Source organism: Artemia franciscana, chromosome 3 (genome assembly GCF_032884065.1).
Source record: "Artemia franciscana chromosome 3, ASM3288406v1, whole genome shotgun sequence".
NCBI lineage: Eukaryota > Metazoa > Arthropoda > Branchiopoda > Anostraca > Artemiidae > Artemia > Artemia franciscana.
Window position 1 is genome coordinate 4724745 of NC_088865.1, and position 60948 is coordinate 4785692.

The 60948-nt window shown below is 34.1% G+C and overlaps 3 protein-coding genes across 4 annotated transcripts in view; all 3 read left to right on the forward strand.

Moving 5' to 3' along the window:
- The window catches only part of LOC136024790 (uncharacterized), a 21103-nt gene extending 4121 nt beyond the window's left edge, over window positions 1-16982 (forward strand). The window contains exon 2 of the mRNA XM_065700251.1: window positions 11081-16982. Coding sequence (XP_065556323.1) covers window positions 12234-14222 — 1989 coding nt within the window. The 5' untranslated portion in view covers window positions 11081-12233 and the 3' untranslated portion in view covers window positions 14223-16982. The remainder of the gene's footprint in view (window positions 1-11080) is intronic.
- LOC136024700 (protein angel homolog 2-like) lies at window positions 9853-10971 on the forward strand. The gene has a single exon (XM_065700117.1). The coding sequence runs from the start codon at window positions 9853-9855 to the stop codon at window positions 10969-10971; it is 1119 nt and encodes a 372-aa protein (XP_065556189.1).
- Window positions 16983-28240: 11258 nt separating the features above from the next.
- On the forward strand, window positions 28241-40824 carry LOC136024791 (uncharacterized). Of its 2 annotated transcripts, none has more exons than XM_065700252.1 (3): window positions 28241-28710; window positions 32599-32797; window positions 38617-40824. In XM_065700252.1, exons 1-3 carry the CDS (start codon window positions 28276-28278, stop codon window positions 38928-38930), a joined length of 948 nt encoding a protein of 315 aa, XP_065556324.1. In that variant the 5' UTR covers window positions 28241-28275; the 3' UTR covers window positions 38931-40824. The 2 variants fall into 2 exon arrangements, with proteins under 2 accessions (XP_065556324.1, XP_065556325.1); XM_065700253.1 differs by lacking the exon at window positions 28241-28710 and adding an exon at window positions 28735-29823.
- The last annotated feature ends 20124 nt before the right edge of the window (window positions 40825-60948 follow it).

Consider the following 60948-nt stretch of genomic DNA (forward strand, 5'->3'; position numbering starts at 1 on the left):
TAAATCTTTTTCAAACTAAACTAAAATTTTTAGGAGTAGTTGTAACACAAGGACAAATTTCCCCAGACCCTGAAAAAATAGAATCTGTTAAAAATATAAAACCCCCTCAAACAATTAAACAATTACGAGGAATCTTAGGATTAATGAGCTACTTTCGAAAATTTATAAGAAATTACGCCCAAATAGCAAAACCTCTCACGGACCTCACTAGAGGGAACCCCCAAAAAATTACATGGTCTAAATTAGCTCAAAATTCATTAGATCATTTAAAAAAGGCTTTGACTTCAGAACCTATCTTATGTTTACCCGACTTCCAAACAGGACAATTCGTTGTTACTACGGATGCCTCAACCAAGGGAATTGGGGCGATTCTCTCCCAAATAATAAACGGGGAAGAAAAATTTATAGCATATGCTTCGCGTACTCTCACGCCTGGAGAAAGTAATTATTCTGCGACACAACTTGAATTATTATCGATTATTCACCATTTGGAAAAATTTAAACATTACTTGGTTGGACGAAAATTTAAACTACGTTCCGATCATAAAAGTCTTCAATACCTACAGACTTTCAAAAAACCGTCTGGAATCCTCGCGAGATGGATATTAAAAATTCAAGATTTAGATTATGAATTTGAACATCTTAAAGGAAAACAAAACGCCCCATGCGACTATCTTAGTAGGTTTCCAGATAATGCTCCCTTAGAAAAGGAAAATGAAGAAATTAACACGATAAAAGAAAAACATGCTCCGAAAAATAAAAATTTAAAAAGGCAGACCAATAATTTAGTAGAAGAAAAACACAAAGACAGCCCACTATCTTTAAATAATATAAAAATACATCAAAAGAAAGATAATATTTGTGCGGCTCTAATAGAATATTTCTTATATGATAGAGACCTACCCAATGAAATGAAATCCTTTAAAAAAGAAATTGATAATTATTATTACGATTTAGATGAACAAATACTATGTAAAATAATGACCGATAACAATAAGAGAAATCAAACGACCATTATACCAGTGTTACCCCAAATTTTGGAAAAACCCGCTTTTGAATTTTTTCATTCTGACGTAGGAGGTCACTTAGGAATAGAGAAGACCTTCCATAGGTTAAAACAATACTTTTTCGTTGCTTCAGCCTTAACAAAGTTAAAAAATTACGTTAATAGTTGTGAAACATGTAATTTAAGAAAAAATCCTCAAGTCTACCCTAACCCAGGGACAGGAAGAACTCCTACGGCCCGGTTCCCCTTCGATATAGTTTCTTTTGATTTATATGGTACTAGTGGAGGACTACCCACGTCTAATGAAGGACACACCTGTGTACTATCAGTGATTGATCACTTTTCTGGTTTCACTTTTGCTAAACCATTAAAAAATCAAAGCGCCTATACAACGTCGAAAGCTCTCGCTAAAATATTCCCTAATTTCGGTATTCCTAATACAGTATTAAGCGATAACGGCCCTAATTTCGTAGCGAAAGTAACTAAGGATTTAATGTCTTTTCTTCAAATAAGTAAATTGGTATCGACCCCCTATCACCCCCAGGCCAACGGGAAGATCGAGAACAGGCACAAACTTTTCTCTAATATTTTAAGCATTTATACGAAAGAAAATCGCAGAGATTGGCATAATGCCTTACCTTATTTAACAAATGTAATTAATACCGCTTACTCCCAGGTCATCCATGATAACCCGTTCTACATATTATTCGGACGAGACTTTAGAATCCCTTATAAGGAAATTATAGAATCGAGACAATATTATAATGATTCTCAAGATTATAAGCAAGAATTTATCAATAGAATGAGAAAAACTTACAAACTTGTAAAACAAGAAATAGAAAAATCAAAAAGACAACAAGAGGCCAAAAATATTCCAAATGTTAAAGGAGAAATCAATTTTCAAGTAGGAGATTGTGTTTATTTAAAAAATGAAACCAAATTGGAAGGCAAGAAGCTTTCTAACAGGTACGCTGGCCCCTATAGAATAATTAAGAAATATGATAATGACGTTACATTCAAACTATTAAAACCACAAACGGGGAAAACTTATAAAGCCCATGTTAGTCGTATAAAAAGGGCAAAATTCACAGAAACATGGACCCCTCAACCTTCAACATCAAATACCTCGGAGGACGAAAATGAACCACCTCGCTCTAGACTATGTGAACTTAAACCTTTTAATTTCAAACAAGGATATTTTGAAAACAGTAGTGACGAAGAAAAATTTAATGAATTTCTAACCATGACAAATATGGTTACCCCCCCAAAATGTACCCCCGTTACGCGGAGACGGAGGAATAGTGATTCATTTTCCAGTGAAGAATCAGAAGAATTGGACTATACGATTTCTCCAAAGTCACAATTCTTTCCAGATAAAATTTCAACCCCTTACCCCCCAAAACGTTTCCCCGACAATTTGGTGAAACCTATTTCACCAATAGACAGACCTTTATCGTTACACGATGAATTAAATAAGGCTATACAGACACCTGGGGACATGGAGTCACAAAGGGACAAACAGCCCCAAAAACAAACATTAAGAGAAGCAATGGATATCATTAATTACCCAATTAAGACTAGACAGAGTACATTTTATACTAATCCAGTTACTGATGAGCAACAATATCACGATATAACCGTCTCAAAGGCAAAACCAAAGGACTGGGTATCTTGGAAGGAAACCTTAATGCAAACAATTCCTCACCCTCCAGAGGACATGGCTTTCAAGCAGTGGAGGCACCCCAAGAAAACATTTGAATCTTCCCAAAGCTCCCAAGAATCGTTCAATTCTCCCGAGCCCAGAGATCAACAGGACGAGTCAATCAGTAAACCCTCTACTTCACGAGGAGAAGAAATTTACGAAGGTCAGGCTGGATCAACACCTAAATCTCAAACCTCTACTTCAAGAGAACCAGATACTAAATCTACAACTAGTTCCTCAGATACCGAGAGTGAATCAGGCACAAATGAGCCCAAAGATGTGGAAGGAACAAGACCACAAAGTGCAACTGCCCAGGCTAAAAAGGCACAAATTGAAGGTCAAAAATTTCTTAAAAAACAATATAAAAAGTTTGACTTGATATCGCTAGCGAAGCCAAAGAAAAAAACCGAGTCTACCGAAGAAAAGGTAACAACAAGATCAGGCCGAGTTGTCAAAAAACCAGATAAATTAGATTATTAATAAAAGAAAAATAAAAATCTATCAGTCCGGGATAAAATAAAGAAGAAAAAAAATAAGCCTTATGCTTATGATATAAAATTCTAAATGTTTGCGCCTAAAACTAGAACTGCCCCGTCGACTAAACGTTTCGCCAGGTAAGTAAACGAAACTCTTCTTAATTCCAAATATATTACTTTCTCCAATAATATAACCCATCGCTTTGTTAATAAATCTTACCAAAAGTAGAACTTAACTGGAACAAAACGATTAATATTGCCATAGCTTACGCGTACCAGTCAAAAGATTTAGGTTTAAAAACTAAATTGCAATCGAGACTACAAGTTCTTAATTGCCATTTTCTTATTACAAATTGATCCGATAAACTAACGTTTGCAGCTAGAACCACATAACGCTAGATGGGTTGGCGAAACCGCTCCTAATGCTTAACTATTATTTCGAAAAATAAATATTTTCTGTACCCTTGATAATCTCCAAATCCCCAGAAGTTTAAAGAAATATTTAATATACACGTAAAACAATACCAGAATAACGACCGGGAAGAGTTGATTTGATTTTTTCTGAGGGGTAACTCAATGTATTTTTGATAGCGTCGGGTTATGACTCAGAGAAAGTTGACTTAATTTTTTTTTGCTTTTGCTCCTCGCCAAGAGACCACTCCGAATAAAATCCATAAATAAAAAAAAAAGGTACTTTTCAGAAAAGTTTAATAAACTCCGATTGAAGAATTGGTTCATCAAAAAGGACTCAGTATTGTGATTAAGTCACAAAACAATTTTAATTAACAAGAATTTGTTACTATAGCCCACCGCAATAATAATTCCGTAACGCAAGAGCTTATTAACACAACGATAACTAACACCTGCCCTATAGGAATCGCTGTCACTTTGTATACCATAGAAACTAAAATATTGCAAAACAGCTTGTGGAGATAACCATCAAATAATAGTAAATAAAAACTCATTAGTAGCCTTAACAAAAATATTATTACAAATAGTTAATAACAACAAGCGTCTTCGTAAACTGTAGTCGTAGCCAAACTTGTGCTAATTTACCTTGCAATTGTATAATTATCATACTCCTTTCAGGCATATTCTTGGTTCGCCTCCCTACTATTAAATAGATTTAGTGGCTTCGAATAAATTAACTTGTAACTAAAAAACGACATTAATATAGCTAACTTGTAACATCTAACAGGCATTCAGACTTGGCATCGAATCTACTTCATCCTCCCGGCAGTATCAAGATTGCACTTAAATATTTTTTTTAATATTATTTTCTTATCTCTTTTCTCCGTGAATATGGCAAAGGGAATTATAGATACGGAATTTATTTCAATTATTCATGCCAAGGAAAATATAATATATTCGGCCGCTATGCTAGTCCAAGATGAAAATGGTAAAGAAATATACGCAGAAAGTTGGTACCTAAATTACGATTTGACAAAATTTAAACCCCACACGTATAAATTTGGGTTAAAATTAGCTAATACCCCAAAATATCGACCCGCAAGGGGAGAAGTAAAAATCAAATACTCAAACAAAAAACAAAAAGGGACTAACTTGACAAGTTTACAGTTAAAAATAAGAAAACTACAGAAAAAATTTAATATCTGCTACTGGTTTTGCAAGGGGCCGACACAAACTGACCTTCTTCTAATTGATAAATGTAAAAACCCAAAAATATGTTATAAAATCGAAGAAAACGAAAATTGTTCCAAATACGAAGGAGTTCATCACCCATTAGAAGAAATCCGGCATTACGCCAAATTTTTATACGACCCGAATATACGAGAATATGCCGTTAAAGGGGATAAAATCTTCTTAAGACGAAAAAAATCTAAACAATCTAAAAAAGACGCTTACAAAAACAACTTGCCTACCAAAAATTTTAAAATTCTAAAGTACCAATAATATTTTTTAGATCTGTAACCAGAGGGAACCAAATCAGGTAAAAATTCACTCAACTAACAGCCTTTACTAACCGGAGGAAATGTCGTATAATAGAACCTTAGAAAATGTTCTAAGACCCCTAGAACCCATCATAAACCAAATACCCTCAAGACAAGACTTTTGGCTTCCAAACAAAACCCAAAGTCTACCAGATCTTTCAAAAATAAACCATGAAACGAACGAAAAAATCTTAGAATCAGCAGTAAAAAACGCAGTAAAAAATTTGCGTTACGACTTACTTCGTTCCTTACTGCACGTTCCAATTATACCTAGCGATAGTTTGATAATTGAAATAATGGTCATATTACTAATAAGTACTTTTTCGCCAGAAGTAATGAGAAAAGACTACGGATACAGGCACAGGTTCGCCCTATACAATTTTACAGTACTTCTTTGCTCAATCCCCAAAAAGAAATATCCATTAATCGCGTCCCTAATATGTGAAAATTTTTGGTTAACACCACTTGAAGAAGAAAATTTCGAGCTACCTTGGCCTTCAAAGTTCTTAGAAATGCTAATGGAAGTAGATTATAGGCTATTTAACAAAGATCTACTCCTTAAAATCTACAAAAATAACAATGTAAATTATTACTGGATTAATAACTCTATTCATCACTTATATCTAGGACAATACGAGCTATTAAAACGCTTAATTACTAAGTTTTATACAATAGACGAAAACATTGGGTCAAAACTAGTAAAAGGAAAGGATATTCTAATATATGAAAAAATAATAAATTGCATAAGCCCGCTATGTTTTCATAAACAACTGATTTTCAAAAGAGTTTGTATTACTCCAAATAACCCCAGTTTAAAGGAATTGTGCAGAAAAAACATACGCTTTATGATGAAAAAAACCGACATTCACTATACGTTAACTAACCTAGCACTCCCTGAAACCCTAAAACGGTATTTACTACACATAGAAGATATTCGTGGAAATAACAACCAAGAATATCGATTGACTTTTATGACTCCACACCTGTTAAAATCTGAAATAAATCAATTTTCGAGCCAAGGGCCAATAATAAATATTTCAAATGACCATGAACTAGATTGTTCAAATTTTATTTAACTAATATCACTTTTAAACAGTAAAATAACGATAAATTAGTTTCTTTTACTCGTTTCTTTCCTTCTAATGTGCAGAAATAAAAATCGTCTCCTATGATTTTACTATTCTATTTCCGAGTTGGAATATTCCAAGGCATAATGATACAAAGGCTATGATACAAAATGTATTACTTTTCGACACATTGTGCGTTGGAAGTTCAGACGAATTGGATTAGAGTACCAACCTAAAAACATTAAGTTAATGTAACTTAATTTTTTTTAGAAACCGGGCGATATCTGCCAAGAAAGTCAAGGAAAATGAGTAACCAACCACCAAATTATTTTTTCGCAATGCAAGTCAAAAGCGCGCAAATAAAAAGAAAGGCCTCAGAGGTACAAAACTACATGATTAATATAGACCCTAGTTTATCGCAAGCCCTTATTCAACACAGTACCTTTCATGTTACACTAATGGTCATCCACCTAAAAAATAATAGTGAAATCGAATTAACAAAAAATGCTTTCGCGAAGGCAATATCTGCCTTTCAACAGGAACTCAGTGAGAATCAAATAATACTCGACTTCCAAGGCGTCGGAGAATTTTCAGAACAAATTTTGTATGCCCAGTTAAATAATGAGACAGAATTTAAAGCACGCTTAAGTCCTCTTTTAGAAAGAATTACTAAAGAAATCAGTAAAACCGGAATACAACTCGCAGACCAGGAATGTTGGAAACTTCATTTGACGTTAGTAAATCTCAGAAAAGTCGCGAGGCTAAGAAGGATGGCAAAAAAACTACCACCATCAATAACGTCTATTTTTAAAAACATGATATTTGGATTCGAAACCGCGAAAAGCATTCAGTTCTGTTCCATGAATAGTCCAAAAAACGAAGAAAATTATTACCAAATATTATCCGAAATCAAATTCAACAAAGAAACCAACTAAAGAAATCTGGAAGAAATGAGAACGAGAATATATAATAGATAATACAATTAACAGGTAATATATCATTGCTATAAACTTAATAACCCTTTACGCCACTAACGGCAAAGCAACTAACCTATGTATGCCTTTTATCAAAAATAAAAATTTTCTTTTACAAATATAAAAATAAGCATCTCACAAACCAAATATGTCTGTGAATAAGACTAACACACTTAAGATATATAAGCCTTATAAAAAAAAAAAAAATAAAGGACAGCAACAAAAAAAAAAAAAAAATAAAAAATAAAAAAAAAAAAAAAAAAAAACCTAGGGTATCTTTTAAATTAAACTCCTTTTTGTATTATGTATAAAAATTCTTATCCTTTTAAAATAATTATATTTACAAAATCAACTTAAAGCTCAATCCATTTTTATCACCAAACAGTCACAAAAAAAAAAATCTTACCAAATTTTAGCTTCGTCTTGCAAAAAAAAAAAAAAAAAATGCCGATTCTATTATAGTATAAATCCTAAAATCTTAGAGTATGAACAACTCAATCTGCGCGTACTAGCATTGAAAACAAAACATATTTTGTAACCTGGCAAAATTACAGATCTCTGAAAGGCAAAATTGCCAGTTACGTGTGAAAGTGAAATTCGCAAATAGACGTTTTATCTAATAGACTCGTGACATATAAAAAATACAATATATGCATTGTATAATAAATAACCCTTAAGGTACGTCTAATAACGTAAGAATAATTTTTACAACCAAGAAATGAACTTGCATTATAACACCCTACAAGCGTTTTTCGCATAACAAAAGTGTAATTGCATTTAAAAGATTTGTAGCAGTTTTAAAGGAATTTAAAAAAAAAAAAAAAAAAAAAAAAACCGCCTAGCGGATCTCAGAAGTCAAGAAAAGTTACCACCCATCTTTTGAATTAACCAATTACAATGAAGCTTCTCCTGAGGCATTTAAAGAAGTAACCAATCACAGCGATACATCTCAGTGGTAGGTTAAAAGTTTTATTTGAAACTAAATTATTTTGTCAAATAAATCGTTTACATTTAAGAAAATAAAATAATAAAAAAAAAATATAGTCACTTTATATTCATTAAATAAAAAAAAAAAAAAAAAAAAAAACATTAAATTTACCTAAGAATCCAAATAACGCTTAAAAAATTAACTATTTCAAGACATCGTATATATATAATATATATGTCCAAAGAATGGTTACGATGCGCTGAGTCCTTCCAACATAAATAAATTAACACCATAATATTTCCAGATCATCAACTGAATACCAAGCCAAACAGGTAACCTTAAACTTATATACTGCTTAATAATAATACTAACCAGGAAAATGCCGAGACAAAGAACCTTAAGTAATACCGACAACCTAGAACCCGACCAAGACCTGATGTTTGCGAGACCAGAATTTTGGATTTCAAATAAAACCCTAAGTTTACCAAACCTATCAGTAATAAACTACGAACTACGGGAAATAATCTTCGAATCCGCAATAACTAATGCAATAAGGAACCTGGAATATAATACCTTATATTCATTATTGAAAGTTCCCGTTATTTTTAACGAGGATCTCCTAATACACGGAATAATCATCCTATTATACGGATCATTTTCACTGGAAATATTGAGCAAAGATTACGATTATAGGCACAAGAATGCTGCATACACCTTCGCAGCCCTACTCCGAGCGATGCCCCCCGTTGCGTATCCTTTAATAGCATCTTTAATACGCGAAAATTTTTGGCACATAGAACAAGAATCAGGTTTCAAAATAATATGGCCCTTAAAGTTTCTGGACTTACTACTAAATGTGAATTACAAAATTGTGGAAGATGAAAATATATTGTTGGGAATATATGAGCACTATTTGAGATACAGTACTAATTTTGACCCAATAATTGTAAAAAATTCAATCCATTATATTTATGATGAACAGTATATGGAGTTAATAAATGTAACGAGAAAATTCTACATGAATGATGAAAATTTTGGATCAAAAATTTTGCCAGAGAAAGACATCATTGTGTATGAGAAATTCCTAGACACAGATAGCCCACTATGCTTTCGTAAGGAATTGACTTATAAAATAATTCACACGACCTCAGATGAACTCAGTCTAAAAGATATATGCAGGAAGAAAATACGGCAAATATTAAGAAAAACGGACATTAATTATTCCATGCAAAGCCTCTATATTCCCACTTTCCTAAAGAAATACATAATGTACATGGAAAACGGCGCTGGAATGAACGAAAAGGACTTCCAGTTAACATTTAAAACCCCCTACCTTTTAAAGTCACAGTGCAATTTACTGGCCAATAGTGGGCCAATTTTAAGAATAACAGAAAATTATGAACTAGACGGTCCCTTTTTACCCTTTACCACCCTTATTTTTTCCTCCCCTCTTATGTAACTTTTCTAATTTGTAGACAAGGAAGAACCGTGTAAAATAAATGAAAAATTTGGTTGGCAGAAAATAGAAACCAATACCTTAATAAATACGTCATAGCGATTCTAGGAGAAACCAGCACCAAGGTAACCGCCAATTATTCGTTACCATCTATGGTAATACTGCTAATAATATACTGCTTAATAATAATACCAATTAACACCAAAAATAATTAGTAAAACGAAAACAAATCGGTACTAAGTCACAAAAAAGGGAAGGATTGTAAAAAAAAAAAGAAAAAAAAAAAAAAAAATGAATCTAACGGAAATTAGAAAGTGGGAAACTCCAAGATGTAGTCAAATGCCAAAAGAAAACCAAAAAACTCAATCTTTAGATTTTTCAATTATGTCATATAATGTACTAGCTCAAGGATATATCGAAACAATGCCGTACTTGTACCATAATTGTAACGAAGAAAATTTAAAATGGCCAGATAGGAAAAAAAGACTTTTTAACCAATTCAAAATGTCAAATGCAGATAATGTATGCTTACAGGAAGTGGATGCTGACTACTATTATAATACCTACTTATCGTATTTTCAATCTCAGGAGTATGACGGAGTGTTTAAACAAAAAACCCAAGAAAAGATTGATGGGTGTGCCACCTTTTTTAAAAAATATAAATTTAGTCTAAAAGAAAATCATTCCTTAGAAATGCTAAAGAATGGAATAGATTTACTTAATCGAGATAACATTGCACTTATTTCTATTCTCACCCCATTTAAGAACCCGGATAAACAGATATGCATTGTAAACACACATTTGTTATACAATCACAAAAGAGAAGATGTGCGTTTAGCCCAACTCCAAGTACTTCTAGCAGAAATTAACCGCGTTGTTTGCAAAATAACTAACGACCCTCCAGTTATCCTTTGTGGTGATTTGAATTTCACCCCTTCAAGCAAATTGTACTCTTTTTTAAGCCAAGGAAGGCTTAAGTATGAACATCTAGATATAAAAAAATTAACTAACTGTGGTTCACAAAAAATTGGGAAAACCTTCCTCCCAAAGGAGCTTTATATTTCTGATTCTTGTCAATACTTACAAGAACTAAAACGTGATAACTGCATTGAAGAAGAATTTTTTTCATCCGGTACATTAACGCATAAATTTGCCTTTAAAAGTGTTTATAATTCAGATGAATTTCCAAAAGTTCGTTTGAATTCGATTTGTCACAACTTAGTTGACTATATTCTCTACAGTAATATTGACGAAAAATTCAACAAACATGAGAAACAAGAATTAATACTATTAGAAAGACTTCGTCTCCCAACATACAAGGACTGCTTAAAAATAGGACCATTACCGAATAATCAAAATGGATCAGACCATTATTATCTTGAAGCAAGATTTCGTTGGAATTGCGTATAAATAATAATATACTTTGTAAAAAAAAAAAAAAAAAAAAATTTTTTTTTAATAAAAGACCCTATAAAAATAAATTAATTTAAATTCTAATTTAATATAATACTATTTCTAGATAAGCCACAACTTATTCCCACAATAACAGGTAAATTGTTATATTCTGCTTAATTAATAAAACTAACAAAATGCCTATAAAAAAAACACGAAGTAACCCTAATCTAAAAAAATATGAAACACAATATAACCTCCTAGAACAAAAACCTAGTACTACCTATTATAGTTTACCCGATTTATACAGGTTTAACTATGAATTAAACGAAGCAACGTGGAACAGCTTAATTATTGATGCAGTAAAGAATCTAAATTATAAATTTTTAAGAACACCAATCATATTTAAAAACCGTTTAATCAGGGATATAATGAACATAATGTTAAACTGTCAATTTTCAGAAGAAGTAGTTAAGGAGGGTTATGAATATATAAGAAAATTCTCATCGATAACATTTAAAACAATACTTGACAAAATTACCAAGAAGAATCACCCCCTAATAGAAGAACTAATTATCGAACATCTAGATATTTTTTGTGATGTAAATAACTTCACAATTATCTGGCCCTTACATTTCATATTAATAATAGTAGAAAAAGACTTAGAATCATATATTAAATCAAACTGGATTATCTCAGTTTATAACAAATATGTTAACATTACAGAAAATGAACCCTTAAAGGTTCATTGTCCCGTTTTACGTAGAGAAGATTACGATGCGTTAAAGAAACTAACGGCACGTTTTTACCAAAATGAACAATACTTATGGTCAGAAATTTTTCCAGGAACAGACATCATCGTATCGGAAACTATAGTAGAAGGTGTCAATCCCTCTTTTGGTTATAAATTATTAAAATATAAAATAAATTACAATACAACTAATCAAACAAGTCTAAAAGGACTATGCAGAAATAAAATACGAACAATTATGCAAAAATTTAACATTAACCATACGTTAGAAAATTTTAAAATACCAAAATGTCTTGTTGATTATCTTATGTATATTAATATAAAAAATAGCGACCATATACTAGAAGTAAATTTTAGGACCCGTGAATCTTTAAAAACAGAATTTAAAGAAATTGATGAAAAAGGGCCTATCTTTAATGTAAATTATAAATAATATGTAGAAAAAACAAATTATTTATTTCCTTGGAGAAGAAAAAATTAATTTACCTTAGACGGTTTGTGTTATGTACTAACAATATTAACACCTAATATGGGTGGAAGTGGTAAAGGAAAAAAAAAAAAAAAAAAAAAAAAAAAAAAAAAATTATTTATGCTAATCACTGAAATAACTCTTCTAGAAATAATGAAGTTGATAACAATATTGATGACCCTGTACGTCCATTCCAACACACAAGATATTATAAAACATGGAGTGATTTTCAAGCATGAGAACTCACTTCTGACCAGTAACAACGCGTGGAAAATATTTATGAAACTAGACCCTAAGCCATTCGAAACTTTATTCCAACAAGTAATACGGCTAGAGAAGAACACCTATGACTTAAGGGAATCAATTTTTCAATTTCTAAAATCAGACAAGGGACTGCAAGCAAGCAAAAGCAACCACAAAGAAAAGAAAGATATACCTTCCAAGAAAGATATACCTCCCCTTACCTATCCATCTCCCACCTATCCCAAAGTCAAAATAAAGAAAGTAATTGATGATTTTGATGCAAAACTGGCCGAAATCGATAAAGCTATAGGACTCGGAAAGGCCATAGATAATAGAAAAAAAAGGTCAATTAACGAAAACCAAAACTCGGATATCGATAAAGAGACCCAAAATACAATCGAGCCAATAAAGACCCAACTTAGACAAAGAAAATTTTACGATGGACAATATGCATTATTGAACGAATTACCCACTGTATGGAATTTCTTCAAAGAACTATGGAATGGACCAAAACAAGTTAACGGGGCTAAAAACAGACCAATTCAAGACAAAATAAATTTATCTGAAATAAAACCAACGAAGGTTGAAACGAGAGATATAACCAGTATTTCCTCGTACACACAGCAAACCGCCACAATTGAAACCCAAACAACAAGCATTGTATCTAACCTTGCAACAAGAACGAACAAAATACCAGACATAATAAGAGGTATAGAAAACATCGAAGTGGGGTCAAATTCCACTAATGGTACCAGCAAACCGAAATACAAGTTTAAATGTCAATACTTTTGTAGAATAATAAACGCTACAACGGAAGCTGCCAAATCAAACACAACCTCCCTTATTCCACATACCGAAGAAAGCACGAAAGGATTAATGGAAATCCCCAAAAGCACCTCAAAAAAATACGAAACGACTACTTTCTGGAAATACGATACTCAGAACGAGGAAACAACGGCAGAAACTGATTTTACTCCAACAACAATCGAAACTGAACATACCCCAATAACAGAAGTGGAAGAAACATTCCCCTCGTCAAACCCCACGACAACTGACCCACAACCAATAGAATTAGACACTTCGATATCAGAAATTACTACAACAATTGTCCCTAGTGTACTAGTACCAAGTAGGAATGATAAAATTTTAATAACAGTAAGGCAACCCTATCGGTCAACTAGTTTAATTTGGACGTCAAGCAAAAAAGGCAGAATACAAGTTAGATGGCAAATCCCATTTGTCTACACCGATTATAGTAGAACAGAATGCATGGAAGGGGACAAAAAATGCCAAGATGAAAACCACTGGAGAGAATGCTGGACTATAGATGGTAAAAAAACTTGCGCACGTCTAGCTATGGCTGACGAACCAGCGAAGACTGAATTAGAACCCCTCCCGGAATTAACCATGGAAAATGCTCATAAAATATCAACCCATCAGGCCTTCCTCATATTATATAGACAAAGGTTGGAAGCGTTATTTGAACTATTTAATACAGAAATACAAAAACTTAAACAAAGCACAACGCGTATATTTGAAGTATTTTTCCGTAGGAGTAAATATAAAAGGTCAACAAGTTTAATCCCAATAGTAGGGGAGCTTGCATCTCGATTATTCGGTTTGTCAACCGAAGAAGATTTGAATATATTGAGAGATAATGTTAAAAGGCTCAATACAGCCATGAATACAACACTCCATGTACAAAAAATACAAGCAAGTATAGCAAACTATCAAAAAGACAAAATTGAAGCCATTTCCAAAAAAAATCTCAAGAACGGTCAGCACAATGAATTATTTGAAAAATGAAGTAGACAGAGTAATCTCCGATTCTAGCTTAACAATGGTATCACTAGACATTGTTATTATGTCTTTGTTGAACTTGGCTACTGATGTCAGTAAATTTGAATTTGCATTATTTGAGTTAACAGGAGGAGCACTTTCTTACGACTTAGTAGATCCCTCGGACCTCAAGAACATCCTAAGTGAAATAAAAACTCACTTAACATTTGGTCTCCACTTACCGGTAGAACCAGAAGTAGCTAACTTATTTTTATATTATACCAAGCTAAGGGTGCATATCACCGAAATAAATGAACAACTGTTTGCTGTCGTAACGATCCCATTAATTAACCAACAGTCCATATTTGATCTATACAAAATATCTACTTTTCCAATTAATATTAAAGAGACCAATTCCTTCATGAGCATTACGCCTGAAGCAGAATATATGCTAATTGATCAAGACAGAAGGAAATATACACTCGCCAATTCACAGGATTTAAAAGAATGCGTTTCTTTTAAAAACTTAGTCTGCCAACTAACGCTACCTATATATAATGTAAAAATCGGATCTTGCATATTAGATCTCTTCCTAAAGGAATCCCAACAACAAGATATTCCCAACTCATGTGATGCTTTAGTAGGAAGCACAAAGAGAGAAATCTTCATTAATTTACGAAATGACTTATGGCTTTTTACAGTACCTAGAAAGACAGTGGGAACTCTATCATGCTATAACAATACAGAAAAAATTGACCCCAGTTATCGAACCGAAATATTATTACAGGACGTTGGAACAATAACAATAAAACAAGGTTGCCGACTCGTGACAAAAGAAACAACTGTACAAACACCTTTGATCACAACTAGCACGAACGTTGTGAGCCCAAAAATAATAAATTTCCAAGGAATAAATTTGTCTTTTACGATACCAAACATGAACAACGAAGAATCAAAAATATCAATTTGGCCCAAAATAGAAAAAATTAAGGGTACTATGCAACTAGCAAAAATAAAAGAGGCATTAGACCTACAAATACCGTTGTTCACGACAGAAGACCAAAGACTAAAGTACGTAGAAAGTCAATATGGACTATTCTCGCCAAATTCCTGGTACAATATAATAATAACCATATTTTTGGTATTTCTTATATCTCTAACAATAAGAGCGCTACTCACAGTAAATTATGGAAAGCTCTTGAGACGAAAAACGATAAAAAACGATGAAATTGATGCTCAGGAAATGCATCAACTAAACCCTACAGCCCCGGATGATATTTAAGCCATAATAAAGGGAGGTTATAACAGTATGGGAAAATCGAGGTCTTTTCCCATATATTCATATAGCCAGTCCCTGCTTTAATAAATATTGTTGGTGTATTGCAGCTAGAAGGCTAAGATACGATTTAATTGTATTACTTTTTGGCGGAAATACATCAGTAATATAAATATTTGGCAGAAAATTTTTATGTAAGATCTAGACCTCTGACAAGTTTAATCACTTGTCCCTTCTGAATGTAAACAAGAGAATGGAGGTTGTCTCTTGTAATTCTCGATATTGTGTTACTAAACTAAATATTCCTAACGCATGGCAGTAGAAAGGCTATGACGCTAGAAATAGACGTTTCTTTTCTACAAAGTCTTGCGTTGGGAGTATAAAGAACTAGAAATATACAAAAAAAAAACCTCCAAATTAATCTTGTGCTTAATCAACGCCTTTCAACAGTGTTACTTGTTTAATCACATAATCATATGCCTATCATATAAATGTCACAATATCAATGTTAATCATAACCATCGTTTTTACAATTATATAATGTTGTTACTATTATATTTAATAACCATATGATTCTGCCTGGAAATTTTTTCATTACAGAAATTGGCAATTGACCGACACTACATAATGGTCGAAAACTGGAAAACACCTATCATGATTCGTCAACCGCCAAGGAATGCCCGAAAACACATGATTCAACCAAAAAGCTATCACCCACATAACACCTCAGAGAACGCCATCTACCATACTGCAATCAATTTCATCTTTTAATGGGACATCGCGAAATAGAGAAGGCGTAACATCCAGCCAAAATACAACCACAGCATATCCGCGAAGGCACCATAGATGGTAACGAAACACAACACGAAGACCCGATATCAACAACATCAGACCCAGTGAAGATTTAAATCAGAAAATTCTAATCTTATAAACTTTGGAATCAACCACAAAGTAAGATTTTAAGAACTACCTCAGTCCAATAACGCTTAAAATGCAGAAGGGAGCAGGAAAGGAATGGAAGAACCGTAGTACCAGGCGTACATTTGTACTTAAACTCCTAGGGGATAGGTATTCCTAGTCTTGCACTTCCCATTTTGAAAAAGCGTTATAGAAAGACTGACTGTACGGATGCAAAATTTTTAAGAAACAAAAAAAAAACAAAAAAACTTAAGGGTGATAAACTAAAGAAATGACATTATATTAATTCAATCAGTGGATAGGGCAAGGACACGAGAATTGTGATTGGTGTATAATATTCCAAAAATAGTAAATGGTGAACAATTAAAGTGCCAAGTAGTGAGTAGTTGGAACTTAATTAAAGTGCAAATGGAAATACTATTTATGTAACGTTGTATAACCAGGTATTCACGTATAAACCTTATTCATGTAAAGTGATGCATTAATATAATTCAAGTGTAAGGTGTAGGTTCAATACCAGGTGTAGGTATATACGTTTTCTTATATATAATCATTTTTGTGGTGAAAGAATTAAAAAAAAAAAATAAAAAGAATATTTTGACAATGAAAAAAATGTATGAATGATAAAATTTAAGGACAGGGAACGTTCTGATTGACGAGGACGTCAATCTACAGCGGGATAGGGGATATGTAACATATGGACCAGCAACCCCCCCCCTTTCGGAACTCAAAACTAAGTCTCTTATTTCGTTCACTTTAGAAAATTTCAAACAAAAGTTTTACAAACAAAGTTTTACTTTTGGCACAAATTTCACGGCAAGCAATTTTGCTTACAATTTCGCAATTATAGCAAGTTTTAAAACTTCCAATTTTGGTAGTCGAAAATAATACCTTTTTTAATGTTAGTTTTACAGCAAGCAATTTTGCTTACAATTTCGCAACAAGTTTTAAAACTTCCAATCTTAATAGTCGAAAATAATACCCTTTTTAATGTTAATTTTACAGCAAGCAACTTTGCTTACAATTTCGCAAAGTTTTATAGCTCCCAATTTTGGTAGTCGAAAATAATACCTTTTTTTATGACAGTTTTACAACATGCAATTTTGGTTACAATTTCGTAATTACAGCTACCAATTTTAATAGTCGAAAATGATACAAAATGATACAAAATAATACTTTTGACAACCAAAACTGGATTCATATCGTGTTACAATATTTCTGAGGTCAATCTACCCAGTGCTTAATTTAGAAATCCGGGTTGATTCCAGATATATAAGGTGAACTAAAAGTTAGGAGTGTAATTCAGTTCGTTGGTAGACATACTTTGATGCACTTGATACTACTCTCAATTATTGGAGCCGTTTTACCTGGAGTTGTATATGAAGTAAGAAAATAAAATTATTGTCAATAATTGTGTTTGTCTTTGAATTAAGGTACAGGTACAGTTCCTATTGTCTATTGGTACGTTCCCAAGGGAATCTGCCCATTTCGGCAAACCTAAACGTCATGATGATGAATTCGTCTCCAAGGTTATAGAGACTGGTCAATAGAACCCTCCCAATCTATATCCATTACAAACAACTTAAACTATGTACGAAATCAAGCAAACCTTATAAGCAATCAGTAAACTAAACAAGAAATACCAAACATAATAAGAAACCCCCCCCCCGTAACAGAGTGAGGGCAAAATGTTATCACAATAATCAATGGTACTGTGATAATTGCAGCAAGAACTAACCATAGATTCAAGGAGAGGGTCAAAAGTGTGTGCCTCTTGTCTACCAGCACTACGTGGTTGATCAAATATAACTGAATTAAGAATAGATGAATTCAAAAGAAAGGAGAAATCACCCATATATACTACACATGACAAATGTATACAACAACTTTACAAATGAACACAATATCCATACAAGCAGGCTGAAGTAAGAGAGGGTGGATTGAAAGGTAAGACATATAGGCAACAATAGAGAAAACAACTGCAAGAACAAAGACAATAATAAACTACTAGGTTCAAAGGGAATAAAAATAATAAACAACATTATGCAAACATAAGAAAAACTATTAAATCATAAATAAATTTACAAAACAGAGCTGAAAAAAGAGAAATGATTTATTTCACTCCTGGGAGGGGCTTTGATGGACTTGGATGAGCTGTAGTTAACTGGTAGAGAGTATCAACTTGAGATGCCTCTTTGACAGTAATCACTTTACCATCAGAGAGCTTTGTGAGTATTTCTCCTCCACTAGACCATGTAGACCTCTTCCCAAGCTTTGATTTAGTATAATTAAGTAGCTGAAGTCTAGACTTTGTGAGTGACTCAGAAATAAAGACACCACTACCTTGCAAGCATTTCTTTTCTCTAAGAATGAGCTGCTGCATTCTAGAACTGCAAAATTCCACAACAAATGGACGAGGTTTCAAACCTGAGCCTTGCTTACCAATCCTTCTAGCAGAAACAATATCATTCTGGGTCACAGGAATACCAGGAAATCTAGTACTGAAAAATCCAAGGAATCTGCTTTCAGAAGCTTCTGGATAAGGGTCTTCTTTTAAACCAAATAGAACCAGCTGATTTGAGAGTTTCATTTGGTCAAACTGATCACTCAGACGATCAACATTGGATTGAATTGGTTTCAGAGAATTTTGCAGCTTTGACAGACCTGAGTCGAGCAATTTCAGGGAGGATTCAAGCTTTGTCATCCTCAGATCATATTGTTTGAGTGATTTTTCAACAAGCACATCAAAATCCATTTTCAGGATAGAGTATACCTCTTGTTTGATTATTTCTATACTGTTGGCATCAAAAGTAGCAGGTTCATGACTAGGGGTAAGTTTTTTAACTGAGGCCTCAACCAATGGACCAACTTCAGTAGACAGTGCTTGACTGACAACTTCTGCCATTGTAGATTTGAGCGTTTGATCATTCAGCTTCTGCTTATTCTTTAGGGTGTTTAAGTGAGAGGTGAGCAATGCAATTTGATCATTAATGGATTCGGTACCACTAAACTGTATGGAGCAGTCTGATCTCATCTCTCTGGTGTTAGGTCTGTAGCTCTTTTTTGTATCACCCATGATTTAGAGATATAGCAGAGATATAGGCATCAAGCACAAAATAAAAAGACAGTACCTGGAGGGTCCCCAATTGCACCCCTGGGGTTGGGGCTGATAGACTTGCCTGCCTTTCCCACTGGACTGGTTGGCAGGCTAAACCAGCTCTTCATACAATTCTGAATTTAATGGATAGATTAAAGATGCCACATATTCCACTTAAATAAACAATAAAAATTTCCAGTGTGTATCTTTAATTTTGAATTTTTGTTTGTTACATAGTTCAGGTATTTGCCTTTGTCAGCAATTAACGCAACGATAGCTCTGTCATGCAAACACATTTTCTAATTTTTTCCTTAAAGAAAAAATCGTATTTAAAATACATATATGGTATATTTTTATAAATCTAAAAAGAAGAAGTATTTTAATTGTTATTGAGAACCTATATTTTCATATCATTTAAGACATGAAAAAAAAGTTAAAAAGAATAAGTTCAAAAAATTGTACCAAAATAAAAAATAGGTGGAAAGGAAGTGGGGACTGAGAGGAAATGAGGAAATCTTTCAGTCATTTTTCTTCTTCGTTTTTGGTATGAGAATTCTTTTCTCCGAATTAATAAATCTGGATCTCCGTTTGTCGGATTATGTCGAGGTGTCAAGCAGGGAGGGGTTTTATCACCTAGTATGTTCAAATTGTGCATTTCTGGTATTTTAGATGAAATTAGATCAAATTATTTTATTGGACTCTCAGATGTTTCTTATCTTGCTTATGCAGATGACCTTTTACTTTTGTGTAAAAATAAGCAAGGTCTCTCGTTTATGGTCTCAAAAGTTTCACGTCTATTTTCTAATATTGGTCTTTCTCTAAATGTTGAGAAATGTGAATTTCTAGTTTTTAATGGTCCGACTTCCTCTAATGCTCCCTTAGCTTGTCGCGGTTTTTCAATACCCTTTGTTTCCACCTTTCGGTGGTTGGGTATTACTGTTACGAATTCAATTTCTTGCCTACGGCAGTGCACTGTTCTTGATGTTCAAAAGAAAATTCAAACGGGCTATTCTAAGATAGTTGCTAATCGAGGGAAGTATAATAGACGTGCACTCGGTAGACTATATGCTACATTTTGTGATCATTCTGTCCTTTATCTTTCTGGTCTTTATCCCCTTCTAAAGAAAAAAGATGTTAATCAGATTCGGATTTTTTATTTTAGATGTTGTAAATTTTTACTTTATCTCCCCCCTTGGTATAGCAATAGGAAGATAATTCGTAAGTTTGATGTCCCTGATATAAGTGCAAAGTTGGCCCTCATGTATGGAAGGTTGTCAGAATCAGCTTTTTATCGTTTATCGCCTCATCATCCTGGTCCGTCTGTTCGGTTAATCTCATTGTAGCGTAATGTTTTTTCTATTTGTAGTGTATTTTACTTGTAGTGTATTTCATTTTTTTTCTTTTTGTTACTCCACATGTGCCATAACTTGTTATGATGTGGGTTAAAAATAAATTATTATTATTATTATTATTATTGGAGCAGTCATGGACTCTGTTACACCATTAACAGGGGACAAAGTCATTGGAGTTCCTAAAACTTATACAAAGGACAGGCCCATTTCAAAGAAATTTAAAATTCTCTAAAAAGACTTCCAGCCAAGGTTTCAAAAATGCTTAAAAGCATTTCAAGATCAACTTTAACAGATCAAATTTAAAAAGCGTTGTACTTTAATATCGCGGTGAAATCATAGCATTCTCTTAGCAAAGAATATTTATTCCATCTAGCTGCCAGATTAATATTCAAAATTTTAATTTCCGTGATGGGTCGTTTGATAAAAGTTATTAGAGCAGAGAGCTAACCTAGAAGAAATCTTTGTTTGAAACTAAGTTTGTTGTTGAACAATGAACTATGAAAGTGAATTTTTATAGTATTTCAAGTTAATAATGCGACTTGAGTATGCAAATTATGTCACTGTTTGAATATCCAAATTATATATCCCTTGTAGTATAGGCAATTTGGTTGCTAGGGATTGTGCATGACCGGATTTGGTTGCTACGTTAGCCATTTATACAAACTATGTATCCACGGGCCCTTGTTATAGGGATAATAACCGGTTATGCAGATTATGTATCCATGCACCCTGTTACAGGATACTACTTTAATATTGCTGTTACTATTGTTCGTTCAAAAGCCACTACTACTATGATTCTATTAAATATTAAGCCTACGCGTATAAATGTGGAAATTTCACAGAATATTGAGGGAAAATTTGAACTAAAGAAAAAAATATTATGTGCATGCAGATTGTCAAAAGGACGTGTCTCAAGAATTGATTTGGGCATTAAGTCAGAACTTTAAGAGACTACTAAAATGAGAATTGACAAAAAGTTAAAATGTGCATGCCACAAATAACATTACTGCCACTCCTACTTTTACCAATAATACTAGAGTGTAAAAGAGTGTAATTAATTCCAGGTTGTCAAAGAGCATAGCCAGAATCTCTTGGGAACGGGATAAGTTTTATTTTTCTGGTCAGTTAGAGAAGCTATAAAATTAAACTAAACAATTTTACTTGTATTAAGATTTTCAAAGGAGAATATATTGTTAAAAACTGTTGAAAAAATTATATCAACATACGAATAGTAGGTTAAGTAATGGATTCTTACAGAAAATTTTACAGAAAAGTTTTACCAAGCGTAAAACTACCATAAATATCCATCAATAAATAAATGAAACCCGAAACAAACAGAAATTACAATAAACAACCGAGTCAAACTCAAAGTGAGCAGAAATTAACATGAGTAGGGCTGACACACCCCAGGCTTTCTCAAGGCAAGAGCAATATTTGCACTTTACTGAGTTTAATAAATCAAAAATTATCAACACTTTAAGGAATTTATTGGATCCAATGCCAATTTTCTTTTTTATCGAAGTGCGAATTATATTCTTGGTGATGGTGCTTTGTGGTAGATTTATGCTTGGTAAGTCATTCGATTTTATTTCTGCTCATTTTTGCTTTGATTGGTATCTTTACTTTTCTTTGAAAACCTTTTTTGTGAAAAAAGTTTTTTTAATTAATTTGTCTGAAGGACCATGGAGAGTTGGTCAAATCAGGCATTGAAATGTGGGTTTTTAAGCATATGCACCCGTCCATCCTTCTTATAGCTGATGAGCAATTATCCACTACTTGTCTAAGTGTAATTTTTTGAAATGCCAAGGAGATAAACTTTGTTCAATCAAACATTAAGCTAAATGTCCATATTAGTAATTTATCTTGACCGGGCTTCATGGCTTTTCAGGAGCGAATGTGCCACCATTCGGCATTGCTCCCCTTGAAGCTGGGAGCTGGGAATCTGCCACAAAATTGCAGAAAATACCATTCTTTTGTGGTATAATTGTTTCAGTCACTTTAAAGGGGCGCTAGAACTTTCAACTTTCATTTGAATGAACCCTCTCTCGATCTTCTACGACCATCGGTTTGATACGATCAACCCTGGGATACAAAAACAAGAAAAAACAAATAACCATGTATCCATTATCTTTCTTCTGGAAAAAGTGAAAAATTCTTCACTAAGTAAATAGGAGCTTGAAACCTTTACAAAAGAGTTATATATAATATAGTAATTCTAAAGGTGTGATTTTCAATAATATTGCTTTACTTTTAAGGGCTGTTCTCTCCTTTTTCGAACATCAGGCAAATATTCCCAGTTTCCTAGATTAAAAAAAAAATAAAGTTAATCTTACTGAATTAATCAGTAAGTTTGCGGTAACGAACTATTGTAAGGAGCGAGACGGCTCAATAGTAACCGAAACGCTTAAAAAACGGAATTTTGATACTCACAGATACACCAAAAGAATCGAATTTTATCCCAGAGGTTGTTCCGCACCAAAGATTTATGGTCTGCCCAAAACGCATAAGACTCGAGTCCCCCTCCCTACAACTGTATCAACTTTCTCGTTACCGGTTGAAAAATTTGACTAATCTGACTAACAAGTTGAGAAGTTTCGAATTGAAGGAGAATTAAATTCTCTGCAGTTTTGATATGGTTTCCATGGATTTGAATTGTGATGTGAAAAAGTGCGAATTAGCACTTTAATTTAATACAAGATGTAACCTTGGCGAGTTTGGATATTGATGTCATTATGAACTTGGCTATCCTTGTAAATGAATACTCTTTTTTTTTGGTTCCAGAGGTGAAATTTTACAAACAGGTTTTCGGTTTACTTATGGGGACATCCCTCTCTCATTTGTTGGCAAATCTTTTCATGGATTCTATCGAAACCTCAGCTATACACGGTTTTAGGCTCTCTCTGGGGCAGATTCATGGATAATGTGGTTCGCATTTGAAAACACGGTTTAGATTCCTTAGACCTTTTCCTTAAACATCAAAATAGTTTGGATAAAAACTTAAATTTACAGTAGAGTTAGAGGAAAATAATGAACTACTTTTCTTTACATTTTAGCATTTAAAGCGATTTCCATTTACTGTTCTTAATATATAGAAAGCCTAAGCAAAATGATAAATATTTGAATTTTCATTCGTGCCACCCTGTTTAAATGAAGCAAGGGGTTGTGATTTCACCGGTGAATAGAGCTTTCAGAATTTTTTCTAAAGAATTTCTGGATCCTGAATTATTGTATTTGAAGGAAATTTTATTTTTTAATAGTAACCCAATTAAATTCATTGATAAGATAATACAAGCAAAAAGTATAAAACACACTAATAGGGTTACTGGAGTTTTGCAGTCTCCGGACTTAAATATGTCTAAAAGTTTTATTTCTTTGCCTCATGTACCTATTTTGAGAGAGATGCTTAAACGAATTTTACAGAATCATAGCATTGGTACAAGTTTCCAATCGGTGAGACCAATATTTGGTTTCCTTAATTCTGGGAAGGATTTTACGTGGGGAAATTTAGTTAGTGGGGTTTATTGAGAATCGCAACTCAATAGAAAAAAAACCCTACAATTAAGTAAGCCTCCTACAACTGTTGATTCTGCTCTGAGTGAACATATTTTCTTTCATCCTGAACATTTTGTAAAATTTGATGAGGTCGCTGATATTTCTAACGATAGAGGTTTTTCTCTATTGGCGAGGGAGGCTATAGAAATAAAAAAAAAACATATGTTTGCTTATATTTCAATAAATAGAGACACAAATATTGTCCACATTTAATTTAGCCTTTTGAAAAATGAACCAATAGTCAATAAGATAATTATGATTTTGTATAATCACCAGGGGACGAGAATACCTACTAGACTAACATGAATTGCTTCAAGAAAAGCTAATAAGAGGATTATTTCGCAACAAAATATTTAAATTCCTTCTAATTTTCACACTTTTTACTTAGTTGCTTTGGTGTTCTCGTCGGGGTAACTCTAATAGCTTCTGTTCCTTACGTGGATCGGCTACGAAAATTGTATTTTTATTAACATTGGTGATGGTTTTATTTGTTTCTATTTTAGTTTTTTTTTATGTTTGTTTCTTTTGTGCTGAAGACGCCATACAGACAAAATATCCACGTTTTTTTAGTCTTTTGTGTTTTCATTGTACTGACCGCAGTCCCGATTGCTGTCTTTTCATTAAGTTTTATTTCTCTTCGGTGCTGCTTGCCATTGGCTTGGCCTATTCGGCCTTAAGAACTTTCATTATAAATGAAAAGGGCCTGTAAGAGGGCCGTCCGCCCCTTGCTGAATGTTGCGAAAGTGATTATAGTTCACAAAACAGAATAATAAATAAGAGTCATCAGTCAACACTCTGGGTACTCTGAGAAATCAAAATTCATCAGAAAACTCCCTAATACCATAGACTTTATTTTCTGAACTCTGAAAATATTTCACTCCAGACGCAAATAACTTATTATAACCGTTATTCTTTTTCAGAGCGGTTAATTTTTTTAAGCTCAACTATAAAATACAACTATAAAGAAACAACTATAAAACCTCGTAACAATCCATTCCGCGCTTCAAATGTATCATTAAAGAAATAGATTTACTTTAGTTAACTAAGGAATAGACAAACTTTTCTTGTTTTCAAAAAGTTCATGGTAAAGAACCGTAAGTAAGGAGCAATACGGCACAATACTGACCGAGACTCTAAAAAAAAATAATTTTAATATCAATTAATAATCAAAAGAATTGGCTTATTATACTGATTCCAAACATATAAGATTCCCTAAGCTTAGTCTTATCCATAAAAGGTTACGAGCGCGATAAAATTTTCGTGATTTTCAGAAAAGGGGGAGAACATCTCCTAAAATTCAATGAATCTTAATAAAAAAAAACATATGATCAGATTCAGTGTTTCAGAATACCATACTGTTGAGGTTTCAAGCTAATATCTGCAAAAATGTGGAATTTTGTATTTTTTGCCAAAAGAAAGATCACGGATGCGTGTTTATTTGTTTATCTGTTTTTTTTTTGTGTCCCAGGGGTGATCATATCGATCCAGTGGTCTTAGAATGTCTTGAGAGCTCATTTTTCCCTAAACTCATCGGATCAAAATTTCAAGATAGTCATTTTGTTCAGCATAGTCAAAAAATCTAGTAACTATGTCTTTGAGGACGACTTAGTCCCCTGCAGTCTCCGAGGGAAGGTCAGCAAATTATGAACTTTGCCCATTGTTTACATATAGTATTGGTTATTTGGAAGCATACAAATGTCTTCAGGGGTGGGGGGTTCTGGTGATGGGGATTACGTGAGAAGATCTTTTCATGGAGGAATTTATCATGAGGGAAGAGAATTTCCATTAAGGTGCTGCTGGATTATCGGGCATTACTTAAAAAACAATGAGGAATTAAATAAAAAAAACAAGTTTTTAACTGAAAGTAAGAATCAACATTAAAATTTTAAACGAAGAGAAATTATTGTTTATATGAGGTAGTTCGTCCCCTCCTCAATACTTCGCTCTTTACACTAAAGCATTTTTAGTAATTTCAGAAGATCTATTTATTCGGATTAAACGGCCGTTGTGATTCAGGGGTAATTTTTAAACAATTAGAGCAAAATTCAAACTTTAGTGTAAAGAGTGAGGTATTGAGGAGGGGATGAACCCCCTCATATACGTAATAAGAATATATAAATTTTGAAGTTTATTGCTCAAGTTAATTTGTTAAGTTACGTACATTTATTACTAAATAATACATATGAGGGGTTTAGCCCCCTCCTCAATGCCTCACTCTTTACACTAAAGCATTTTTAGCAATTTCAAAAGAGCTGTTTATTCTAATTAAACGGCCTTTGTGATTCATGGGTCATTCTTAGAGAATTGAGACAAAATTCAAGCTTTTGTGTAAAGAGCGAGGAATTGAAGATGGGGTGAACCCCCTCATATAAATAATAAGATGTACGAATATGAAAGTTCGCTACGTAAGTTTATTTTGTAAGTTACTTATATATATCACTAATAAAAACGTTCGTAAGTGAAATGAAAAGTTTTAGTAGCCTTCCTGAGTAGTCAAAAAACTGGAGGGAAAATAGGCCCCCTTCGCGCCTCTTTTTTCTCAAAATCATCCGATCAAAACTTTGAGAAAGCCATTTAGCAAAAAAAAAAATAGTATGCAAATTTCATTTCAATTATTCATGTACGTTGAATCAAAATCAAAACTTGCATTAATTCAAAAATGTTCATAAATTAAATACAAAAAAGTTTTTTTAACTGAAAGTAAGGAACGATATTAAAATTTAAAACCAATAAAAATTATTCCATATATGGAAGGAGCTGTCCCCTTCTCAATGCCCTGCTCTTTACGCTAAATTTTGACTCTTTGCCACATCTCTACTTTTTAAAACAATAAAATGCTTTAGCATATAGGGCGGGGTTTTAAGGAGGGGACTGTTTGTTACCGCGAACTGTTTAATAGTGAAATTTTAAATTGTATTAGCGTTGCTGTCCCATAGAGCTAATTCGTTATAGCCTATAGCCTTTCGTTAAAAGCTTAAAGGCCCTAGAGCCTTTCATTAGCTAATTTATTTTGGTATCAAGGATCTGCTCCTGGGATAAATCCAAAAACCATGAAAGTCCTAGCTCACAACTGGTTTGATGCAAGAGCACGCTAAATTTTGACTACGTTCAAAAAGGAGGTAACTCCTGGTTTCATTCAGAATCGAGAAACGGAAGCAAAATTACACAGGGATTTTTCAGTTTATTATTTTTTACAATTATTTTCTGGAAACCGAGAAGAGATACAAAATTTACCATTTAGCCGTTCTTGAAAATATAGCCAATGCCCAATACGGAGCCGATATTAGATGATCCTCAAGAAATGTTCTTCTGGGAATTAGGACAATTTCATTTTGCTTCCTGTTTATACTTTTTAGTGGGGTTGACAAAAAGTATCTTTTCTTTCAGAAAAACTGATTGAAGTTTTGTTTATTTTAGTGAAACAATACTTCTTTTTTCACAATCCTCATACCGAGACAATTTTCAGAATTTTCATTTCTTAGGCCTCCATTTAAAATTAAGACAAAAGCAGTGCTTCCTTAAAACTATAGATAAACTAATGTATAATAATTTTATTAAAATTGTTTATTATTTGTATTAGATACAGCTCATTTTTAGTTTTAAATTGTTTGTTAATAATAAATTTCAAATATCCCATTGAGGATTAAACAGTTTGCACTGCTAAAACTTGTAGTTCTTCATTACTGTGATTAAGAATAATTTGTACAGATAGTCCATTGATAACCTCTTTGGGAATCATTATTTTGTTAATTATTTTTAGAAAAGCTCTGACTCAAATTTTGAATAAAAAATAAATCACGCTTAAAGGTGAAAGATAAGATACTATTCGTTTGGAATGTCTGAGAAACCAGTAGCTCGTGATTAGTTGACTTATTAAGTGTGAAAATGAAGCAAAATTATCTGTGCTTGGTTTTTCTACCCTTTAGTTTTTGTCAAAATCTGGTTATATTCGATGACTTTGAGAATTTAGACAATTCAAATAACATTTGGGTTGATAATGGTGACTGGGAAATTACAGACGATACTGAGTTTGTACCTCTGTGGAAAACAAAGACATTAAAGTTCAAAGATACAAATGAGGAAGTTAAAAGCCGAAGTTTGTGTACAAAGCAAGTTATTGAGAGTTTCAATTGTCTTTTTCTGCGCCTCGAAGTCAAAATACCATCTAATGCATATACGAATTCAGACAGATTGAAAATCGAAGTAATAGATTCAGTCAATGGAAGCAGAGTTGTGCTTCGTTCATTTGGTAGTACACCACTTGTAACCTGGTTAAATTTTACCGTGGAGTCAGAAAAAATTCCTTTCAGACAATATCAAGTAAGATATGTTGATGTAAATTTTTGATGATGCTTATTTTTTTTAGAAATTCTTTGATAACTTTTATTAATTAAATTTTGAATCTCAGACTGAAACCTCCATACTTAATGATACTGTGATCAACTACTAATAAATAATTTGCTAAGTTTACGGTGTATGACAGAAAACCAACAGGAAAAAGGATAAATATGCCATTCAATTCCACATTCAGTGTTATATCCACATGCGATAATCATTGTTGTCACAAGTTGGGCCCAAGCGTCGCAAGTCCTCCCTTTAGAAGGGCCACATTTAAATCGGGTTATATGTAAAAGTTCGCTGATTCTTTGGGTGTGCATGGGTTTTTCTGGCTTATTTGTCATCAATAATTAGTCAACTCAAAATAAAGTCAGTTTGTAGAAAAACCAAAAAGGTTAAATATGAGAAGTAGGCTAATGTATGCATGCAAAAACTACATTTGAACATAAATTTCGTTCAACTTGATTAATATGCGGGAAATTTTCCTTTCCCCTCTTTTCCAATTCAAAAATTATTAAATTATAACTTAAAACTATCCACATAACATTATAAGTCACATTAAAAACTTCTGACGTTTAATCTATTACACTACTTTAAAAATAACTTTGTTCTCATCGCCGTTTTCTTCTTTTGGATCAGCTCCTTTCGAATACAAACAAAATTCAATTGGCCAAAAGCCAAAATATCCGATTCAAAAAGTTATCAATAAAGCATAAATTATGTTTCTGGGTATTAGAGTTGATAAAGGACTTTGGTGGTACAGTTTTATCACCAACTCCTGCCCCTTGCGATGTATATTCCATTCACCGTGAAAGTTGCGCAACGTACACTGAGATGGTACAACCACCTCTTCCGAATGTCAGGACAAACACCCCTTTTGCATCGTCTATGACTTTAAACCCATGGCCACAGGCTGGAAACGATTACATGGTCGTCCAAGAACAAGATGGTCCGATAGTCTACATCGATTCCTAAACAAGGCAAAAATAAGACCTGAAGATGCACCAACGACGACCGAGTTTACTGGAGAAGAATAGTATCTGCTCTCTCGACGCTGGCACGTCGAGTCGGAAGTCGGAAGGAAAATTACTTAAGGTACGTCAGGTTTGATGGTTTATAACTACATATTTTTTGTAACAAGTTTGTCGACACAAATCATCTGTGACAGTTAAATTAGTTCAAGGTGTTAAAAAAACCCGCTTTTCACTGTTTACTTCTTTATAAAATTATTCCTTTTAAATTTATAGAAAAATATAACAGGCAGCAAAGAACTTTAGATTCAAGCATTTGTTTTTTTTCGTTTTTAATAAAGCACAAATGACACCAAAGGCTTTTGGAGTAATTTTTGGCGAGAACATACTACATACGTTTGTGGTAATTTTGGTTCATTCTAAGTTTAATGTAATTTTTTGTTTCACCTTAATCCGTTTCAGTTTCAATTTTTCATTCACATTAATGTATGATAGTTAATATTTTGCATACTTTTTTGGTATTTCATCTCTAACAAAACGGTTTATTAGGAGCTTAAAATGAGACGAGGGTTCAAGTAATATCCCGTATTTGTCCCTGCTGATACGGATGAAAAGTGTGGGGTCTTTTTTCCCATGCCCTGTGTTGCCAAATTTTCTGATTTTTTGCATGACATTTTCTATTTCCTTATTATTTTTGCCCTTTTTGAAAGTTATGTCCCCTTACCTCGTTATTGCAGAATAAGATGCTCAATAGAAAAAAACAATTGACTATACAAAAAGAGATACATCATTCCTTTATTGCAGGAGTGCCGCTCCCTTAATTCGAACAATACTCCAGGTCACCATGTGACTTAATTTGCAAAGAGACAAACTACCTCACTAAGAGCAGGGCGTAATTTTTTTTAATTTTTTCAGTATTTTTTGGGCTTGGTTTACAGGTTGTGATTCCATAGCACAAAAAGTTAACATTCTCTTTGAAATAAATATACTATGGGAACGCCCGAGTCCCTACATAAACATTTTTTTGCCGAATACAATATTCTGCTAAAAAAAAGCGGAAATTTAACTGGACAAAAAGAAACGCTATTTTATTAATACTGGGGCTCAAACGGAGTCAGTCATTCCAAAATGATATTTTGCGATAATTTTTGACGCAACAAGTCAACTAGGCTCTTCAATAATTTGCATTTAGGAACTCGGCCCCTTTTACGATTAAATAAAAAAACGAGTTTTTTTTAACTGAAAGTAAGGAGCAATATTAAAACTTAAAATGAACAGTAGTTACTTCGTATATGAAAGGGGCTGCTTCCTCATCAATGCCCCGCTCTTTACTCGTCCTCTCAACTCTACTTTTAAAACAGTTAAAAACTTTAGCGTAAAGAGCTGGACGTTGATAAGGAAGCAGTCCCTTTCATATACGAAGTAATTTCTGTTCGTTTTAAGTTTTAATGTCGCTCCTTACTTTCATTTAAAAAAAACTTGTTTTTTTAATTAATTTCTGAACGTTTTTGGATCAATTTATGTTTTGATTTTGGCTCTCCGCAGTTGAATAATTAAAACGAAATTATCATATTTTTTTGGGCTAAATGGGTTTCTCATAGTTTTGATCGAATGATTTTGAGAAAAAAAAGGATTGGGGGAGGAAGCCTAGTTGCCCTCCGATTTTTCGGTTACTTAAATAGGCAACTAGAACTTTTAATTTTTTACGAATGTTTTTAATTGTAAAAGATATACGTAATTTATAAATTAGCTTACCTAACGAACTTTTGTATTCTCATGTTTTTGTTACATTTATGAGGGGGTTCACTCCCTCGTCAGTACCTCACTCTTTACACTAAAGCTTAAATTTTGTCCAAATTCATTAAGAATGACCCCTGAATCACAAAAGCCGTAGAATAAATTGTTGAAATTACTAAAAATACTTTAGGGTAAAGAGCGAAGTATTTGGAGGAGGTGAGCCCCTCATATGCGTAACAGTCTCTGTTCGTTTTAAGTTTTAATGCTGCTCCTTACTTCCAGTCGAAAAAACTTTTTCATATTTATTTTTCTTTGTTTTTCTTTAAATAATGCTTGAAAATCCTGCGCTCCCTTCATGGAAATTTTCTTCTTCCATGACAAATTCCACGATGAAAAGTTCCCACAAAAAATCCCCCTCTTCTCAACCCCTCCCCCAACCAAAAAATCCCCCTGAAAACGTCTGTACACTTCCAAATAACCATTTCTATACGCAAGCACTAGTCAAAGTTTGTAACTTGTCGCCCCTCCCACGGGGACGCTGGGGGAGTAAGTGGTCCCAAAGACATAGTTATAAGGTGTTTCGACTACACTGAATAAAACGGCTATCTCAGAATTTTGATCCATTGACTTTGGGAAAATAATTAGCGTGGGAAAGGGCCTAGGTGCCCTCCAATTTTTTTTGGTCACTTAAAAAGGGCACTAGAAATTTTCATTTCCGTTATAATGAGCCCTCTCGCAACATTCTAGGACCACTGGGTCGATATGATCACCCCTGGGAAAAACAAACAAACAAACAAACACGCATTACTTACTACGCATTACTTACTTACTACAGTTACTACATCTGCCTTCTCGCAAAAAATACAAAATTCCACATTTTTTATTTTCGTTAAGATTCTATGACTTTTAGGGAGTGTTTTCCCCCTATTTTCTAAAATAAGGCAAATTTTCTCAGGCTCATAACTTTTGTTGAGTAAGACTAAACTTGATGAAACTTAAATATTTAAATCAGCATTAAAATGCAATTCTTTTGATGTAGCTTTTGCTATCAAAATTTCATTTTTTAGAGTTTTGTTTACTATTGAGCCGGGTCGCTCCTTACTACAGTTCGTTACCACAAACTGTTTGATTTAGGCTGTTGGATTTATATTCTGTTTTTCAGTTCTGTGTAACCGGGAATTATTCTACATTCAGACAGGAAATCCTCGTTTCCAGATTATATGCTATATTTACGAAAGAAGAAATTGGATCGACAGGAACATTTACTGCATCATCAACAACTATTACAGCCTCATCAATATATTCAGGCACAACCCCTTCATCAAAAACATCTGAAGGGACAATAGCTACCACTATGGCCAGTAATTTTACGCTTTTTCATTTTATTATTTTGTCTTAGCATTTCTTAGCAAAATCTTATTTATTCGTGAAATCAAAATCCAGTGTTTTGTAAGTAATGGTGTCGGAAATAGTAGTACTCACTTGACAATCATAATCAAAAGTGTCCATAACGCCATTCATCGCAAGAATTGTGCATAACGCATAAATAATTGTCCATGCAATAACCCCATAGCGCAATGCAATGATTGATCTTCAAATGAATACTATTCTTTCTGACATCATTACTTACAAAAAACAGGATTTTGATCCTACCGATAAATATGTGAAGTCGACAAGAAAGGAATTGGAGTCACTGAAAAACAATTTATGTATTTACGCACAATTTTATAATAAATTTTATCCTAAAGGTTATTCCGTGCCCAAGATTTATGGTTAACCTAAAACTCATTAGACTAGAGACTCATTAGAAACTCATTAAACTGTATCAACTTTCTCGTCACCAGTTTCAAAATTAGAAAAGTGGTTGTCGTTGGCGTTGCGTCCTATCTCAGGAACACAAAAATCATTTTTGAAAATTTTTAATAATTGGACTAATAATTTGAGAAGTTTCAAGTGCGAATTAGCATTTTGATTTAATACAAGATGTACCGTTGGCGAGTTTGGATATTGATGTTATTATGAAGCTGGTTATCGTTGTAAATGAATATCATTTTTATTTTGGTTATACACAGAGATTTTGCAAACAGGTTTTTGGTTTACCTATGGGGACATACCTCTCTCCTTTGTTGGCTAATCATTTTATTGATTCTATTGAATTCTCCACTATACACAGTTTTAGGCTCTCCCCGTGGTTCTGGGACAGATTCATGGATTGTCTGATTTGCATTTCAAAACAGGGTTTAGATTCCTTAGAAATTTTCCTTAAACTTCTGAGTAGTTTCGATAAAAACATAAACTTTACAGTAAAGCTAGAGGAAAATGACAAACTACCTTTTCTTGATAATTCATTAATTAAAGTGATATCCATTTACTGTTCTTGATATATATATATATATATATATATATATATATATATATATATATATATATATATATATATATATATATATATATATATATATATATATATATATATATATATATAATATATATAAAGCCTAAGCACAATTATAGACATTTGAATTTTCATTCGTGCCACCCTGTTTCAGTGAAACGAGGGGCTGTGATTTCACTGGTGGATAGAGCTTTCGGGATTTGTTCCCATGAATTTCTGGATCCTGAATAATTGTATTTGAAGAATATTTATTTTCTAATAGTTACCCAATGAAATTCATTGATAAAATAGCAGAAAATAGACATATTAAATATAATAAGAGGATTATTGGTTTTGCAGTCTTCAGACTTAAATGTGTCTAAAAATTTCATTTCTTTGCCTCATGTACGTATTTTGAGAGAGATGCTTAAACGAATTTCACATAAACATAACATTGATACATGTTTCCAATCGGTGAGACCAATAAGACCAATAGTTGGTTTCCTTAATTGCGGGAAGGATTTAACCAGGGAGAATTTAGTTAGTGGGGTATACACAACTTCTTGTTCTTGTGGTAAATTTTAATTGATAGAACTCACCAGCAATTTCATGAAAGATTTATTGAGTGTCGGAACTGAATAGAAACAAAAATCTACAATTTAGCAAGCCTCCTGGAACTTTTGTCTCCGCTCTGAGTGAACATATTTTCTTTCATCCTGAACGTTTGTACTATTTGATGAGGCCCAAGGCTGTTTTTAACGATTGAGGTTTTTCTCAGTGGGCGAGGGAGGCTATAGAAATAAAAAGTATATGTTTGCTTATCTTTCAATAAAAAAAGACACGGGAAATTTTAATGTTGTCCCAATTAATTTAACCTTTTGACAAATGAACAAATGCTCAATAAGAACATTAAGTTCATATATAATCACCAGGGGAGGAGAATAGATACTAGAACAATAAGAATTGCTTCAAGAATAGTTAATAAGAGGATTATTTTACAACAGAATATTTAGTTTCATTCCAATTGTTACATTTTTTCACTTTGTTGCTCCTGTGTTCTCATCGAGGTCACTTTAATAGCTTCTGTTCCCTTCGTGGATTCGTTGCGACAATTGTATTTTATTAGTATTGGTGGTGGTTTTATTTGTCTTTAGTTTATCTTAGTTTTTGTTTTTTATGTTTGTTTCTTTAGTGCTGAGGACGCCATACAGATGAAATATCCGCGTTATTTTAGTCTTTCACCTTTTCACTCTACTAGCCGCAGTCAAGTTATTTGTCTTTCCATTGAGTTTTATCTCTCTTTGGTGTTGTTTGTAATGGCTGGCCTGTTTGGCTTAAGACCTGACATTATAAATATGTAACAGGATCGTCCGTCTCTTGCTGAATATTTCAAAACTAATTATAGTTCACAAAAAATAATGATAAATAAGAGTTATTAGTCAATACTCTGGGTCTTCTAACAAATCAAAATCCATCAGAAAAATTCAAAATACCATAGACTTTATTTTATGAACTCTGAAAATTTTTTCTTCAAGACACAGATAGCCTATTGTGACCATTATTTCTTTTTTAGAACGTTTATTTCTTTTTAAGCTCTAAGCTCTCGACAAAAAGTATTAAAAGGGACAAATATAACAACAATATATCCGAAGGTGCTCTTCAAAAAAAACATCTTTCGGAACATGAATTCAGAAATGATTTTTTTTAGAAACTGTCCAAAATCCAAGAATATTCCGATTTCAGGCTGTGTTAGCGCATTCACATCTACTTATCTGTGGCTGGATCAACCACCAAATGTCCTGAAAATCATTTAATTAAGAAAATCACTCTTTAACTGGAAAAGCCTCGTTGCAGTCCGATGTGCGCTTCAAATACATTATTAAAGAATAATGTTCTGTTTAGTCTACTAAGGATTAGATAAACTTTTCTTGTTTTCATACAGTTTATGGTAACAAACAGTAAGTAAGGAGGAAAACGACTCAATACTGACCGAGACTCCAAAGAAGCAATTTTGATATCAATGAATAGAAACCATTTTTTGGATGTGTTAAATACAATATCTTGACAGATGGAACAGAAAATATATTATTCACAATAAAAGGGTCTTATATAAGAGTTAAAAATAGCTCAATTTCACACAAGAATTGAAAAAGAAGGTTTTATTTATAGATTAATGAGTCTAGATTGAACGAAAACATAGTTACGTTTCAGTTCGGAAGTTTTAAAATACAATTTTCCTGCTTACCATGAAAATCTTTCCAGGGGAAAGCACTTTTTAGTATACCAAGGGGTTATTTGGTGTTCAAATTTTTTCTTCGTATAAGTATATAAATAGCAAATCGAGATCTATTGAGAACTTTAGAAGAATTTTCAGAGTAGCCTCTGAATCTTTGAAAATTGCTTAAATCATTCTTCCCAAAAATCCCACTTACAAAAGTGTATTTCATCATATGTGGAGCGTTTAAACTTAGCTGTAATCAAATTTCTACTTTTTGGGGATTTGGGTTATTTAAAACTTAAGTCAAATACGGAATGGAATGAGAAACTAGGCTTTTAAAACGCCGAAAAATTCTCATTTGCCCATTTTTTGAAGTATTTGGGATAACATACTATCATCAAAGGTGTCAAAAATAAAGGTCACTTATTGTGCTCGTTTTCCTTCTTATATAAAACCTACTGTTCTATTAACAACAGGTGTTCTATTTCTCTCAGTAGAAAACATAACAAATATTACTCCAAAGAGTTTTTACATACCAAGCAGTCTGTAATTAGGTAATTAGTGTATCGTGGTGGTAGTTAGAGTATAGTATTTTTGGATTTTTTTTTTCTTGTGCTTTTATTTATGAATAAATTATTTTTTTTATAGCCTAAGATGTTTCTTCATCGGTCACAATGGAATTTTACTACAAATCCCTGTTAAAAGCAGCAATTTCTTGAAAGAAATATTAAGGTGTACAAAGGCAGCCAAAGAGTATATTCCCATTCCTTAACAAAAATGTTGTCGCTTAGAAATGGCCTAAATGCTCAAAGAAAATTAAATTTTTCACAAAAAAATGATGAGTGCCTGTAGTCAGGCACACATTGCCTGAGATCTGACCTAATAATACTCATTGACCCTTTAAGGTTCTTAGCTGATTCATCTTAGCTGATAACAAATCCAAGAAAGGCGTAATAGATTATATGTCCCGAAGAAACTTACAGTACGTAAACAGGGTAGGTAGATAAGTTCAAATTTAATGTCTCTTTGATTACCTAACACTCCTTTGAGTTTTAATCAAACGTCCGTTACCATGGGTACATTGTATCGTCTTTCTATTGCATTGATGCATGTTTTGATCTTGCTTTTATTGGTGAATATCTTGCTCTTACTTGTCTTTTGATTTACCTTGCTACTTAACCGTACATAGATAATAGGTCCTATATTAACTTGTTGTCCAGAAAAGTTCAGGTTCACTGGAGACAAAATGAATTTAGCCCCTTCCCTGAGCGTAAGACTTGAAGTCCCTCTGTTTCCCTTCTAAAATCTCAGAAGTGACCTGAAAGTTACAGCTGCATCACCAAAGCGGTTCCTGAAATGTTGTAAATATGATGTTTCGGTAACCTGAGTCTCCCTAATGTATTCGGATCTAAAGTTTATGTACAAAAAGGGTTTGGCAAATCAGAGACAAAAGTTGTTTAGCCTCTTTCCTCTCCCAAACTTAAATCTTCTTAACTCCTTACCCCTCCTTTTTGACAAATGAAAGTTTCTGAGACTACCCCTCCTTTTTGACAAATGAAAGTTTCTGAGACTTGCTGTATCTGGAATTTCAAGTCATGCTCTTGCTACTGCAGTTGCAATTTTGAAAGATGTGAATCCACTCAGTGTTTTACAGTTTGCCTTTATCCTTTCCCTCAGTTCAAAATTTAAGGTTCATTTGATCCATTCACATCCCACAACACTCCATGAAAGGTTCAAACGTTTCCTCATCATCATTCCCAAGACATTATAGATAACTTAAAAACTCGGGTTCGCATAACGTATTTTGTTTTACTAGAACGTTCAATTTTCCATCGAATGAGCTCCGTTTCGTAGTTTTACACCCAACTCTACCATCTAATGAAGTAACCGGTTAAACGAAGTTTTTGACCGAATTTTGACGATTTGGTCTCCCTATTTATTTATTTTTTATTGTGGAATCTTCTCCACTTAAAGTCATGAGGAAATGACTTTTGAACTGACTAGGGAAAAGCTTTTGGCCCATTTTTCGTTCATGTTCGGAAGGAGGGGCTGTTCCTTATATACTATAATAATTTGGTCCTTGTTGCACAAGAGCTTATGACTTGAAGCATCAAGGTAGTCAGGGACCGCGACTTTTTTGCTCCGTTTCTATTCCCCTGCCCCCGTTCCCACAGCAAAAATTTGCAAGTTTTGACACTAAATGACCTCAGAAATTTTCGACTTGCTTGAAGCTCACGATTAAACTACTTCCCTTTTTTCATGAAACAATTAGAAATTTCCATAATTTCTGACTCTTACCCAAGTAATTGGTAGAGGTGTAATAAGATCATAATTTATTGTATCATTTGACTATTCTTAACAAAATAGTTTCACCGAAATAACATCTTAGGCCAAAGGTTTGCCATGATCCATAGTCAAAGCTGGGTGTTTTTCAAATCTCTGTAGTATTTTAATGTGGTTTCTCGTACATTCTTCATATATCTTTTCACTTGTTTGTCCAAATCGTTTATGTTGTTGTTTTCACTTTGTAAACAAAATATGTAATCCGTACCTCAAATCCGGAAATTTTAATATTTCTGTTTTTTCAGTCTTGCCTACCACAGCTGAGACAGGAACACCAGGACAACCTCCGTACAGCTACAGCGTTCCCATTGGCCTGGTGGTTTCTATCCTCGTTTTGAGTGGAATCACCGTATTTTTGGCAGTAGTAATTATACTAACATTAAGAAGAAAACAAAATAAATTAGAAGCGATGATAGAAACCATTAATAGAACTCAGAAGAATGAAGAAACTATTAATAGAAACCGGAAGAATGAAGAGCTTGGTGAGCGCTACCGTGGAGTAGCCCCATATGAAATGACCGTGCCTGTTTGTTACTCTAACCAAGCCCACTTAGCCTGAACAAATAAATTGATTTCTAATCCTACGAACAGAAAACCCTTGAGTGATCTTTATTGACTTAAATCACAAACAAGATGCTTGTATCCATAACTCAATTCCAACTCGTAATATTAATATTGTATTCATATTTATGTTAATGTTTCGGAGTATTCTTGGTCTAAGTACTTTGCTTACCTTCGATTGTATAGAAAGTGGAATAAGAACAAAGTCTTATGTAATTCATACTGACTCCAAAGTCACAGCCTTTAAGAGCCTTTAAGAGGAATGTTTTGCTTGGTCAAAGTTGAAGTCTTATCAGACAAAAATGAAGTAGTACAAGGTATTAACATATTAAACATGCCGGAAATTTTCTATACTGGGTTAAGTGCATTAATTGAAGACAACGGTAAAATTCTAGTTACTTGATCTCTTGCTATCTCAGAAAGGGTTTAGGTTAGGAAAATGAAACTTTCAGGGATGAATCTACAGACTAAAGTATGTCCTGGGAAGATATTTTGAAGCAACTACCTCCACTTCTTCTTCCTCTAGAGGGCCCTGACCTTCGATGATCTTTAAAAATATGTGTGTTATAAAAGTGAAACCTTGCAAAATAGATCTTCTGCTTAATTGAAGTAAAAAAAAATTGTTTTCAGCTTTATAACTTTGCTCAATTCCATTTTATAAGGTTTTAAAGATATGCAAATACATTTCCTAAATTAAAAAAACAACAACATTGATATGGCTCAAAATTCTACTCAAATAACAGGAATTGCATTTTCAGAACTAAAGGCAGAGAAAAAGCCACTAGTAACTGAAAATTAAGGTAAAATGTTGTTTTGTCAAAATTTACATACTTTTGCCTGTAGACCCATCCCTGAAAGTTTCATTTTCCTAACCTAAACCCTTTCCAAGATAGCAAGAAGTCAATTAACTAGAATTTTACCGAAGACAATGTTCAACTTTTCCACTTTTAGTGCACCTTGCTTACCTCTGTCGTGCTTATGATAATCCCCAGTATAGCCAAAATTCGCATTTTGAGTTATGATTCCTAATGTTTTTGATTTGAGAAATGCAATTGATTTGTAGAAACCATCTTTTGTATGTGTTAAATGCAGTATCTTCACAGATGGAACCGAAAATGTATTATTCACATTTAAAAGGGTCTTATATAAGAGTTAAAATAGCTCAATTTCACACAAGAATTGAAAAAAAAAGGTTTTATTTATAGATTACCGAGTCTAGATAGAACGAAAACATAGAGTTACTTTTTAGTTTGGTAGTTTTAAAATACAATTTTCCTGCTTACCAAGAAAATCTTTCCAGGGAAAAACACTTTTTAGTATACCGAGGGGTTATTTGGTGTTCAAATTTTTTCTTCGTATAAGTGTATAAATAGCAAATTGAGATCGATTGAGAGCGTTAGAAGAATTTTCAGAGCAGCTTCTGAATCTTTGAAAATTGCTTAAATCTTTCTTCCCAAAAATTCCACATACCAAAGTGTATTTCATCCTATGTGGCACATTTAAACATAGCTGTAATCAAATTTCTACTTTTTGGGGATTTGGGCTATTTAAAACTTAAGTCAAATACGGAATGGAAGGAGAAGCTAGGCTTTTAAAGCGCCAAAAGATACTCATTTGCCCATGTTTTGAAGTCTTTGGGATAACATACTATCATCAAAGGTGTCAAAAATAAAGATCAGTTACTGTGCTCATTTTCCTTCTTGTATATCACCAAGAACAGGTGTTCTATTTCTCTCAGTAGAAAACATAACAAATATTACTCCAAAGAGTGTTTACATGCCAAGCAGCCTATAATTAGGTAATTAGTGTATCGTGTTGGTATTAGTGTATTGTGCTTTTGGATTTTTTTTCTTATGCTTTTATTTATGAATAAATTATTTTTTTTTTGACAGCCTAAGATGTTTCTTCATCGGTCACAATGGATATTTACCAAAGATCCCTGTTAAAAGCAAGAGTTTCTTGAAACAAATATTAGGGCGTACAAAGGCAGGCAAGGAGTATATTCCTATTCCTTAACAAAAATGTTGTCGCTTAGAAATGGCCTAAAGGCTAAAAGAAAATAAAAATTTTCACAAAAAAATGATGAGTGCCTGTAGTCAGGCACACATTGCCTGAGATCTGACCTAATAATACCTATTAACCCTTTAAAAAAAAGTATTACATTTTAGCTGATAACAGATCCAAGAAAGGCGTCTTTTTTAGGTTTTGGATAGTCTTGCCCTACTTATACATTTTAACATCATGCTATTTTTGACTAAATGATTCCACATTTCATAAGAAATAGTAGCGTCAGTTCAAACCCAAACGGTATTATTTCAATTGTGGAATCTTACTGCTGTAAGTGTATGTTCATCATATACAGGTTGTAGCATTGAGATATATTAATGTATACACTGAAAGCTTATTGAAAAGCAAAGCGTTTCCCTGATACCCCAACAAAAATTATTAGCTAACAATTTTATTAGTAATCGCTTTTGCATTAATTAACAAAGCATGTTAGTATTGGATATAAACGTTGGTCAATTTTAAAAGCAGTTTTCCAAAAAAGGAAAAATGCAGCAAATTAGAATCACTCAGTTCTACGGTTTCTACCAAAATTTCTCGACTCTACCAAATTTCTACGATTTTTAATAGTTAGCAGGGTTTTTGGCTGGTTTACTGCAGTCAAAGAAGGGAGAGTTCTTTTTTGTCAGGTTTATTTAGAGCTGTAAATTCCTAATAAAAGTGTCAAATCCAAGCCCGAAAAGAATAGGAAACCGCTAGCTCAAGTTAAAAGGTTAGTCAACGTGAGTATTCTTTACCATTAGCTTAAAGTTTAACTGTAAGCTAATGTCTAACAATTTGCAAAAGTATAAAAGGCAACCCCAATCTGTAACAATCAAACAAAATTAGGTATTAAAATGTACTTTGCAGGTTAGGCTATTATAAAAAAAAAATTAAAACGAATGAAATTAACTAATTTCTTAAGAAATTAGAAAAAACCGTAAATTGGATTGAGCAAAAGAGGACGGATGGCCCTATTCTCCATGAAATGAAAATCAGTACCGTGGGTTCTTTACCATGAGCAAAAAGCTCGAAAACAAAAACAAAAAAAAAGGTTCTCGCTATACCTGGGAACTTGAAGAAACATAACGGGCTTCGCTATAATTTAAGAATCAAAACTTGAAATTAGGCATTTAAATGTAAAAGTAGTAATTGGGGAAGTTGTAAGGCTAATTGTAGTAGCAGTAGTATTACACCAATTAAACATCTCTCTCATCAAGCCCTGGAAGTTTTAACTTGATGCAACAAAACATTGCTGTGATGCTGCCAATATGCCCATTACCTGCATAACCATAGTATTTTTGACTTAATTCTGCTTCCCACTCAACATTTCCTGACATATTCACTTTAATAGATTTAATATTCTTCACCTTAACATATGTAGTTTCATGTAAAAGCACAAAAACGATAAAAATAAGCCACATAGGAACCTCGAACCAATGCTTACGGAAAACTCCCCCCTCTTCACCTATCCCTACTCCTTCAGAAATACAATACTAAACCTAGCGGTATGTCATCTCTTGTGTGCTTAGTCACGAGAAATTCCGTGTAACACAAGAACGGTACGCAGAATCCGCTGAAAATTGTCTGTGAAGAGCTTTAAATTTTGAAGATAATGTTTTTCGTAACTTTTAAAAATAGTGACCGTTATTCCAAAATATTGATTTTGTTTTCTGTTCTTCTGAAATACACCAAACTGGTCACTGATGGCAAAGTCAGGTTAGGATGTAGTAGTTAAAACATTCGATTGTGTTTTGCCCCAAAGTGCATTTGCCATTTTGTATTGTTATGAACGAGAAAGAGATGTGGGTCGTTCTTATTTAGTATTTTTAAATGTAAACATTGCGTAAGCTGTACTTATTGACTCCAGCCGCGTCTACTTAGGTCTACTTTTGCAGTACTAGCAGGGTTTCTAATAAGTTTCCTTCTTAATTTAAATTCTTAAAGGTGTTTTCTATAAGGTGTGGCTTGTGAGGTGTTGCAATCAGGCCAAATGGGTTATTTATTATTTAATTATTAGTTAACATGCTAGGCTGTGGAAGAGGACAATAGAGCTTTTTTGTGTTTTCTTTATTTTTTGGTATAAATTAAAAGGAAAGTTGTACTTTATCACAATATTAATTAGCTGCAATAGTTAATTAATTATTAGTTTGCATGCTAGGTTTTAGCAGAGGACAACAGAGCTTGTATGTGTTATTTTTGTCCTTTACTTTATAGTCTAAATTAAAGTAAAGTTGCAATTTACCGCAACTATTTATTAGTTGCATTAGTTAGTTAATTATTAGATAATCATGATAGGTTTTGGTAGAGGACAACAGATAGGGGAATGCCCTACAGATAGGTAGAGTAGCTCCATAGGAGGCTTAGACCAAGTAGGACCTTGTCCCAGTGGGGTCCATAATAGAAACTGGGAAACACTCCCCTGGGGGTCATAATTACAGGTGGAGGAGGAAGAAGGCCCCTCAAATGTACACTCAACATGGCCCACTGCTGTGTTCGCACGTCAGATGAGTTACAAACCTTCTCCCAGTAATGGGTTAAATTGCATGGTGAAGCAGAACACCATCGTGGGAGGATCCTCTATAGGAGGACAACTGCGGCAGGGCGTAAGATCCAGATTTATGGACAACGGCCTCTGTAAAGGGCTGCCTCGACCCTTTCGGGGTACCTGCAAGACTGGGAAACTTGCGTTCAATTTTTCCCACTTGAGGAGTGGCGCCCTTCGAGGAAATTATAGCCTAGTAAACAACACAGCACTCGTACGGGATTCTGATTATTGAATATTTTTCAGGGCTTGGTTTGTTTTGATGGGCGTTTTTGGGCTGAAAAACCTCATCCTAGCTAATTTATCTACTATGGGCTGCCTCCCCGTAGTAGCATAATATTTGTAGCCATGAATATATAATGAGTCGGAGGTAATAGGCTTGGGACTGTCTGTGCAGGATTTCGACTCTTGTTGATAGAAGAGCATCGCCAAGTGCTGAAAACCATGTTGTGACCAAGATGGTCCCAGGATTGCACAAAGCCTCCAACTTACTGGAGGTCCCAGGACTTCTTGCTGTCCGGTTCTAAGCCGGCTTAAGCGCTTCGGTGTAGACTTGAGAAGATATGTTGGTCCCCATCCTGCACTGGTATCCGGGATCACTAATTTTCTTGAGGCCAAAATAATTTCAAAGATTTAAAGAACATGAAAATTGGAACTTGGAATGTTACGACGTTAAAAAATGAATATCGCATCAACATTTTGACTGACGAATTCAGACGGTTTCAACTGGATTTATTAGGAGTTTCAGAAACTAATATCCCAGGGATAGGAAGTATGAAATTAGGTGACATAGAATTTTTTTACTCAGGCAGGAAGGATGGGGTACATAGACAGGGAGTAGGGCTCATGATGAATAAGGAAGCTGCTAAGTCTTGTTTAGGCTGGGAATGTATTAATAATAGAATAGTAATTGCTCATTTTATGACTAAAAGGTTTAGGGTATCAGTTATAATAGTATATGCCCCCATTGAACCAACTGATGGAAATACTAGTGACTCAGATGAATTTTACTTACAGTTACAGGAGCAAATAGACATGGTACCATGTAGAAATATGGTGTTTTTGCTAGGATATTTTAATGCCCAGGTTGGTAGAAATAGGGATAGATGGTATCCTAGCCTAGGTAAATTTGGTGTAGGAAAAGAAAACAGTAATGGCTATAGGCTTTTGCAATTTTGTAGGTATAACATCCTAGTTATAACCAATACGGTGTTTGGTCACAAATAATGGTAAGTGATGGTAAGTTCACGTGATGGTAAGACAGCAAACCTTATTGATTATGTTATTGTAAACAGAAGACTAGCAGGATCAATACAAGATACTAGGGTGTATATGAGTGCCGTTATTGATGTTAAAAGTAAAGATCACCATCTAGTAGTGTCTAAGATTAATTTAAAGCTGAAATTTCGGAAGGGTAACTCCCTCCTTGAAAGTTATGATGTTGGTAGACTTCCAAAGAAAAAAATTCGAGGAACAGTTGAGTACTAAACTTGAGAGTTTAAAATTTGACAATGTGGAAGATGGATGGAATAATTTCAGAAAAACAATTTGTGAAGTTGCTGCTGGTGTCCTAGGGAAGAGTACTAAGACTGCAACTAGGAATATTAGTGAAAAATCTTTAGGTTTAATAGAGAGTAGAAGGGGTTTGTATAAGAATTATCTGAGTGATAGATCGTATGAAAACACAATGAATGTAAAGAAAGTGGAGAAAACATTAAAATATGAACTAAGGAGATGTGAAGTGGAGGTGATGAATAAAATTGCTGAGGATCCGGAAGATGCGGCTAGACGGCATAATAGTAAAATATTATACTGGCATGTTAATAAATTGAAAGGGAGTAGCCAATCCGGACTAGTCCCAGTTAAAGATAGAAATGGGGCCACAATTAGTGATAAGAAAAAAGTCAAAGAAAGATGGGTGGAACATTTTGAGAATGTGCTAAACCGAGATACAGTTGCAGGAAAAGATATAGATGAAAATGAAAAAGTTTGTGATACCTTGGATATGAAGGAAGGTTTGTTTTGGTGAGGAAGAATTAGCGACAGTACTAAAAGGATTAAAAAATAATAAGGCCCCAGGTGCTGATAGTATGATTAATGAGTTTCTTAAATATGGTGGCTCTGAGGTTAGGAATAAGCTACTGAAGATTATGAACATGATTTTTGAAAAAGGGGAAGTACCCAATGACTTTAGGAAAACCTTAATTAAACCACTGTATAAGAAAGGGGACAAGAGTGAGTGTCGTAATTATCGAAGCATTAGTCTGGTCTCTGTAGGTAGCAAATTACTGAGTAATATGATACTTTTAGACTGAGACATGCTGTAGACAAAGTTTTAAGGGAAGAACAATGCGGTTTTAGAAAAGGTAGAGGATTTGTCGACCATGTTTTCACTCTTAGGTTAATAATTGAGAAGTTCCTTCGTTGTAAAACACCTTTGGTCCTCAGTTTTATCGATTATGAGCAAGCTTTCGATTCTGTTGATAGAACAGCGTTAACAAAGGTCTTGTCGTTATATGGTATACCTGAAAAATACATTAAAGTGATTTGCGCTATGTACGAGAATAATACTGCTGCCGTTAAGGTAGGAAATGAGGTTAGCAACTGGTTTTGTATTAAATCAGGAGTTAAGCAGGGTTGTGTTCTATCCCCCTTTATATGGATCATTTTGATGGACTTCGTCTTAAGGAGCACAGGAAAGGCAATTGGAGACCATGGAATCAAATGATGAGGAAGAACGCTCCTGGACTTAGATTATACTGATGATTTAAGCATATTAGATGAAAGTGTGAGCAAAATGAATGAATTTTTAGAGGTTTTACGAGTTCAGGGTGCTAAAAAAGGCTTGAAAATTAATGTTAAGAAGACTAAGTCACTAAGGCTAGGAATAAGTGAAGATGAACAGGTGACATTAGGTAACGAAAAGATTGATCAGGTTGGGAGCTTCAGTTACCTTGGTAGTATTATTAGTAAAGATGGTGGGAGCAGTGAAGATGTTAAAAGTAGAATAGCTAAGGCCCAGGGTGTTTTTTCACAGTTAAAAAAAGTTTGGAAGAATAGAAAGATAAGTCTACAAACCAAGATTAGAATATTGGAAGCTACAGTGATGACAGTGGTCAAATATGGCTCTAAAGCATGGGCACTCTGAAAAGCAGATGAAAATTTACAAGATGTTTTCCAGAGAAATTGCCTACGGTTTGTTCTGGGTACCCGGCTGACTGACCGTATTTCAAACAGTAGGTTTTACGAAAAGTGTGGTTCAATCCCGCTTTCTGGGGCTATAATGAAAGAAAGGTTGAGATGGCTAGGCCACGTTCTACGGATGAATGATTACAGATTACCGAAGATTGTCCTTTTTGGCCAACCATCTGGGGCTACACGGAAAGCAAGTCGTCCTTGTCTGGGTTGGGAGGATGTCATAAATAAAGATTTAAAGGAAATGGGAACTTTCTGGGAGGGTGTAAAGAGGGAGGCTTTAAATAGATTAGGTTGGAGGAGGAGCGTGCGTAGCTGTGTTGGCCTCAGGCGGCTTGGTGCTGCAGTGAGTTATTAGTAGTAGTAGTAGTAGTAGTAGTAGTTTTATTAAATAGCTTTTGTTCTTTTTTTTTAACGCAGTTTATTTATTCATATTAAGTATTAAATTGGTCACCTAGAAGTTGGGTATCAAACAAAATATTAAGTAATTTTTGCTTTTCTAATTTTGCATTTTTTTTTTGCTGTTGTCATGATAAGCAGTTTTCTATGATAGATGGATGATGATAAATAATGTAATAATTATTATTATTGTCTATTTTTTAGAAGAAACTATGATTTTAACTTTAAATAGAAGAAAAAATCACACTAAAAGATGATTCCTTAAAAAACCAGTAGGCTAGACTGCAAATAATCGATTTGCCAAGTGACAAAATTAAGCATGGTTGTGTGATTTTCTTCTTTTTATCCTTTGGTTTTTGTGAATGTTTGACTATATCGGACGATTTTGAGACTTTACAGGATTAAAAAAGCATTGGGGTTGATACTGGTGACTGAGAAATTACAAACAATCCTGACTTTGTACCTGAATGGAAAACAATGACTTTAAAGTTCGGGGACAAGAACAATGAAGTCAAAAGCCGAAGTTTATGCACAAAGCAAATTATTGATACTTTCAACTATCTTTTTCTCTGAGTTTAAGTCAAAATACCGTCTTCTATTTTCGCAACTTTTGATAGGTTAAAACTTGAAGTCGTGGATTTATTCAATAGATCCCATGTTATCTTGAATTCATTTTGTGATACAAGGTTCGGGCGGTTGAATTATACCATGGACTATTAAAAACTCTGCACTCAGACAGTACTTGATCGTTATATACTCAACCCCCCTCGCTCCAGAAATACAAAAGCATTCCACAGCTGTTGAGGAAATAAACTAAACTTTAAAGCTAGAGCTAACCGCCTGAATCTTAAAGAAATAAAGCATAACCTTAACTTTTATACTTATAGTATAAGTTTTATGAAACATATTCAATGAGTTGATGCCTAGATGTCTAATAAAGTATAGAGATATTTCTGAAAAAAAAATTGACAGCCGGAATATCTGCAGTGGAAGACTCAAATAGTCAATAGTCAAAATTACTGATGCATATATCTTCTGAACTATTAAATTAGTTTTAGGAATGGTTAGAGGTAAATTCACATGACCGTTACAGGACAATAACGAGCTACTCTATGATAGCTATATCTATCTAGATTATCAAACTATTGAATCTGCCGTAATTCAGTTACAGCTAATTGTATTAAGTTGAAACATCAAGGAAATTGAAAGAGATATTGAACTTAACTGAAATATACTGTAACCATCAAGATAGTAAAAATATATCGGTCAATGTATCGGGAAGGGCTAAGGGACTAAACTACCAGCTTAAGAGACAAGCTAAATTTCTGAAAGGATGACCAAATTAGATTTTAAATTCTAACTGGGAGGAGTAAATGAAGATATCAATGACAAAAATAGGCTTGAAAATTTAAGTCGCTGTATTTGTTAGTTTTATATATTTTGTTTTAAATTTTGATCCTTAAGACCATGAAGACACCAAGACACCATTTTGATTGGAGGTTTTTTTGGAAAAATGGCGGGCTTGGGTTGGGGGCTTGTTGCCCTCCAATCACTTTTTACAGTTAAAAAGAACGCTAGCCCTTTCAGTACCCAATCTAATGAGCCTTTTTCGAAGTTAACAAATTACCATCTCAAAATTTCTATAGGATGCATTTCGGGGAAATACGGGGTGTTAAGGGGAGGAGATATCCACCCTCACATCATTCTCCGTCTCAAAAAGGGGAATAAAATTTCTGATTAGCAATCTAATAAGCCCCCTTCGAAGTCTATACGACGATATTTTCTGTAAAACCTTATATGCTCCCAGGGCATCTCTTGCCAAAGGGATTGCAGGAGGGGGTGTAATCCTTAATTACATAATTTCCGGACCTTTCAGTTACGTTGAACAAATTTAATATCTCAAAATTTTGATTGGATGTGTTTTGGGAAACGGTAGCTGTTGGAGGGGGTTAGTTGCCCTCCCGGAGGCGCCATTTGGACCAAATCTTGGGGTGGGCATAAACTCCATCTTGGCCCCCCCCCCTTGACTCACTTCGTGTCGCGTAACCTCCTAGGAAATGGGCATTTGACAGAACTCGAGAATTTTATTATGTATCTTACCTACTTTCAAAGTTTACAATAATTAATAGCAAATAGCGTAATTACCCCAAGGGTCGTCAAGTAATTACGCTCTTTGGTTAATAGGCGTGCAGTAATTTCAAATCAATTGGACAGAATGGGTTATGTTGGACATAATGGATTATTATGGCCAGCAAAGAGCCCTTTGTGGTGGAAGCTTGGGGCCCCCTGGAAAATCTGGGGTGGGCATTTTCCCACCCCTGAACCCCCCCCCCCCCCCAAATGGGGTCTCTGTGCCCTCCAATCACTTTCGACTATTAATAAGGGCACTAGCCCTTTCAATTTCCAATTGAATGAGCCTTTTTGAAGTTTCTACGACAATTCACTCAATGTGAAGTGCCCTGGCCTAAAACCAAAAAAAAATAAAATAAATGATACAGTGTGCCCACGTGGCGCTTTGCTTAAGCAGCACTATTGACATATTATTAACAAAATGATACTTTAGATCAAATTTTTGCCGCGATCCAAATTCACACCTAGGTTTCTCAAACATATGTTGGATTTTGATTTAATTTCTCTCGCTGCATTTCAAGTCATAGAACCTTCCAAATAGATATGATCATGAGTTTTTTCTTTGTAGCAAAACAACAGTTTGTATCCAAGTTGTTGTTTTGAATTGTTATTGTTCAGTACTTAAACTTTAGACAGTTTTCCAAACACTGGCACCTTTTTTTTCTTTTCTTTTTTTGTTATAGTTTCACCTAAGACAGCAGACATAAGAATATCAGGAGAACTTCGGCCTTGCTCCAGCATTCCTATTGGTTTGGCAATTTTGATCCTTGCTCTGAGTGTCATCAGCATATTTTTGGTAGTAGTGATTATTTTGACATCAAACAGAAAACGAAATAAAATTGAAAAGATTATAGAAATCACTAGAAGAAATAAGAAGAATGAAGACCTTTGTGAGCCCGTTTGTCGAGCAGCCCGACGTATAATGACAGTACTATTAGCAACTCACCGCAGCACAAAGCCACCCGAGGCCAATACATCTACACACGCTCCTCCTCCATCTCATTTTTTCCAAGCTTCCCTCTTTACACCCTCCCAGGAAGTTCCCATTTCCTTTAAATATTTTTATTATGACATCCTCCCACCCAAGACGAGGGCGACCTGCTTTCCGTTTAGCCCTGGACAATTGGCCGAAAAGTACAATCTTCAGCAATCTGTCATCCTTCATCGGCAGAACGTGGTCAAGCCATCTCAACCTTTCTTTCATTATATCCCTAAAAAGGCGGGAATGAACTACATTTTTCGTTAAGCCTACTGTTTAAAATACGGTCTGACAGCCGGTAACTAGAACGGGTACCGGGGTACACAGATATTAAGGGGGAAAATGACAGTACCTGTTTGCTGTTATAACCAAGCTGACTTAGCCTACATAAATTAAATTGTTTGTAATCCGTAGAAGAAGAAATCACTTGAGAAAAGTACTTTTAATACTTTCGATTGCACCAAAAGTGGAATAAGACGAAAATCGCCTTCAATTCCTGCTGACACCACAGTCAAGGCCGAAGCTTAGAAGAAAGTATTCTTTGATCATAATTGTAACCCTATGAGACGGAAAACAATTTAGCAAAAAGTTATAGTATGCTGAATACAGGTGGTCTTATTTGAATATGCTGTAGCAATTGCTAGTAATAAGACATATATTCTGATGCTGCATTTTATTGCAACCTATTTACCTCAACCTTATTTAGGGAAATCCAAATATTACCAAATTTCAAAGTTTAAATTATATGTAAGATTCCTAATATTTATATTTGAGAAACGCAATAGACTGGCGAGAATTGACCTTTTGGTTTTGTTAAAAGCAATATCTTTACAGATAGATAACGTTAATAAAATATGATGGATAAAGCTTATTTTGTAAAGAATGATGTCGGAATGCAAACCATGGATGTAAACAAAGATAGAAGAACAATATGAAGTATTTCATCCGACAGCATGATGCTCGAAGTTAAAACAAAAACTTTGAAAAGATTTTCATTGTCTATCATAGGTTATCTTTATAAATTTTCAGTAGTAATTTGATAAAAGAGTGACATAACCCAAATTTCCATCCAAGGAGTATGTCTGTATCCAAATGCCAAAATACTTCTAAAAACGGTTTCGGTAGTAATTATAGTTTAGATATGTGATTACTAGATATGTTTTAGATATTGCTAGATATGGTTTAGATATTGCAAGATATATGCAAATGTGGGTGTTTCAGACATGCCAGTCAACAGACCAAAGTGAACAGACCAAAGAGAGCAATTAATGTTCGTCTTTAGTTACGTGTATAAGCAGCAAACCAAGATCTTTTGAAACGTAAGAAGAATTTCCTGAGCAGCCTCTGAATCTTTGAAGCTTTTTTCTAAATCCTTCTTCCCAAAAGACCTCAACCCACTAGTATTTTGCAGCATTTGAGGAACTTATTAAAGTCTATTTTCTCCTGAATGGCACTTCTCAACATAGGTGCAAGCGAATCTCCTCCTTCTAGGAATTGAATTTATCTAAAATTTATTTCGAATATGAAAGGGGTGGGGGAGAATTAGGCTTTCTAAATATCCAATAAATTCTCTTTTTCTCACGATTCTAAAGTTTGGGGAAAATTATGAACCGTCATCCAAATTGTTAAAACACAGGTTAGGTATTGTGTTTTTCCCCATATATTGTGTTTGTGTTTTTTTTTTATATATGACTGGAATGTACTGTTGAGCAGAAAAAATGATGAATATTGCTCAAAAATCATTTATTTATTTTAAGCACCTCGCTTAAGAGCGAGGTGCTGAGGAGGGGATAGCCCATTTCATATACCGAATAATTTCTGTTCGTTTCAAGTTTTAATATCATTCCTTACTTTTGGTTAAAATTTAGTTTCTGAACGTTTTTAAATTAATGAGAATTTTGATTTCGGCTCACCGTCCATGAATATTAAAATGAAATTAGCATATTAATTTTACTTCTTTTTGGCTTTACTTCTTTTTCAGATGAATTTGCGAAAAAAGAGGTGAAGAAGTGGGCCTAGGTGCCCTCCAATGTTTTTGATTGCTTAAAAAGGGCAATAGAACTGCTAATTTTATTTACGAACGTTTTAATTAGCAATAGATACACGTTACTTTACGTAACGAACTTCTATATTTGTATATTTTTATTAGGTATACGGGGGTTTCGCCCCCTCGTTAAAACCCCGCTCTTTACGCAAAAGTTCGAATTTTGTTCCAATTCTTGAAGAATAATCCCTGAATCACAAAGGGTTTAATTGAAATAAATAGCTCTTATGAAAGTACTAAAAATACTTTTGCGTAAAGAATAAGGTATTGAAATGGGGGTGAACCCCCTCATATACATAATAATTTCTGTTCCTTTTAAGTTTTAATGTCACTCCTTACTTTCAGTCGAAAAACTTGTTGTTTTTATTTAGTTTCTGATCGTTTTTTAAATGATGGTGGAAATCTGGTACCTCCTTCATTGAAAATTCCCTTCCTCCATGGAAAAATCCTTCCACTCAATATTTTCCCTCCAACCCTCCCCCACCACAAAAACTCCTCCCCTGAAAATGTATGTATACCTCCTAATATCTAATACTATATGTAAACAAAGACCAGATTTCACAACTTGCAGCCCTTCCCCCGGGGACTGTTGGGTATTAAATCATCCTCAAAGACATATATATATATATTAGATTTTTTGACTATGCTGAACAACATGGCTATCTCAAAAGTTTGCTTGGGTGACTTCGGGAAAAATGAACTTGGGAGGGAGACTAGTTGCCCTCCAATTTTTTGGTCACTTTCACAAGGCAATGAGCCCAGACATGATATTCTAGGACCCCTGGGTCGATACGATCACCCTCGGAAAAAGATAAAATAAGCACGCATCCATGATCTTTCTTCTTTCGATAAAATACAAATTCCACACTTGCCCAGATAGGAGCCTGTGAACCTCTATAGTAGGATTCTCTGATACACTGAATCTGATTATGTGATTTTCATTAAGAGTCTATGACTTTTAGAGTGTGTTTCCCCTTTTTTTTGAAAATAAGATAAATATTCCCAGGCTCGTAATTTTTGATGGGTAAAACTAAACTTGATGAAACTTATAGCCCTATATTTGAAATCAGCATAAAAATCTGATTCTATTGATGTATCTATTTGTATCAAAATTCCACTTTTTAGAGTTTGGTTACTATTGAGCCCTCACTCCTTACTTACCGTTCGTTACCACGAACTGTTTGATTTTATTTATTATTACGTATATGAGGGGGGTTATCCCCCTCGTCAATACCCCGCTCTTTACGATAAAGTTCAAATTTTGTTCTGATTCTTTAAGAATGACCCCTGAATCACAAAAGCCGTTTAATTCGAAGAAATTTGAAAGTACAAAAAAAAAAAATTATAGCGCAAAGAGCGAGGTGTTGACGAGGGGGCAAACCCCCAAATATACGCAATAATTTCTGTTCGTTCTAAGTTTTAATGTTGCTCCTTACTTTCAGTTGAAAAAACTTTTATTTTATTTCTGATTGTTTTTTAAATAATTCCGAGAAATCCGACATCCCCTGAATAAAAATAAAAAATTATCTTACGAAATAACAAATTCTTCCATGGAGAGATCCTCCAACGAAAGCCCCTCCCCCAAACCCCTTGAAAATATCTTCCCTGAAAACGTCTGTATATTTCCAAATAACCAATACTATATGTAAACAATGGGCAAATTTAATCACTTGCAGCCCTTCCCCCTGGGACTGTGGGGGATTAAGTCATCCTTAAAGACATAACAATTAGATTTTTCGACTATGCTGAACAAAATGCTTATCTCAAAATTTTGATCCGGTGACTTTGGTAAAAAATTGGCGTGGGAGGGGGGGCCTAGTTACCCTAAGACCACTGGGTCGATGCAACCATCCCTGGGATTAAAAAAAAATAAACACGCAGCCGTAATCTTTCTTCTTGCAAAAAATACAAAATCCCACATTTTTACAGAAAGGAGCTTGAAACCTCTACAGTAGGGTTTTCTGTTTAGCTGAATCTGCTAGTGTAATTTTTATTAAGATTCTTCAACTTTTAGGGGATGTTTCCCCCTTTTTTTAAATAGGGTAAATTTTCTCAGGCTCGTAACTTTTGAGTGGTAAAACTAAAATTGATGAAACTTATATATTTAAAATCAGCATACAAATCTAACTTTTTTCGTGTATCTATTGGTGTAAAACTTTGTTTTTTAAGAGTTTCGGTTACTATTGAGCAAAACTTTGTTTTTTAGAGTTTCGGTTACTATTGAGCTGGTTTGCTCCTTACTTACAGTTCAGTGTATTACAGCTTGGCCGGTTATAGATAACGTCGAAGACCACACTGCCTTTCCATGACGAATGTAAAACAGTTCAAAATAGGGATGATACCTTTTTATTGACAGTTAATAGATATAAAATTATTTAACTGGATATTTCGAACACAAATAATTTTACATCTATTCACTGTCAATAAAAAGGTATCATCCCTATTTTGAACTGTTTTACTTTGGCCGGTTATACATCGAAAAAGCGTCTTTTTAGGTGCTTGAGTAGTTTTGACACTGCGTATAAATGATATTGTTGCAATCGTGGAGGCCTGACTACTATAATAGTGTTTACAGAGCATACATTAGCAGTATTGAGTTATGCTACCGAATCTGTCGGAAGCTTTTTGACATGTAAGCAGTTTCCCTGATATCTCAACACAATTGTTTATTACAATTTAACTATTAGTACACGAATTAATGAGTTTGCATGAATTAACAAAACATGTTAGCTAACATTTGACATATTTGCTGGTTAAATTTGATGACAGTGTTAAAAAAGGAATGATTTTTTACAGTCAGAAAAGGGTGCTCAAAGGGCTCATATTATGTCAGACTACCTTCAAATATGGCTTCTCTCATGTAATATCCAAATTTACGGAGTTAATTAATTCCTTAAATTTCTAATAAAACAGTAAAATCCGAGGCTGAAAATGCTAACATAAGTTAGGTTTTTAAAAGTCTTTGCCATTAGCTTCGATTTACCTAACGATAGAAAATGGGCCCCTTTCAGTTTAATTTTGTTTAATATTTCATAAGTCTTGGTGAAGGGGCTATATTAACAACTAAAAAATGAACTCAAAATGGCCTCTTCTTTCACAATTCAATCTTTCATTGCCAAAATTCCAGGATCAATAGGGCAAGAATTCCCTTAAAAAATATAAACTGCACACCATGCACACCCTATACTCTTAAAACAAAACTATACATAAATGATATGATATGCTGATGGTAACAATTAGGATTAGGTATGCCAACTAGATACATTTTATGTTAAAATGACACGCTCCCATGTGCCAGGACAAAATGACACAAAAGGGCAAAAAAGGGACACATTTTTTTTTTTAATTTAATAAAAAAAAACACGAAAAATTTCCCAACTGAATAATGTGTTTTAGTAAAAAAAAAAAATGTCACTTTTCGCCAAAGTAATGGTTCTCTTTTTTTCCTGGCATCCAGGTTTTGCCAGGGATGTCGTAAGTGAAAGATATTGCCAAAATACGGAATTTACACAAATAAGAAGCTTACAAAATAAGGAGTTCGAGTCAATCACTGGGCTTAGATGTATTAGAAACTATGTATAGAGCTTCTCGGTTGTAGAGATTATAATGCCATACTGTGGCCCATTTGTTGCTGAAAAGTCTTGTAGTCGATACAAGATGCGTGGTTAATATAGACATTTATCTCTATGGTTGACTTTATTTGAGGCGATTTATTCAATTTTACATCAATAAACCAGAAAAACAAATGCAAATTAATGTCACCCATGCAAAAAAGTGATTTGGCTAGTTATTTAAGCTAAGGAATTATAATTTTCCTGAATCGAATTTTCGTCCATGGCGATTCTTATGGTGTACTTTAGTTTCTGCTACTACTACTAGTAATATTACTACTACTGCTGTTAATAATAATATTACTAAGTCTATTGGTATTAATGCCAAACGTTACAGATATTGTTGAGAGGGCTGTTGGGGTAAATCAAAACATAGTATATGCATGCAAGTTATCAACTAGATATAGCAATTATTTTTCAGAAGTGGCTAAAAGAATTGAGTTGAAACTATCAGGGCACAAGGGGGAGATGCCGAACTAGGCTAAAAAAGCACAATATAAACGCTATTGCTGCTTGCTACTAATACTTCTACTGCTATCACTAATATTACTCCAAATGTTCCTACTTTCACTTCTGCTACTACACATAACACAATTGCTACCACTAAGGGAGTTAGTGAAACTTTCAGAGAACAGCGAGGGCGATAATAGATGTATTTCTGAGTTTGGTAATTCTGTATATTTTGAGCTTCAGCTATGACAAGACTTTATTCCTGCTAATGTTGGGTTTTAATATGGCTCTTTAATTTTCTTTGAAAAAATGTGAATTTTAAAATATTTTGTTTCATGACTTAAAATAGTGTCCATGAATAATGTATTTTTTGTTCTATTCCATGTTAGTCATTCTATTTTTTTTTCGTTTTAAATATATTCTCTACAGATTTTATCAATTTTTCTAACAATATTTTTTTCAACTTCAGCATAAAATATAAAATGTATTTTTCTAAATTCAACTGTTTATCGATGACAAAATCAGATTCATGTGTAGTAGTTAACAAATATGATTGGGCTGTGCCCTAATGCACAACAACCATTTTGTTGTGATTAGAAAAGTGAAAAAGATGTGTGCCTCTCTTAGTTAATAACTAATGTAAACAATGTATAAACTGTACTCGTTAACTTCTACTGTTGTTACATTAAAAACCTGCCTCCAATATTTTCATGTTGTGTAAAATGTCTTCTGTTTGTTTATTTTCTGATTTTTGTAATCGCTTGCTTATATGCATGAAGTTTCAAATTGATTACGTAGAAATTGGGGATCAAACAAAATATCGAGTAATTTTTGTTTTTCCAAATTTGTAAAAAAAAATCTGTTGTCCTGATAAGCAGTTTGCTGTGATAGATGGACGATGATAAATGGTGTTAAATCATTATTATTATCTATTTTTTAGAAGAAGCTATGATATTGATTTCGAATAAAAATACAAAACACACTAAAACATGAATGGTAAGACAGTATTTGTTTGAAATCTTTATGCAACCAATAGTCCGGTCTCTGAGTAATTGATTTGCAAAGTGTAAAAATGAAGCACCATTGAGTGATTTTCTTCTTCGTATCCTTCGGTTTTTTAAATGTCTGACAATATTTGAGGATTTTGAGACTTTGCAGGATTCAAAAACCATTTGTTTTGATAATGGTGATTAGGAAATAATAAACAAAAATGACTTTGTACCTGAATGGAAAACTATGGCTTTAAAGTTCAAGGACACAAACGATGAAGTCAAAAGCCGATGTTTGTGCACGACAATTCGTATAGGCTTTTCTTTGGAAGGAGGGGCTGGTCATACCACCCAAAAAGAAAAACACAGAACAAAGTTTCGTAAACAGATTGAATGTTCATTAGTAATTCAAATGCTCTTATAGAGCCCTCTCTTCCACCCATTACCATAGTTCTGGGGTTTTAGGTGCGTATCTTCGCACCTTAAAGCCCAGGGACTATTGTTTTAAGTTTTGTTGAAGCCCTGAACAGATGGTAACGGATGGGCATGAGCTATAAGTATACAACTGATAAGTTGTGCAAGAGAGAAGTGATACTGAGCTCTATGTTGTCATTTTTGGGATACATCTGACAGTTTATAAGGGGCTAAGGAATTCCTTTGTTTTTTAATATCAATTTTCTGTGAATAGGTAGTTCAGTGGCGGAGTACACCTAGCAATTTGACGATAAATAAATCCCATTGATAAATAAATTGACAATAATTTGACGATCCATCAATCCCTTCAGTAAAGGGTTTTTTCTTTGTTCAGAACGACTCTAGAAACATATGGGCCATTTATTTTGAATACAGAGTACTTTTTAATAGAAATTTCAATTTCCAGTCAAATGAGCCCCCTCTGAAATTTATATGAGCACTCTTTCCTTAGGAACCATGTATGCCCCCAGGGCATAAGTTATAACACCTATCCCTTGGCCTTGGGGGTCCTTCTGACCCCAGAATTTTCGTTATCTGATCTTTGAACTATTTTTTTGAATTTTCATTGGATGATGAGCCTTAGGGCTGGTGGGAGGCGGCTGGTCACTATCAAGTCAGTTTTGACTCTGAAAAACAGAGCTAGAACTTGTAATTTCTAATCATTTGAGTCCCCTCCGAACATTATACAACCATATATTTCATTAAACTCTTGCATGCCCCCAAGACATAAGTTACAACCTTTCCCCTGGATTCTGGGGTGCTATGTTTACCACGAAGTTTTTGTCATCTGATCGTTGAGCTGTTTCAAACAAAATAGCTATCTCAAAATTTCCATCGGATGTTTATTCGGCGAAAACAGGACGTGGGGGTGAGATGCCCTCCAATCACTTTTGATGACTCTTAAAAAGCTAACAAGACCTTCCAATTTCCAATGAAATGAGCTAACTCTAAAATTTATACGACCACCCTTTACATAAAACCTTATTTGCCCCCTTGGAATAATTTACAACGCTTGCCCTCGGGTTCTGAGAGCAGTGTTATCCCTGTAGTTTTCTTATATTATCTTTGGTCTGTTTGGACAGAATGGCTCTACAAAAAATTTGATCAGACACTTTTTGGAGGAAGAGGGTTGGGGGGCTAGCTGCCATCAGGTTCTAATTTCCGGGTTATAAGTTCGGGTTCTAATTTCCTTAAAAAAAATTAGAACTTTCAATTTCTGATCATTTGGGTCCCCTTTAAAACTTATATGACCACCACTTCCATAAGAACTTTTTTGGCTTTACAGTAGGTCTTGGTTGCGCTGATGCTCTGTTGCTCTGTTTGCCCTTGGTGCCATTTTGTCCGATTCTGAGGCAACGGGTGATCCAGTAGTTATTGGTTCTTTTGATGTAAGCCGGGTGTTTGACTCGTCGGTGCATGCGCAGATCCATTTAGAAGCGTATAAACAAGGGCTAAATCTATGTATTTTCAGAGGTGTGTATTATGTGTATAACCATAGAGCGTACATCAAAATATCCTCAAGTCAGGCTGAATCTGTTGCTGTGCCGGTTCGTAAAAGGGTCAGGCAAGGCTCAGTTGTGTCTCCGAGTTTGTATAATAATAGTGTTCTGCCGGCACAAGTACAGGTAGCTACGTCTTGTGTTTCAAAAAGGATCAACGTTTCGTTGATGATGTATGTTGACGACCCACTTAATTTGAACAGATCTGCCGATCGACTATCGAAGAATTTTGATGTTTTGAGTAAAGAATATAATAAAATAGGTTTCTCATTTAATGTGTCTAAATCGGCCTTCAACGTAGGGTATTATGAGGAAGAAATTCCTTTAGGTGATTCAGCTCTTAAGCCATCTGAGAGCATTACCGTACTTTGGTTTACCAATCAGTCGAAGCCTATACTCCAGAGGAACGTTGCTTGTACGACAGGTAAAAGCAAAATTCCGGATTGCTCATGGATCAATCATTGGTAACCGACATCGATTCTGCCGTAGATATCTTGCGTCGCTATATAATGCCATTTCCCTCCCACATGTGCTGTATATAGCACTTTTTTTGGAGTTATTTGTCGTCCGCCCAGTGTACAAAAGTAAGAGTTCTGTTTTTTCAATTTGCGAAGTTCCTTCTGAGACTTCTTCCGTGGACGAAGAACTCGTATGTCATGCGTAATTATGGAGTGTCCGATCCAACAGTTTGCATTAATTGGGTCGTAGAGAATTTCCTGGAAAAGGCTAAGGGAAGGACGAACCCGTGGCCAGCTATCATCTGTCAGTAGTTTTGTTAGTGTACATAGTGTGTGTCATAGCTTAGATACCAATATACTAGGGCTTCCACTCTCGAATCTCAAAATTCGGGGACAAGTTCAAAATGTTCGGGGAGTCTTCGGCGACAAGTTTTCAAGATTCGAGGGATTTTCGGGGGCAACACGAAATGAAATTTCGTTGCAAAATTTGGGAGCCAAAATTGGTTATAGCTCATTTTCAGCCTCAAGTAAGGCTTGGATCCGCGTGGTAAATCAAATCTTTAACAGAGTAGGTTTTAAGCCAGAGGACGGGATTGGAACCCATAGCTAAAAATGATTATTGCTGATATTACGGACAAAGTCTCTAAACTGTTTTCAAATAAAAAAAAAAAACAGGCTGAATTACACTTTGAAACTTTTTTGCTTTAGGTTTTATATTACCTTTGCTGATTTATTTTCTTAGCCCGAAAACATGACTTTTATGTATTTATTTTTCGAAAGACGACAAAAATAAAGCTTAGAAAGGCATTAATCGCATACAGAGCAATAACAAGTGCAATGATTTCTCTAAATTAATGAATATTCTTCGGCAAGCAAACATGAACTTACACCAGGAATTTAAAAAAAAAGAAAAATCACCTTAAAGCAAGGAGCAATAGTAAAAATTAAAACGAATAGATACAATAACATAATAAGGGGATTGCCCCTTCTAAACACCCGACTATTGACGCTGTAGTTTCTTAGTTCTTAAGCTTCTCATTGTATTACTTAAACTAAAATTATGTTTCGGAAGTTGTTCTTACAAAATCGGGAATAAATTCAAACTTAAGCGTAAAACAAGAGGGGACAATCCCCTTCATATATGTAATATTTTTTGTTCTTTTTAATGTTACTCCTTAGGTGTACTTTCAGACGGAAAAA

Coding starts and splice junctions, on each gene's coding strand:
- LOC136024791 (XM_065700252.1), top strand. CDS start 28,276: ATGAAGCAAAATTATCTGTGCTTGGTTTTTCTACCCTTTAGTTTTTGT. Junction 28,711..32,598: donor TTCCTTTCAGACAATATCAA/GTAAGATATGTT, acceptor TCTGTTTTTCAG/TTCTGTGTAACCGGGAATTA. Junction 32,798..38,616: donor AATAGCTACCACTATGGCCA/GTAATTTTACGC, acceptor CTGTTTTTTCAG/TCTTGCCTACCACAGCTGAG.
- LOC136024700 (XM_065700117.1), top strand. CDS start 9,853: ATGAATCTAACGGAAATTAGAAAGTGGGAAACTCCAAGATGTAGTCAA.